At 41.7% G+C, this 72,089-nt stretch overlaps 1 protein-coding gene across 1 annotated transcript; it reads right to left on the minus strand.

Moving 5' to 3' along the window:
- Positions 1 to 3,099: 3,099 nt before the first annotated feature.
- syndig1l (synapse differentiation inducing 1-like) lies at positions 3,100 to 56,531 on the minus strand. Its single transcript, XM_067417473.1, has 4 exons — positions 55,751 to 56,531; positions 47,703 to 48,292; positions 20,600 to 20,737; positions 3,100 to 4,232 (listed from the first exon to the last, which is right to left on the minus strand). The coding sequence occupies exons 2-4, from the start codon at positions 48,177 to 48,179 to the stop codon at positions 4,074 to 4,076; spliced, it is 774 nt and encodes a 257-aa protein (XP_067273574.1). The 5' UTR covers positions 48,180 to 48,292; positions 55,751 to 56,531; the 3' UTR covers positions 3,100 to 4,073.
- Between the last annotated feature and the right edge of the window lie 15,558 nt (positions 56,532 to 72,089).

The raw sequence follows: 72,089 nt of genomic DNA on the forward strand, positions 1-72,089 counted from the left end.
TTGGGTAGGATTAGGGTGGTGGGGTGGGGGGTTCATACGTATAATACGCCATAAAGTGCGTATCATATGCACGCGAAAAACCATGTACCATATGCACGGCAAAACTCATTTTGGCGTATACATTCCACGAGATTGCACACTCGTACTATTTATACACATTTTTGTGACATCGGGCTTGTGCATAATATGCTCTAAGAAAGTTTTGTGTTTGGCCATCCAGACATCATTCTTCCCATACCATTCTGTGCATTCTGCTACAACCTATGTCAAGTATGTGAATGTAGGGTGGTGTGTTTGCATTTTGGTCCCACTTTATATTAAAGAAATATTTCACCCAAAAATGAAAAAAATACTCTATGATATACTCACCCTCCAGCCATATGTGTTAAGTCAAAATTTATTTAAGACAAATAAAATATAATATAAAAAAATGTCCTAGCTAATCCAAACATGGGTTTTTATAAGAAAAATATCCACATTTAACACATAAAGTAAAATATCTAGCTTCTTGCAGACCTCATTCCATATTCAACTTATGAAAAAAGAGCAACTAGTGTGACGATGACATTGTACGTAGTGTAAGCGTTTTGAACTGCGAGAGGAGTTACACTTTCTGGGTGAATACGGAATTTTGTCTGCTGGAAGCTGGATATTTGACTTTATAAAGTTTAAAATAGTTAGTTTTTTTTTTTTTTTTTTTTTTTAAGAAGGCCTTTATTAAAGGCTGCATGAATTGCTTTTATAATGGATGGTTTTTGGACTTTTTTGTGGAATTATGGACTCCCATTCACTGCCATCACAATGATTGGATTAGCCAGGACATGTTTTAATATAACTCAGAATTTTTGGGGGTTGAACTATCCCTTTAAGTGTCTTTAACTACTATGTATTAACATTTAAATGAATCATTTGATACAACGCACTTATTGTGTACATACATGTTTTTTTTTTTTTACATTGTACTTGTCTTTTAAAAATACCTGCATGTAATTACAGAATTTCTGGAATTAGATCTATAATTACACTGTTGACCCATTCCCTTAGACTTGAACCCACCCTTAAACCTAACCATACCACCACACCAGTCCCCAACCTAACTCGTATCATACCTCAATAGCAGATTTATTGGGTTTTGCAATACAATATAAACACATTGTACTTATTTTTTTTATGTAAGCACAGTAGTTAAGGACACCGAATAGTGAGGCCAAGAATTAATTTTTATTATCAGACGCTTAATTTCGGAGCAAAATCTCATTTTGGGTGCCATATACTAAGCATTAAGGGTAATTAGTTCTTACAGCACAGATATGAAGAGTGAATTATATGTAATATTTTCATCCGTAGCCTCATTTTTCATTTTAGCTCATTCTTGTCTAATTAAAGCTTGGTGATTCAGTCTTTCATATTACAGTGCTGGTAATAAGTAAATCTGCTAACCTTGACAAAAGCATCACACCAATAGAAACCTGTCCCCCTTTAAAAAATGTTCCCCAATCTCTTTTATTTGAGATAATGTATTTTCAATTATTTGTATCTGGTAACACTTTTTACACATTCATATAATTCATAAGTATAATAATGACAACAACAATAATGTGTAACTCCAGGCCTCTTCACAACAAAAGTCCAAGTCAAACTTGTTCCTTACTGTAGCTCAGTACTTCCCCTATATGTACTCACACTTTAACATGAAGACATGCTGTAAAGCATAACCTTTACCAGTCTGCTCTTTTCACACTGGACAGTTCTCCACATACCTTTAAGTCCATGTGAATTAGTTTCTCTAGAATTCAAAAAGCATCTGCAGCCTGAACCTTGATGTCAGCTATTATGCTTCAGGGCAGGATGAAAGTCTACCTAAGAAAAAAGTCTAGAAGGTTCTAAATAAGTTTATTAGAATGTGCTTTAAGAATTTTCTCAAGAGCACCTCATTAAAATAACGCTTGATGCTGTCTGTTTGTATATTATCATGTTCACGAGGTTGCCTTGTCTAATGTAGGTTATCTTAACTTGATGAAAGACATTTTGTTTTATGAACAATCTTAAAGGGATAGTTCACCCATAAATGAAAATAAAATCATTTACCCACCCTCAAGTTGTCCCAAACCTTTCTGAATTTCTTTCTTCTGCTGAACACAATTGAAGATATTTTGAAGAATGTTGGTAATAGCGCTGCCCCAAACAAAATATTTTTCTTGTCGACTAGTAGTCTTTCACTTAAGCCATTAGTCAACTAATGCGCATTTATATTAGGGCTGGTCCGAATACCATTTGAGCTTCAAAGCTTCTGTAGTAATCACCACGCAGGTAGGGCGTATATGCTCAGAGAATGGACACTGCACTAGTGATGCAAAACACACGTCACAAGCTCCTATAGTTCACAGTGTGTTTATTTAGATATAGTTTATTTTGATAATATTCAACAAAATTTGATTCGGCTGTACAGTCGCTCTGGAGAAATCAGTACTCACCCTCCTGGTTGAAGGTGCGTACTGTAAACTATGACAGAATTTAAAACATTGGGTGAACTATCTCTTTAACAAAGGAAAATAGCACAAGAAAATGTTATAAGTAGGAGTTTTTTGTCAGTCCTGAAATGCGTAACACCGCAAATGTGAAAACTTGTGTAAAATCAGGCCATTTAATACTATTGAGTATGTCAAATCACCAAGAAGCAATTAAGAGGTTGCGCACAATTGGCTAACATACTTTGAAATGTGGCCAATTTCCTTTTTATCGACTTCCGACAAAGTTCTGTCATAGGAATTTGAAACAAGCTTCAAATCACTACCTAGCCCAATTGACCCATTATTTTCAAGTTTTAAAGTTCTTATGTGGATGACTACACCAGATTCAGGCTCCATTGTTGTTGAAATAGACCAGTCGACCTTTAACTCAACATCCCATGTGTTCATTGTCATGCCCCTGAGCTTACAGACATCCAATACATTATTAATCATTTCAATCTGAGGCCCTTTCACCTGAAAACAAAACCTGCCTTTTTGTTCAAACATCCATCTTAGGATTTGAGAAAAGTATATTGTATTTTTTTTTTTTTTGCCAACTCTGGGAATAAGAGGACACATCGCCATATCATCCATGTGTACAGTTGTTTCATTTATATTCAGTTCAGACATCTGGGAGTAAAAGAGAATCTGTTAAAGTCAAGCAAATCCTTACAGATATAAAATAAACGCTTGTTTTTCCTGTTTTTCATCCATGTTTACTATTGTCTACAGTCGCATAAACCTTGCAGTCTTTGTTGGGTCAAAATGAAGATTCAGATTTTGGACAAAACAAAAGACAAAGAATTTACAACACAAAGCATAGAGCCCTAAAGAAGTGGGAACTACATAGAGGTTGTGTATAAGCTGTGCTGAATTTCACAGATGAATTTCAATTCATAGAGGTGAAATGCTATTTGTTGTAGATCTGTATTGTGATCATAAGCATTTAGGTATGAACTCCACATTTGCTTATAATATACAAAGCTGTGTTATTTTTTTCTAAATGGGGTGGGCATGATTCTTTCCTTTTTAACAGAGCTCACTGCAGTTGGTGTATTGAGCAGTGTTGGTTTAATTGGACCACACGCACATATAGGGTTTACCAGACTAAGTAAGTAATGAGAGAGAGAAACGGAGAGCAGCTTGACTTCACTTTCAGGTTCCGAACGAAGCACAGTTTGAAAGGGAAAAACAAATCCAAGGGCTCTTAGTCCCCTTTGATCGTTACATTTCGGTACGGTTGATCGTCCTTTGGAATAGCTTCCTTTTAGGTTCGGTTAATTGGATTGCTTATTTGTCTGTAATATTCTTCACCTGAGCTGCTCTCAGACTTTAAGTTTTATCCAGTGTGGTATGACACAAGGTGAAGCTTACATTTATATATTATGACTGAGGTGATAACGTCCCCAGTTCTTCTGGTTCATCCTCTTCTGGTTCATCCCTTTCTCTGATTTGGGCGGACAGGCAGTCCACGGGGAGGGATGAGAATGAAACATTTAGAAAAAAGGTGTTCAGAGGTTGCTGTGTAGTATCGTGGAGTTCTGTAGTCCTCTCCTGGTCATGCTAAATGTGGCCTGGTTTGGACAGATACGCGATGAGGGCCACCACCACGCCCACGTAGACCCCCGTCCCAATGGTGATGGAGAGAGCGGCCAAGAACAAGGCTCGTCTAGATGCTATGCTAGCCAATGGGAAGTCTCCCTTAGTCACGGCTTTGCTGGTCTGGAACAAAGAAAGGGAATGGTGAGAAAGAACAAGATCAAAGGATGCACTGACCTGATTTTCATTCAGGGATAAATTGCATTGAACTATATAGTGCTTCCTATAATAGCTAAATGGAATTTAAGATATGTTCTAATGCACATCGGCAAGACATACGCTTAATCACAAAATCTGTTCGACCCACTTTTTTGGCAGTGCCACAAATAAAGGCACCTCTTGAAATGTATACAAATGTCAAGTAACCTTTTGGGTAGAAATGTGGACGGCCACAATTATGATGCGCTGAATGCATCTAGAACAGAAAAATAAATCCTGGACACATTCAGGAGGCAGGATGTCTGCAGGTCCTTAAAAAGAATTCACTTCAATTCACATTTAAAAAAATGAAGGCCATAAAAAAGTCATGTTTATCTGACAGGAAACAAAAGATGCACAAAGACATTTTTGCTTTTGTTTAGTCTTAGAATTTAATCTGTCAGTTGGACTTGTTTTAATGTTTGTCCAGGAAGTCTATAGTCAACATTTAAATGTGTTATTCAGTGTACAGTTTGTGTAAATGCACCACATCTCGCTACATACACTGATTATAGTCTAAATGTATTTTCATAGTGATTTATGCCATGCGGATATGCAAACTATCCCTGAAAATATAATCACCCTTAAAATATCTTTATTGTCTAGCATTTATCACCAGTTATATACAACAACAACAAAAAAATATTTTAGTTTTGTTGCAAAATCAAGTATCAAATTGTTTAAAAACTTTAAGCATGAAATGTGAGCAATCAGTTATATAGTGTTAACTGTAAAATTGTCATTTTTTGCTTTGTCTCTGTTGGTTTTGCCTTGTAAACCTTCCTAAAAAAAACCTTTGAGGTTTCAGTCAAGATCATTGATGCAACAGTCAGAGATACGAGGGAAAGCCAGCAATGCACAGGCGTACTGTTCGTCAGCAACTAAGTTGACAGATCAGAAGAAAATACATTTTGCTCATTTGCTCAGTGGTTGTAATTCTCTCGACAAATATCAACACGGTTGCTTTGTAGCATAAAACACCCTATTACCCCCTGAATGTTTTAATGACTGTCACGCCATGGCATGGTAAAAAAGGAATGAGGACTCAAACGCAGGAAGAAATGGTGGTTTTATTAATAATAAAATATAAACAAAAATAAAAAAAAAGAATCAATAATCAGGTAACAAGATGGGCGGTAGACAATAGACATGAGAGCACATGGCACAAGAAACACATGACAAGCCATGTGCTCACACCACACATGCCAAACACAAGTACATGGCCAGCAAAGACCAATACCAGCCATATGCTCACACAAACACAAGACCAAACCAGGAGTGACAGAGTTCTGTCACAAAATCAAAAATTACCAGAAGTGACAGAACCCTGAAAATGACATGTGACTTGAAATGGCAATGAATGGCCTTATGTAATGTTTCACTTTCCAACCCTATGCAGGAAGTACGCTGTGTTGAGAGCTATTAGACTGAAACAGGGAACATCACACTGCCTTAATTTCTTTAATAGCAAGCCCTATGGAGCCCCATGTGTAATAGTTTAATTAATCCATTTCCTAGTTCAAATGAATAATTAAGTTGTACTATGATGCTCATTTACCAAGAACATGGCTCAAGGGCTGGATGAATTTAATGGGGTGAATTTTTGTAGAACGTCTATATAACTAAACTGACTCTATTATCAACAACATTCTATTTTCCCACAGCATGGTGTCTGCTATGTGTAAGCAAGCAAACATGCTTTGAATCGCCGCCTTTGATGATTGTCATGACCCTTTGGAATCTGTTGTCTATTTTAGTATCCTCATGAGAAAGTGGAAAGAGTTGCCAGTCACACATGGCTGTCACTGTGGGAGGCGTCTTGCTCTCTTTGTCACTGCATCTGACCCTGTTGTCCAGGGAAAACACTATTGATTTTTACTCCTACGCTTTGTGACAGTCAATAATGGGTTGTTTGAACACACCATTGGTGTTGCACCATCTGAGTTGCCATGTTAACATGTTTTTCTGTAAATTTAAAGACATCTACTTATACACAAATTTCCTGTAAGGTTGCAAGATACACTATATTGGCAAAAGTATTGGGACACCCCTCCAAATCTTTGAATTCAAGTGTTCCAATCACTTCCATGGCCACAGGTGTATAAAATCAAGCATCTAGGCATGCAGACCAGTGATGCGTGGGTTGATCCGGTTAGTCAAAGTTATGAGTCATCCAAAAATATTTGGATATTCAGGTCGCGGTCGGTTGGGTCGTTTGAAATAAAGATGACAATTAAACCTTTGCAATTTATATAGTACTAGACACAATTTACTATGAAATACAATGGCGAGAAAGAGAATTCCCTGCTTTCCAGGATCAAGTGCAGCCAGTGAGCGCACATTCAGCTCCGCAGGTTGTGTCATAGAGGCCAGTAGAAACCATCTCAACCCAGGGACGGTTGATTTAATATCATTTCCACACAGTGTGAGGAAAGTTTAAAATAAGTATGCTAATCTTCTGTTTTAGGCCACCAATGGCAATTTATAGCCCTTTTAACCTCTTTCTTGACGTGGGACAAAGTGTCCGATTGGGAATTTTCCAACACGCTGAACTAAGCAATACCATTGTACCATTTTACTAGGCTACTTTTAAACGCATATAGCTCAGTAATGTCAGTTTAATGTATTTTCTGAGAGGGGGGCGGGATTTTTGTTGGGAAAGTTGGGGGAGAGACGGACACTTCGATTAGACTGGATAAACACATGCAGCATCTTAATTGTTAAGAAAATGAAACAAAAAAATGTATGCTACGATCAACTGTTATTGGAATTATACACTTATATTATAAGTGGAAGAAATTGGGAACAACAGCAACTCAGCCACGAAGTTGTAGGCCATATAAAATCACAGAGTGGGGTCAGTGCATGCTACGGTTCACACTATGCAGAGTCAATAGCTACAGACCTCCAAACTTTGTGCAGTCTTCAGATTAGCTCAAGAACAGTGCATAGAGAGCTTCATAGAATGGGTTTCCATGGCTGAGCAGCTGCATACAAGCCTTACATCACAAAGTGCAAGGCAAAGCATTGGATGGAGTGGTGTAACGCACTCCAACACTGGACTCTGGAACAGTGGAAATGTGTTCTCTGGAGGGACAAATCACACTTCTCTGTCTGGCAAGCCAATGGATGAGTCTGGGTTTGGTTGTTGCCAGAAGAACGGTACTTGTCTGACTGCAAGTGTAAAGTTTGATGTGGGGTTGTTTTTCATAGGTTGGGCTTGCCCCTTTAGTTCCAGTGAAAGGAAATCTTTATGCTTCATCATACCAAGACATTTTGGACAATTCCATGCTCACAACTTTGTGGGAACAGTTTGGGGATAGACCCTGACTGCGAACCAGTGCACAAAGCATGGTCCATAAAATGGTCCCAGTCAGATCGCGTCAGTAAGACAATTCATTTGTTTGCTTCATTTTACATTTTACAAGTATAGGCGTTGAGCTTTTTTTAGCTTTTATTATAGTTAACATTGTATCGTTTTGAAGTTTATTGGTTTATTATTATGAACATTCGAGCATAACTGAGACTTGAATGTCTGTAGACGTTTAAGATGCTGTTTTGTTGATTGCAATATTGAGGTGTTCAGTTTTATTTAGACTTCAGAAAAAAAATGTAATTGCTCTTTTTACAAATCAACTGTTTCTTGTTTTTCACTGGCATGTCTCTTAGGTCTTGAGGACTAGTGCATCTTTGAGCCTGCATTTAGTATGGGTAAAATACTTAAGCACTGTTCAAATAAGATACTTGAAGACTCAAGTGATATTGGAATTAGTGACTTGTAACTTGAAATGAAGTCTTTTTTGCTGTAAGATATCTGTTCTTAAGTATGAAAGGTACTCTTCACACTTCTGTAATTAAGTAAAGACATTTAATAGCACTGTGTAATGTAAGCACATCTTAAATGAATATCCATTTTTCATATTGTACATTATAATGATATGATGCTTAAATTTACTTGTAGCATTTTTAATTGTAGCATGTTCGATTATTTTATTTTAATTAACTGATTAGTACATTTATGTTTGTTTCCTCAGTCAAAAAATCACTTGAGAGACATACTGTATGAAGGTAAATATTAGAGATGCAAAAATTGACCAGACTGGGATCAAAATTGGCCAATTTTCTAAATGATCGGTCCGGATCAATGACCGGCCAGTCAGTCTAACATCTCATTGTATTCGTTGATGTTGCTTGTATTGTGCAAAATTTCACTAATTCCTGCAGGTTTCTAGCTCACACCAAAAGTGCAGTGCACTGTCTCAGTGCGTTTTTGTACTGGGCACGTTTGTTGTGGTTTGCGTCAGAGCGATTGTTCCTGCTGGTGCTCGTATCCAAGGTAAATCATCAACACTATAATCCATTACATGTTTTATTGAACTAAAAACACATGCACATGTTTCTCATCTTGCACCTGAGTCCGTGTGGCTTTCACATTCACATTCGAGTGCAAGTTGCGCAACCAAACTCAGATAAACTCCTTCAGGCAGTTGGGATTCGGTAACCCTGGGCTCAGCTTACCCGGGTCCACATAACAGTTTGAACCATGCCCCGTTTCAAACTAAACTGCCAGTGTGAAAACACCCTCACATTTTCATCATGATATACAGTAGGCTTATAAGCAAGTTCTGTTTTTTCTGTCCAGAATAACACGAGTGTAAATGCGGTATACAAAAGTATAATAAAATAAATAAGCTGTGTTGATTTAGACAACATTGTGTTGTTTTAGTCTGTTTTGCTCAGTTTTGCAAACAGAAATATAAAGACAAAGCAGAACTGTTAGTCTCAGATTCTGAGAAACGGCGTTTCATTTCTGAATGCATGTTTTGAACAAATTGGGTGAACCAATGATTCAATGGACCCTAAAGACAGCCATTTAGCCTACATTTACCATTTCCATAAAGAGAACCATTTATTTCATTCCTGAATAAACTAATCTAATGGATGAATGACTCAATTAGACATTTACCTTACACCTGGCAGTTTCTCATTTCATTTCAGATTTCCATATTAATAAAAACAAACATTAAGGGTATTGTTTACCCAAAAATATTTCTTTCTGAAGCTTTTTGTAATGTTTATTAGTTTAAACATGAGCTGGGATAAGGGAGAGGAGTGTATCTGATGAGGGGTGCCAACCAGTAGTGCCTCAGATTTACTGGAGTTCAGCTTGAGGAAGTTACTTTCCATCAGTGCCTTAATCACCTCAAGACATGTGGTGACTCGTGACAGAGCTGTTGAGGGGTTCGGGGCAGTTTTGATATGAAGTCGCGTGTCATCAGCATAACAATGAAAAGATAGTCCATGTCTGCTGACAGGACAGAGGGGAAGCATGTAGAGCAGCGGTTCTCAAAGCTGTCCTGGAGTACCACCAGCCCTGCACAGTTTGTGTCTCCTTCATATATCACACCTGATTCAACTCATTTGTGGAGACTGCAAGACCTGAAATGGGTGTGTCAGATAGAGGGAGACATACAAAATATGCAGGGCTGGTGGTACTCCAGGACAGGTTTGAGAACCACTGCTGTAGAGGAGGAATAAAATTGGGCTGAGAACTGACCCCTGCAGTACACCACATGTAACAGGGAGCAGCCTGGACTCACAATCTCCCAAAATAACACGCTCAGTCCTGTCAGAAAGGTAGGACTGAAACCACTGCAGTGCAGCTTCAGACAGTCCAACTGTAATGTTGAGGCGGTCCAGGAGGATTGTATGGTCCACGGTGTCGAATGCCGCTGATAGGTCGTGGAGAATGATGATCCTGAATCAGCTGTCATAAGAAGGTGATTTGTCACCTTAAGCAGAGCAGATTTGGTGCTGTGGGCCGAGCGAAAGCCTGATTGAAATATCTCAAATAAGTTGTTGTTTTTTAGATGGTTGTGAGGCTGAGAGGCAGCTTACTTCTCTAGAACCTTTGGCAGGAATATGAGGTTGGAGATCGGCATATAATCAGCAAGGACCTCCGGGTCAAGGGTTGGTTTCTTGAGTACAGGAAGAATGACAGCATCTTTAAGGGCAAGAGGGACGTGCCCAGTTTTGAGAGAGAGATTAACAAACTGGGTGATGATTGGGCTGACAATGGGAACAGGTGGACGGCAAAGGTACAAGCTGAACCTAAGAAAAGTGTGGAAGGGATGGCAATCTCCTGGGCGAGTGGTTGGAGGACAGTGGAGACAGGGAGGAACAGCCAGATATAGAAGAGTGAATGTTATTTACTTTAGATCTAAAAAAGTCAATAAAGCTGTTGCACCACTGTGGTTTCAATGGATGAAGATGACTTCGGCTTCAGGAGATTGTTTACTGTGGAAAAAAGCTGCTTAGAGTTTCCAGTATTTTTATTGATGAGGTTGGAATAGAATTGAGAGTGTGCACCCTTCAAGGACTTAAGATAAGCTTTTTGATGGTCACGGAAGGCAAGCTTGTGAACAGTTAGACCAGACTGTTTACAGCGGCACTCCAGGATACGGTCCTCAGTTTTCATTTGCCACAGTTCCTGTGTGAACCAGGGAGCAGAACGTTCAAAGTTGACTACCCGTGTCCTGATAGGAGCATGGAGGTCAAAACCACTGCTCAGAGATGTATTATAGTGATCCACCAGTCCGTCTACTGTTGTAGATACTGGGCAGTTAATGTTTTGTTGAAGGTCTACAGTGATGGAGGTTGGGTCAATTTGTTTCCAGTTCCGGAAAGATATTTGGCGCTTGGGTCTGATAATATGTGGCGAAAATGTAATGGCAATAGAAACGAACTTGTGGTCAGACACACCCAGATCGCTTACCTCCAGGCTGTTTATTGGGGCCGCGTCGGTAATGACTAAATCTAGGCTGTGGCCCTTGATGTGCATGGGAGTCTTCACATGTTGCTGAAGACCAAGCAGATATATATAGTAAAGAAATGAATAATTTGAATAGGTTTATTTAATATCTCTATTTCTATTGCATTTATTTGTGCTATTTGAAATTTGTTTATTCTTACTTTATTAGTCTTTTTACATTTGCATTGCAGAAAAGTAGATTTTCATTTGTTGTATATGCTTTCAATAATAGTTCTTTGAAAGAAAATCGAAATCAGCAAAAAACAGTATCGGCAGGAAATCTGAATCGGTGCACCTCTAGTAAATATTTATTTTATTTCCATGGAATTGTTATATAGGTGCTGTTAAATAAAACATTTGAAATGTGAAAAATGGATTGATTTAAACTATTATTGTAAAGTAGATTGTAAAGATTGCAATGATGGATCCTTTGACTTAAACGTGCAGTATGCAACTTTTGGCCACTAGGGGTCACTCATTCAAAATAATAACAACAGACGTACTTTGATGACGTCGGGAAAGTGCGTAGGCTCATGGGGGTTGTTGTCATTATTGCCACTGTCAACCAGCGAATCTGGCATCTCCAGCAGAAAACATGTTCACTGACAAGGTAATTGTTATATTACATCTCTATTATTGTTAAGTTTAGTTACGGCTTTTCACTTTATATAATGTCAATCTAATGAAATAGCAGCGAGCTACCGTTACTTAACAAACTTATCAGTAACGTTTGCTAATGTGTGAGACAGAATGTTGTGCGGGCGGTCGCTATGTCAACACACCTATAAGTTGGTAGGCTATGTTGACATATTAACCGTGCTTCATAATTTGAGTTACTCAAATTATAGATATGTTGACATGGCATCCGCGATTGTCGAACATTCTGTATATCAACTGTTCAATAAGGAAATAAATTTCAATTTAGTTTATCATTACCAACATAAAACATAGTAAATCAGAGAACCAGGACCAGCAATACGTTGTTCATTGGAACACGCGCTGTGTCGCTCCCCACGTTCATCAATCATTCTAATAAACATTTATTTTGGAACTCAGAGATATATGAATAAGTAGATCATTATTAAATCGATATTATATGTAGCTAGTATTAACATATGATAAAAGTGACGGTCACCTTATATTAATTGACCAAGATAGTGGCATATTACCTTATGAAGCTAACGTTACTTTCTCCAGCTACATATAAAACCAATAATAGCTAGTCCATCTGCGTTTTACACATGACATCATCGTGTCACCAAATATACGGATAGAAATATACTTTTGAATCAGTTTTAAAAAGTCTCAGTTCCCTTTCAGTCGGTCACGTTCGACGTACGTCAGAACTGAACCGACGAATGGGATCTTACTTTAGAGACCAATCCTACTTCGAGCATCTAACAACGAGCCAATGAAATTTGGCATGCGATCACGCATTCCACGCTCCGCCCCGCAGCGCGGGTATAAATAGGAAGTGGAATGGTAGATCAGCGCTTTCTACTTCGGAGCCGAACAGTCTTCATTGCTGTTTCTACGAAGAGCTTTCTGACTACGAGTCGTGAATATCCTGTGAAAGAGTTTGCCAGTGCGGGTGATACGGCGCGTCAGCGAGAGACCGTCCACTTCAGTGATAGAGTGTACAAAGAGCTTTGGTTCGCTGAGCGTTTCCTTACACACACACATTACAGTTGGTTCGCTGGGCGCTCACACATACATATCACTGAGAGCTCACGCAGGCTTGCACTATCGAACTGCGTGGAGCCGCGGTCATCTCCCTGAGTGCTTCAGCACTAAAAGAGCAAAACTTCCATTCACAAAAGAGCAACACGGTTTGACCCTGCGTCTTTTTCAAGATGTCATTCAAGCCGTGTGTTTCTGGGTGCGGTCGATTTCTGTCCCCGCTTGACGGACACGTTCGTTGTCTCTCGTGTCTGGGCGCACAGCACGCTGAGGCTGCGTTCGTGGATGAGACATGTTCCCATTGCGGGAATATGTCCATTGCAGTGTTGCGGTCCCGTCTCCAGTACCTCAGAAGAGGTGGAACACCATCGTCCATCCCCCGATCTAGTGGTCCTCCAGCTGCAAAGCAGAGGGCTACTACTTTGGCTGATGACCTTGGTGGGGACCTGAGGGTGTCGGTCAGGGTAAACCCGACGGGTCTCACGGCTCCTCGGGCCCCTCCCCCCTCCACTGTACCGGTGGAGCTTCCGGAAGGGCGCGCTGACCTCCCACGTGGAGCGCCAGTCGTCTCTTTTGGGGCTCCGGCGGAGGACCAGATGTCGGTTGCTGCATCGGGGGATGAGCTAATGGGTTCCGAGGATGAAGACTCGGCTGCGTTGCCCCCTTCGGGTGTGACAGCGTTGCCCGAGTCTGACCCGGAACTTACGGCTATGCTTGCCCGGGCCGCCGCAAGTGTCGGGCTTGAGTGGAACCCTCCACCACGTCCCGAACCTTCGCGGCTGGATGATTGGTTTCTCGGGACGGGTCGCGCTGGTTCTCAGCGTCCCGCCCCGGTGCCTTTCTTCCCGGAAGTGCATCAGGAGCTCACGAAGTCCTGGGTAGCGCCGTATAGCGTACGCCAGCGATCGACTGACTCCTCCATCCTCACCACTCTCGATGGTGGTGCAGCTAAGGGCTACGAGGGGATCCCTCCAGTCGAGCGGTCGGTTGCGATGCACCTGTGTCCTAAGACCGCTGCGGACTGGAGGCACGCCCCGCGTCTCCCCTCCCGGGCGTGTAAGTTCTCGTCCGGCTTGACGGGCAAGGCTTACGCAGCCTGCGGAGAAGCTGCATCAGCTTTGCATGCCATGGCGCTCCTGCAGGTCCACCAGGCCAAAGCGCTCATGGAACTGCACGAGGGTGGTTCCGACCAGGCAGTTATGCAGGAACTGCGAGCCGCGACGGACCTCGCCCTCCGGGCGACGAAAGTCACGGCCCGCTCCCTGGGTCGGGCGATGTCCACCTTGGTGGTCCAGGAACGCCACCTGTGGCTGAACCTGACAGACATGCGGGATTCGGACAAGGTTCGGTTTCTAAACGCCCCTGTCTGTCAGGCCGGCCTCTTCGGCGACGCCATCGAGGACTTTGCCCAGCAGTTCTCGGTGGCCAAGAAGCAGACGGAGGCCATCAAAAACATCCTGCCCCGGCGGCCCGCTGCTGCCTCCACCCAGCCGCCCGGGGCAGCCCCCCAGTCTGCTCGTCGCCGAGGGCGTCCTCCAGCGTCCGTCTCCGCCCCTGCCAAGCCCAAGCAGCAGCCTCCACCCGCGAAGCAGGGCGCCGGACGCAAGGGGGCCGCCCAACCCGTCCAAGGGCCCGCCAAACCTGCCGGCAAGCGTAAGGGGAAGCGGCCCTGAGACGGGCAGCCCAGGGAGAAGAGGAGCTGCTCTGAGGGAGATGATGTCCGCATCCCTCCCACCCCCCCGGAGGAGGACCGGGGGGGCAACACTGGTCACAACATCTCTGCCGCTGGCTCTCCGGAGTCCAGCGGTACCCACATTTTCACCAAAAGAGCAATTTCCTCTCTCTCTGGGCCCCAAGAGGGTCAGGTTGGCAGTGTGCGACGCCCACGGGCCTTGTCACTCCTTTCCTACCCTCCCGTCGCCAGGGGGCAGCTGTGTGGGCCTCGAGGACGCCCCCGGGCCTTCTCACCCACACACTGCCTCTCTTGTGAGCACTCAGTCAACACTCCGGGCCGCCCACGGGCCTTCCGGGTCGGGGCTGAGTGCTTCACTTCCCTGCCTCCGGGCAGTGGACAGCAGAGTGGGCTCCGAGGACGCCCCCGGGCCTTCTCACCCACTCTCTGTCCAAACCAGGAGTGTTCAGGCAACACTACGGGCCGCCTCCGGGCCTCCCGAGTCGGGCCAGAGTACTCCGCTTCGCTGCCCCACCCCGGGCACGTCTGTGGTGCCGTTGGTCCCGCTTGTACGGTCTCTGGGGGCCTGGCTAGGTCTCCCCAGGCCGTCTCGCTGGCTCATCCGTACCATCAGACTCGGCTACGCGATTCAGTTCGCACGCCGGCCACCCAAGTACAAGGGCATCCTCTTCACCTCCGTGCGAAGCAGCGATGCTCAAGTCTTGCGGTCAGAGATCGAGGTCCTACTGGCGAAGGACGCGATCGAGCCGGTTCCTCCAGCCGATATGAAGACGGGGTTTTACAGCCCCTACTTCATTGTGCCCAAGAAAGGGGGTGGGTTACGGCCAATCCTGGACCTGCGAGTTCTGAATCGGGCCCTGCACAAGCTCCCGTTCAGGATGTTGACGCAGAAACGCATTTTCCAATGCATCCGTCCCCAGGATTGGTTTGCAGCGATCGACCTGAAGGACGCGTACTTCCATGTGTCTATTCTCCCTCGACACAGACCGTTCCTACGCTTTGCGTTCGAGGGGAAAGCATATCAGTACAAGGTCCTGCCCTTCGGGCTGTCCCTGTCGCCCCGCGTCTTTACGACGGTCGCGGAGGCAGCCATTGTTCCACTCAGAGAACGCGGCGTTCGGATTCTCAACTACCTCGACGATTGGCTGATCCTAGCCCAGTCGAAGGACCAGTTGTGCGAACACAGGGACCTGGTGCTCAGTCACCTCAGCCAGTTGGGCCTTCGGGTCAACCGAGAGAAGAGCAAACTCTGTCCCACACAGAGGATCTCTTATCTCGGTATGGAGCTGGACTCGGTCAACCGGACGGCGCGCCTCACCGAGGAGCGAGTCCAGTCGGTGTTGAACTGCTTGAATATGTTCAAGAGCAGGACAGCGGTCCCACTGAAATTCTTTCAGAGGCTCCTGGGGCATATGGCATCTGCAGCCGCGGTCACGCCGCTCGGATTGCTTCATATGAGACCGCTTCAACGCTGGCTCAATGGCCGAGTCCCGAGGTGGGCGTGGCAGAGCGGTCAGTACCGGGTCCCAGTGACTCCTTACTGCCGCCAAACTTTCAGCCCGTGGTCCAGCACTTCGTTTCTCCGGGCCGGGGTGCCCCTAGAACAAGTGTCCAGGCATGCTGTGCTATTCACGGATGCCTCCACCACGGGCTGGGGGGCCACGTACAACGGGCATGCAGTTGCTGGTCTGTGGACGGGGCCGCAATTGCGTTGGCATATCAATTGCCTCGAGTTACTGGCAGTACATCTGGCACTCCGCCGCCTCAAGGGGCCGCTGCGTGGCAAGCATGTACTGGTCCGTACGGACAGCACCACGGCCGTTGCGTACATCAACCGTCAGGGTGGTCTACGCTCCCGTCGTCTGCTCCAACTCGCCCGCCACCTCCTCCTGTGGAGTCAGAAGCAGCTGAGGTCGCTTCGGGCCATTCATGTCCCTGGTGTGCTGAACCAGACAGCCGACGAGCTCTCTCGTCAGCCGACACCTCCGGGAGAGTGGCGACTCCACCCCCAGGCGGTCCAGCTGATATGGGACCAGTTCGGAGCCGCACAGGTCGACCTGTTTGCCTCTCCGGACTCGACCCATTGCCAGTGGTACTATTCCCTGACCGGGGGTACCCTCGGCACAGATGCACTGGCGCACAGCTGGCCCCGGGACCTACGCAAGTATGCGTTCCCCCCAGTGAGCCTTCTTGCACAGACTCTGTGCAAGGTCAGGGAGGACGAGGAGCAGGTCTTGTTAGTTGCGCCGTATTGGCCCAACCGGACCTGGTTCCCAGAACTCACACTCCTCGCGACAGCCCCTCCTTGGCCGATTCCCCTGAGGAAGGACCTTCTTTCTCAGGGACGGGGCACGCTATGGCACCCGCGTCCAGACCTCTGGAATCTTCATGTCTGGTCCCTGGACGGGACGCGGAGGTTCTAGATGGACTACCACAAGCTGTCGTAGATACCATCGCTTCAGCTAGAGCCCCCTCTACGAGGCGCCTCTATGCTCTGAAGTGGAACCTGTTCGTTGAGTGGTGCGCTTCCCGCCGGGAAGACCCCCGAAGGTGTTCGATCAGTGTCGTGCTTTCCTTCCTGCAAGATGGGTTGGAGAGAAGGCTGTCTCCCTCCACCCTCAAGGTATATGCTGCAGCAATAGCAGCGTACCATGATGTAGTAGAAGGTAAGTCCGTGGGGAAGCACGACCTAATCGTCAGGTTCCTCAGAGGTGCGAGGAGACTAAATCCTCCTCGTCCATCCTCGATACCCTCTTGGGACTTAGCTCTAGTGCTCCGAGCACTTCAGAGCCCTCCCTTCGAGCCCTTGGCGTCTTGTGAGTTGAAAATCTTGTCAATGAAGACAGTGCTCCTGACGGCATTGGCCTCGATCAAGAGGGTAGGGGACCTGCATGCACTTTCGGTCAACGAATCGTGCCTAGAGTTCGGGCCAGGTAACTCTCACGTCGTCCTGAGACCCCGGCCCGGATATGTGCCCAAGGTTCCTACCACTCCCTTCCGGGATCAGGTGGTGAACCTGCAAGCGCTGCCTTCGGAGGAGGCAGACCCAGCCCTGGCTTTGCTGTGTCCGGTCCGCGCTCTTCGCGCTTACGTTGACCAGACCCAAAGCCTTCGGACCTCAGAGCAACTCTTCGTCTGTTACGGAGGCCAGCAGAAGGGAAAGGCTGTCTCCAAGCAGAGGTTAGCCCACTGGATAGTGGATGCTATAGTCTTGGCCTACCAGTCCCAAGACGTGCCTTGCCCGTTCGGTGTAAGAGCTCACTCCACTCGGAGTGTTGCTTCTTCCTGGGCGCTGGCTCAAGGCGCCTCGCTGACAGACATATGTAGAGCTGCGGGCTGGGCGACACCTAACACGTTTGCTAGATTCTATAGCTTACGTGTAGAGCCGGTATCTTCCCGCATCCTCGCCCCCAGTGGCCAGGAGCGCTAAGTGCCCGTTCTAAGTGTCGGCTTGCGAAACGCCACTCCCGCCCTCTGGGCCGGATACGTGCGTCTATTGTCTCCAGTTGTGTTCCCCGGGAAACCGGCTAACCCTGTCGAGCTCCTCCGTCACCCCTCCGGTGTCAGACGTTGCGGACCGTCTGACGCCAGGCCTGCACCCGTATGCTTGTGAAACGTGGCTGTAGGCTGGGTTCCATATGTAGCGGTTCCCTCACGGCAACCCCATATGTGTATTCTTCCACGGTATCAGCTACCCTTCGGGCTAGCCCCGTGTCTTTCCCTCGACAGAGCCCGCTCTGTCGTCTCTGGGCGTGTTCTTTCCCCCCTTCAATCAGGCTGGAACCACCCCAGAGACTGCCATATGTTGCACTACCCTGCCAGGTTAGTCCTTATGTGTATTCTGCCACCTCTCCTTCCCTGAAGGACGTGGCCCCGCAGCGTACCCTCTCTCTCAAGTACGAGGTAGGCACGCTTTCCCAGCGTTATCCAATAGTCATTCTGAGTGGGTCTTGCAGAAACAGCAGTGACTGTACTCCCTGCTTGGAGCCCTGACTTCCGTACCATACTAGACGGTGCAGTGCGCTCAAGCAGGACGCTGGAAGGGCCAGCATCCTGGCGTTTTCCATAGGGATCCCATTCGTCGGTTCAGTTCTGACGTACGTCGAACGTGACCGACTGAAAGGGAACGTCTCGGTTACGTATGTAACCCTCGTTCCCTGAAGGAGGGAACGGAGACGTACGTCCCGTCGCCAGATGCTGTGCTTCCGCTGGGAGTCCGGTCACCTTTCGGCTCCTCAGTAGGAAAAGCGCTGATCTACCATTCCACTTCCTATTTATACCCGCGCTGCGGGGCGGAGCGTGGAATGCGTGATCGCATGCCAAATTTCATTGGCTCGTTGTTAGATGCTCGAAGTAGGATTGGTCTCTAAAGTAAGATCCCATTCGTCGGTTCAGTTCTGACGTACGTCTCCGTTCCCTCCTTCAGGGAACGAGGGTTACATACGTAACCGAGACGTTTCAGTCTCCAAAAACACAGAATCCGCCTGTTTGAAAAGCCGATGCAATACAAAATGTATACGTATTCAGCTAAACGCGTCTCAATGTGGTCAAGATCGCTATGCAATATGCAAACATACAGCATGTTATGATTATATGATTATTATGTTAGCTGAATGGTTACTTAAATTACCTGTTTATTAAAACGAAAGCGAGATCAGCATATCTCTCTGCAGTCCGAGCTTGTCACGAAGATTTCGCCATCTTTCAAAGGCTTAAGGTTTACACGTCTCTTGCTTCTTCTACTGTCCCAAAATCTTCTCGGGTCATTTTTTTTCACCCGTACGTTTGCGCTTTGAGCTGGCAAAACGTACAGGCAAAGAGTAGTCACGATCCATTATCATACAGACTTTTTTATATGGGTGTTCCCCTTATACTGTCAGTGTTCCTCTTTGAGTTTGGCGGTTCCGCCGAGTTCCGCAGGAAGCAAGACGCAAACGTGGATTTGACGTGAAAGACGGGCGACATAACGGAAATAAAGACACGGTCCGTGTCTTCGAATTAAAATATTAATTTCTCTGGATTTAGAAGTTAATTGGAACTGTCGGGATAATGTAAACACACAACTTTAAAAAATATATAACATAGATATAGTGATCTTTTCTATTTTTAATGCTGAAACATTACATATTGTGCCTTTAAAGTCACCTCTTTCAGCCATTTTAGTGCGAAAAAAATAAAATCTGTGATTGAATACCGCCAAAAAACTGAAAGATATATTGTAATATTGCCCGGCTCTACACCCAGGGCTTCTTGTCAATATAATAGTAAACACCTACATGTCAAGGGCTTTGTAGAACTAATATTTATATTGGTATTAACATCCTCAAAGTCCTTTACAATTCAAAGTGCTTAATTAATTAATTTAATAAGATGAAGACAAAGTCATTTTCTCAGTCTGTAGGGGTAAGACAGAGGTGGATGCTGAGAGGAAGGAGTCTGAGGCAAATGGTTGGTGACTTCTCATGAACATTCAAGCCTATGCCGCAGGGAAGGTGAGAAAATCCGTTCAGGATGTTCTCCGAGGAATATTCCCAACTAGGAGACAGGGCAAAAACATTCGCATTTTCACCAGATCTCATTTCCATCCTCCTCTTCACTCACACTCACACACACACACACGCACACGCACATGCACACACACAGTGGAGAACCTTCTCTGAACAACACCACCATCATCATAATTACTCTCCTGTGTCTGCCACAGACTAAGATAAGAATAAAAAGGCTCCTTCTGAGGTAGAAAAACAGACTTGTTCTGTGTAGGATGAGAAATTGGAGCTGAAATTTCAGCATGTCACAAGGCCATTGCTAGTCCCACCCAGCTGATCAGTGCATTCTTGTTTACACTATTTGTAATAGAGAAGTGCCTGGTCATTTTTTGCAGTCACGCAAGCGGAGCTGTTTGCCCGTATGATGGGTTTTATAATGAGCTGTGCTGTATTATTAGAGGGAGCTGATATAGATCACAAACAGGAGACTCTCAGGAGACTACAGGGCACAGATGAAAAAGTGTTGAAGAATTCATCTGTTCTTTCTCATGTGTCGTAGCAGATTTTTAGCAGGCTTAATGGTTAGGCTCTGGATTTGATTGGTGGGCTCTGCACTTACCCCCTGAGAAAAGTAGAAAGCAGCAATGCCCAGAGGCCAGAAGCAACAGAGCATGGAGAAGATAGCGAGGCCTAGGTGATCACGAGGAGGGATGACGATAAAGTTGTCCTCACTCTCACTGTCACTGGAGCAATCTGTCTATAGGGAGAGAGAAGATTCATTAAAATCAGGAGATGTGTTTAAAGGCTGGATCAAAGGAAATTAAATTAAATGTACATTTCAGGTATTGCTGAGTAATATTGAGAAATATTTGTATCATTTATATATTTTTTTAATTGCTTAAGCACAATTTTAAAACAAGGGCCCTAGTTTGTCAAAACACTACACACAATTAACACAACCCTACACCAAAGTAGCATAACACTTCAGATCATTTGTAAAATGGAACACTTTTGTTAAATCTACACACAACTTTATAAAATCAATATTTTGTTACCATACGAAACATACACGTTTCATATTACTTCAATCTTTTTAAAGCAGTTACACCCTATAGGGTACCCTACACCCTATATGTAGCACAAATAGAACCTTCTCTTCTATCGGCACTACGTATTTGGAACCCCTAAAAGGTTCTATATAGAAGTATAGTTGAGTATACTCCAAAGAGCCTTTTATGCTAAAAGGGTTCTAGCCTAGAAATCTAGACGCACCCTAGTGGCAGCAAATCTAATCTGCACGTGAGTGTTGTCTAGCAACTCTCAATACCCTTCTGAGCTGTAATCACCGTAAACGCTGTAAACTCTTGCCAGGCCAATCACATCATGTATAGAGTCAGTGGGCAGTAGTGGTGGAAATTTTGATTCTTTAAGAGAGTTGTTCATTTTCAGTTCGTTCACCAAAATGATTTGTTCAGATTTGTTCATTGATTCGTTCAGTAACATTTAAAAATATATATATATATATATATATATATATATATATATATATATATATATATATATATATATATATATATATATATATATATATATATATATATATTACATTACATTACATTAGAGTGTTTTAGGTGTAATGTCTTAAGTCAACTAACGTATTTACTTACAAAAAACAGATTTGGCTGAATTAAAATGTGCATAATCTACTCATTAAATAAAATAAGTCTAAATAAGTGGTTTAGATGACCAAAGCTTGTTTTCTTGCATGATTAACATTTAATTGTTTGGTCAGACATTTAGACATTCATATATCTGGGATTATGGTAAACATGGGGTTATAAAAGTTTTGTCTATAACTGTGCTTTGCATCCGCCTTATGCTGATTGCTGAACGAGACTGACACCCATGCTAAATGACCAAGGTAGTTCAGAACTGGTTCATTTCGTTCACAAACGATAAGTACCAGTTCGTTCACGAACGAGAGCTCTCTCTCTCTCGTTCAGACTCAAAACAGCGATACGGTCAGTGAAGTTCATTCAGTAGCTCAGAATGCTATTAACTGACTTGACACACAAGATCTTTTTAACCATAGGCTACTGTCACATTTTTTATTTGTTTTACATTTTTAGAGAAGTGCATGACATGACTCAAACGTAATGAAGAAAACGGTTCAAAACATAAAATACAAACACACTTTACTTTACTTTGTAGTAATCATTTAACCATCAACCTGCATTATCACACTGTTTTCATTACAGTGGTAAAGTGTACATTTCTTTCTTTGCTGCAAATATGTCAACTACACGAGCCGAGCTGTTCGCTATCAGTATCCTTCAACCACTGGTTCAATTCGTTCACAAACAAGATTTCTCGTTCAGAGTCAGACTCAAAGCCTCTCGGTCAGTAAAGGGCGTATTCGTTCACTGAATTCAACAAATCACATGCTCCGTCACATCTCATACTCGAAAGCTATTGGCTTGAGGTTTTGTCATTATTTGACAGAATGAAACAGACAGTTTTGACAGAGTTGCGCATGCGCTCGCTGCTAATAGCGCCACGCTGCGGTGGAGGGAGGAATTTCAGTGAACGAGAAACATGAGTCAATAGACTACGTGAACGAGAACGATTCGTTCACCTAAAAGCTTCGTTCAAAAATAACGATTCGTTCACGAACGTAACATCTCTAGTGGGCAGGGCCAAAATGAAGATGGCCGAGTTGCGTTTGGGTGCTTCTAGTAAACACAGAAACTGGCGAACAGCGGTCTTTCGAATCAGCTTTGACCGCGACTCTGGAAGACTTGGAGTTAAGCTTTTCTCTGAGAAAAGAACAAAGAACGGCACTGTAGTCATTCTTAAAAAGGGAAGATGTGTTCGGAGTTTTGCTGACCGGACACAGCAAATGGTCTGTTTCACCTTCGTTGCTCTGGTTGGTTGTAGCGCTATTCTATCGCATGCAGAGGGAGTTTGAAAGACAACCGTTTATCCCACCCCTCGGATTAAGCCCTGTTAATGGTGAGTTTCCAGACCAAACATCTTGATGTGAGTCTGGCTTGTCAGGCTAAAGGGGTTCTATAATGACAAGAAAGAACCCTTTTGGCACTTAAAAAGGGTTCTGTATAGAACACTGTAAAAATGAATTTCTCATTTAGTATTTTTGTCTTGTTTCTAGTCTAAATATCTAACAATTCTTACATTAAGAAACAATTACTAGACAAGTCAAAATTATTGTCTAGTTTTGGGAAAAATAACTCAAAATTAAGATGGGGTAAGTAAAATACTGCTGTTTTAAAAATGTTTTGCTTAAAAACGACATGAGAATGTATCTCATCTGCTCTGCATCCATTTGGTCTTCTGCTATGACAATGTTGTATAGTCAGTCAAGGGCCGTGCACAGAGGAGTAGCCCGGTGGCTAGAGCCACTGCCCCTCTACCCTCATTGGCTAAGGTGTCCCTCTTGCCCCCTTCCCTTCCTCAGCCCCAGAAGATTTTCATAAAGATCCAATAATTCCGCTAATCCGTTCACTGGTTGGTGGCGAACAGATTCCAAATTTTGGTTTGGGCCACTACCCCTCAAAATATCTGTGCATGGCCCTGAGTCAGTATAAAAAGGATAGTATGGGGACTGTGTGTTAAGGACCTAAGTTCCTAGCTGCGAACCCATTGATTGCAGCACACACTATTCAAAACAGCTTTGTGGCCAATTATGTTTCTTCCTCTTCCTCTTACTGTAACATTGTCTTCCATTTTTGTTGAAGACAGGTAAACTCACCTGTTGTCTTTTTATAGTGCACACCTGATTGTTGAGTTTACAGTTAAGCACCTACGTGTCTACACACCTGACAGATGTGATTGATCAATTGGTTCATAGATGTGGTATTATGGAAAGCGGTGCCTTGAAATGGCAAATAATTGACATCATGTTAGATTTCTGTGTCTAATGTAGAGAAGTGTGTTTGGTGTTTTGCAAAAAGTGTGAAGCTGAAAGTGTGCTTATAGTTGTGCAGGTCTGGACTGAGGTTTTGCTCCTTGAATGTCAGGTTTCACTAACTGTGTGTTAATTTAAATGCAATCATAAAAAAACTGTAAAATAACTATTTGAATATATTTTAAAATGTAATTTATTCCTGTTATGTCAAATCTGTATTATTCAGTGCTATATGTAATGTGCTCAAGACACATTTCTTATGATCAATGAAAATGTTGTCTATATTAAGCTTAAGATTTTTTTTTTTGTCAGGGTTTCGGCGGGTCATAAAAAAAGTCTTAAAGGACAACTCTGGTGAAAAAATGAAGTAATTAGGTGTAATTAACAGATGGTACCAAGTAGATCGTTCTCTGGGATGCGTTTTCATGTAAATCAAATGGAAAGAGTTTTATCTCTAAAAACAGATTAGCTTATAACTCTAGTATATGGGGCACAGAGTAAGTAAAATTAAATCACCAATTAACACCACTAACAAGGCTCAAAATAGCCTCACACTAACACAGTAGCATAATAAGGGTCCCTACATGCAAACCGAAGCATTGAGAACTTTGTAAGTGTAGATCATTTAAGATCATTTATAAAGACAGTACATTACGTGTATTTTTCACCGGAGTTGTCCTTTAAAAAGTCTTAACTTGACCTTCCACAATTTAAACTTAAGTTGGAGCACAAAGTCAAATTAAATATAATGGCATTAAATTAGGGCCATATGATTCCTCCGATGCAGAAAACATGGACAGATTTGCAAAATCCATTTTTTAAAAAAAAAGTAACTTATTGTATGATGCAGAATGTCATGGAATTTGTAAAATTTTGTGAATAAGGGGTTAGGAAAATTTACCTAAAGTCAAAATTATGTCAGCACACTTAAAAGGACAGTTCACTCAAAAAAATTCTGTCATCATTTATTCACCCTAATCCGTAAGACTTTCGTTCATCCTATTAAGTGATCAAGGCTAAGTATTTGTTTATGTTTGTGACTCTTTGTTCATAGGACTCTATTACCATTCAAACAACTATTGTGAGCTCTTCTATTCTGTCTTTTCTTTTTTCTTTTTTTTAAGCCGAGGGGATGGAGGAGGGGGAGGGGAGAATAATTGTAATGGTAAATGTTAAAACTAAAAAAAAGTTAAAAAAGTAATAAAAAATAAATAAAATAAAAACATTGGGAAATAAAACGCTTGATTTATATTTATTAGTTTTACAATCTCTTTATGAACTTTTTGAAGTCTTAAAGTGGTAGTTGCTTTCACTGTCAATGGAGGGACAGAAATCTTTCTGATTTCATTAAAAATATTTTCATTTGTGTTAAATATTATGTAATGTTAATGTAAATTAAATAGCATGCACTGCAAAAAAAAAAAAAAAAAAAAAAATTTTGGTGACCTATCCCCATATATATTGTAATCATGTAAAATTATTTACTGTCCATTTTGATAACTTTACCGCATCCTTGCTAAATAAAAATAAAAATGTCTGGGAATAAAAATAATTTTCTGTGATAATGAATATTAAGCACACTGTTCATAGGGCTTGTATTGACAACCTTTACTCTATCTGTGCAGCATTTCTACAACAATTTGTGAATTGTGCATTGTTTGTCAGTTCTCTCCTTTGATTCCAGTGATTTGAGTAACTAAAAATAACTCCGCCTGTAGAGTGTGACAAGAGTAAAGTTGTTAGGAAAATATTTCTGTACTGATTCAAGGCAATAAGCTGCAATCATCAGTGGTGAAGGATAGCTCTGTCACCAGGGTTTTATCTGTGAAAATAATAGGCCTACCTCTCTATAAAATAACATGAGATTGGATTTCTCTGCAAGGAGAAGTGAAGTGGCTTGTGCACATGGATATTTTCACGATTTTTTTATCTCTTAGCAAAAACCAAAACACGGTTTTGTTGTTTGGGTGTCAGAAACTGGAAAAAAAAAGGACATTTCCTTGTTGTTAATGCTAAAGAAAGCTGGCAAATTTCAATCCATACAATGAATCCTCACGCCTACACTCTTTCTCATTACTTGTCTCCAAACACCTTGACGTTACATAAGCGGATATAAATATTTCATTGGGCATTTGTTAGCCAGTCTGCTGTGTGCTGTGGGCTAGCAGTGTGGACTAACAATGCAGAAGAACTTACAAATGAACTGCGCCAGTTGATAGCATTATTTGTATGCATAGTTTTTGAACCTGATTCACTTTGCAAGGCTAGTGGCATTATCACAACTGCAAAAAACATTCAAAATCTATCTATCTATCTATCTATCTATCTATCTATCTATCTATCTATCTATCTATCTATCTATCTATCTATCTATCTATCTATCTATCTATCTATCTATCTATCTATCTATCTATCTATCTATCTATCTATCTATCTATCTATCTATCTATCTATCTATCTATCTATCTATCTATCTATCTATTACCAGACAAGGTCAATTTAAGATTAATCATTGGTCTGGGGAGTCTACTCTTTATTTTCTACTGCACAAGAGGCGTGATAAACAAGCATAATTCAAATGACTCTGTACGCAATTGAAAATTCCTTTAGCCAATCAGACCACAAGAGGCTTGACCAATGGGCAAAAAAAACATTGCTTCTCTATCCGTCATCATGTTAAAATAATAGCATGCCAGGTGGATAAGTCAGTCTGTGATTGGTTTCCGCAAAAGTGTAACAGAAGCTAGGGATGCTCATATTGACCATTTAACCGTTAACCAATAGTAAGACTTTTGAACGATTAATACTATCAGTTAAACGGTTTAAAGTTTTTTTTTATTTTATTAATTTTTTTTACGCTTTTGTTTGCCGCATGGTTAAAAGAAACAACCCTATATTTGTTAACTCACAGGGCGCGTTGACACATGCAACTGCACTTGCCAACACAGACATATTTTGCAAAATGAAGCAATGGGAAATAAGCCTATTGTGTGGGACGATTTTGAGAGAAAGGGTGACCAAGTTACTTGCAAAATATGCTATGCCGTATTAAAATACAGCACTAGTACAAGCTCTGGTGGAGGAAAGCAAATGAAAGGCGCTTCCCGAGGCTGGCCGCTCTAGCGAGCTGGCGTTATCTCTGTATTCCCCGAGCATCAGTGCCATCTGCAGCCTGTTTTAATGCTATTTGTAGTGTGGTTTTAGTCACGTTTACTAAAGTAAACATTGTCAGGTATGTTCTTCTCGCTGCTGTTGGATTTTACTCTGAGTCACCCTCTGTAATTTCAAAGAACAGCACAACGGCGAGCGCGACGATTATCACTTCCCCAAACAGACGAGGCATGAGCGCAGTACGGATCTGCGGAACCCGAGGCTCGCGCTGCGGACACAGATGAAAGTAAACAACAAGGCTTTCTACCGCGGGTTTAACTGTCAACAGGCTGTGCTCCAGACTAACCCACATCACTTTGATGTCATGTTACTTTTTAACAATGAAAAACCATTCAAGGTGTGGATTGAGGTAATTTAAAAATAATACAGTTAATGTCTCAAAAACGTAGTTTTAAGACTTTTCAGGCGAGAATGTAGTTGTTTAAAGCTCAAATCTTGGGTTTATTTATAAAGAGAGCGCCTATTTGGCAATTTGAACTGGCATTTTCGGAGTTCCATTCGATCAGCGGGTGCTCAGCGCTCGTCAACCCGCCGAGAGCAGCCTTTTCTCGGCTAGACCTTCTGACTTTTTCCACTGGCTCTGATGTCTCTTTGGTGGTTAAACATAAGATATCAAATTGTTCTGTGTAGATCTAACAAGCGATCTTTGGTCTCATTAATCTATAATTTGTTCCCTGACAGACCGTTTTGGCTGATGGCAAAATGAAGTTTTTATTTTATTTTAGGCTATTTAACTTAACCGTTGTAGATAGCACTAACTTTGTTTGACTGGATTGTTCACTTTATTTATTGTATAGCTTCTTATACCTTTTACTTATAGGTTACTCTTATATCATTGATCACACATAAACTGACATTTAACAAAAAGAGACTGGGATCAGTCTACTTGACTTGTGTCCTGCCGTCCTCGGGAGTTCGCTCTCCAGTCGAACGTGGCAAGTCTGAATTACACGGACGCAAGTCAGAAGTTCGCGTACTTGGTATTGAGAACGTCTCAGTTACGTATGTATACCTCATTCCCTGAAGGAAGGGAACGAAGATGTCACGTCAGTACTGACGAAATGGGGGTTTCGCTTAGAAAGCCAGCTGCCTTCAATCTCAATCAAAACGATCCAATGACATGGAAATGTCATGGGTCTGCGGAATTTGCCTACTGCAACCCGCCCCACTGCGTTGGTATAAACAGCATTGCATAGTAGTCATGCATTTATGTTACCTGCTAATGAGCCGAGGCTGACCAGTGGTACAGAGGATGTGGCATGGGGACGTAACGTCTCTGTTCCCTTCCTTCAGGGAACGAGGGTTACATACGTAACCGAGATGTTCCCTTTCAGTCAGTACACCATGAGTTATGTCAGTACTGACGAAATGGGGGTCCAGTCTAATCACGCCACAGTGGCTGTCTTCCAGCATCCTGGGCTGACCTGAGTGCCCTGTCTCAGCGTTTTAAGATGACGAGGGGCCGGCTCAGCTACCAAGGTACATGTGGAGGCATATCCCACAGGGAGAAATCTCAGTGCCTACCCATAGGGAGGACTTAGGAATACAGGTATGATCCACGTATGGGCTGCATACGGAAGAACCTGTATCCAGGTATCCAGGTATTCTAGGCTACAATAAAACAAAATATGTCAGAAACGAGATGCCTCTTTTTCTTTTCATTAAAAAAAAAAAAAAAAAAAAAAAAAAAAAAAATATATATATATATATATATATATATATATATATATATATATATATATATATATATATATATATATATATATATATATATTAGGCTACAATAAAACAAAATATGTCATAAAACGCTCTGCCTCTTTTCTCCATAAAAAAACACTTAAACATATATAACAAAACGAAACATAAAACACAATACTGCCTCTTTTCTCATGTTTCAGATATCTGATGTTTAACAGATTTGGCTGCTCTCAGCGGGTTAACGAGTGCTGAGCACCCGCTGATCAAGCTCACAAAACACCAGATACAATTGCAAAATATGCCCTCTCTTTATAAATAAACCACATATTTAATAATTAAACATGTACATTCTTGCCTGAAAAAGTCTTAAAACTATTTTTTTTTTTACACATTAACAGTATTTTTAAATTCCGCATGGTTTCTTATCCGGGATGTCTCCTCTCTATGCATCCTCGATAAAAGAGGAGGATCAAGGCCAGGGATTTTAACCATAGCCTGCTAGGCTAGATGTTAACTTTGAAATGGAACGGTACTTGGGCAGCGACTGATGACGTGTCACAAGTCCACGAGAAAAAAGGTATACTCGCCCCAGATGGCCAGAGGGTGGAGCCTGGCGTGCTTGTAACAGTAAAGTCAAGGTACGTTCACACCAAACGCGAACAGAGCGTCTGGGGCGAATGATTTTGACGTTGACGCACGTCTGGAGGTCCTGCGGCGCGATGGACGTGATTCCGCCTCATTCGCGCGTCTAGTTCGCGCGAAAAACACGAATTTGAAGCGAATTGAGCTCTTGTGTGAGTGGTGCTTTTTGTGCATTCACGCGCTTGAAGCGAATTCGCGTCTACGCCCGAGTTGAAAAATCTGAACTTTGGCGACAATTCGTGCCGCGTTAACCAATGAGGAGCCTGCTTGCTGCTGTCACGTGGTAAAGTGATGCGTATATTTTAAAAAATACTGATATTTTGTCACTAAATGTAGTTTTAATGCTTTTCAGTTGATAATGTAGTTGTTTAAAGCTAAACTATGTGGTTTACCTATAAAGACAGTGCCTATTTAAAAAGAACAATCTTGCGTTTTTGGAGTTGTGAGATCCAGGCGATCTCCGAGTGCTCAGTGCTCGATAACCCCAGCGAGAGCAGCCTTTCCTCGGCTAGTCCTTCTGTGGCCTGTTGCACAAAGCTGGTTTCAGTTTTTACCCAGGTAAGTTTGAGATTAGTTTGAGCAAACTCTGTTTTTTCGGGCTCAAGAAGGTGGATGGTTTTTATCAGTGTTCATCACCATGGTAACTGACACTACACAGCTAACCTGCTCTGGAGCAGGTTTTATACTGGGTTAGAGATCAAACCCAAAATGGTGCCAATCAGCTGTAGTAGAGCAAAGTAAAAATGCAATAAAGCCATACATCCTGTATCTCTCGTTCCAAATTAAAGCAGTTTATAATGGAAAAACTTTTGAAATAAAATTGTGCATCTTTTGGTGCTAATTATTTATTATATTTATATTATATGAATTATAATCACTTTTAATTTATAAATATGTTATATATAATATGTTAATATAAATATTATATTAATTGACAAGTAGCCAAATAGTAATATAAATATAATGCATGCATTAATAATTATTTTAAACAACATGTATTAATTTGAGCTTTTTGTGAACCTATAATTATTAGGCATACTTCTTTATTCACATCATGCATTGATATAGTCAGATATTCTTTCATCTGCCTTCTCATCTTTCACTGCAGCAGCAGTGTTTATTCCTGCCTTGTAAACACATTTAATTTCATAATAATTTTCAAAACATTTCTCAATCTTCAGAAGAGAAGTGAATCAAACGGACACTGTGATTGGCTGTTTGCCACAGGTTTCACACTTTCAGGTGCAGGTCCTTGAGAGTTAATTTAACTCTGGATTAAACCTGAGTTGACAGAGAAATTTTATACTGAGCTTTGAGAAACGGTTGAACTTGATCTAAACCAGGTTGGATTTATCTGGATTTGTCAACTCTAAACCTACTCTGAAACTCAGAGTTTGTTCAGCTAGCTTCATGCAACAGGCCTCTGGCGTTTGCCGCTGGCTTGGATGTCTATGTAGAGGTTAAACATGACATATACTTCGTCTTGTGTACATATAATGGGCGATCTTTGGTCCAATTAATCTATTGTTGCCTACCAAATCATTTTGACTGAGGGCAAAGGGAAGTTTCATAACTTTATATTTTATTTAAATATACATGCAGTGAAGGTAATCCAGGTAGTGCGTTGGCTGAACCACATGTGCAGCTGTTTAATATATTTAAACAGCTTAATATATTTCACCTGGAGCGTGTCTATTTTGCTTCAAATGCTCGATTTCTACGCATGTCCAATTAGCTGTGGACGTGCGAATGGATTCAAAATGTTCATGCGTCAAACTAGACGCGGTAGACATGATTTTTGACGCTCAATTCGGATTTGGTGTGAACGCAGCGCCAGGCCTGCTATTTTTATTTGACGGAAAAACTCAAAGCTGCAAAATGATTGTGTATTTTCATTTTGTCATCTCAATTTGGTAATTATGTAGCTTAAGTGAAAATATTTAGTGTAGGCCTATTTATTTTATGCTTTGTATTTAAATGATTGTATTCTGTTTTTCTCTGTTTTTCACCTCTGCAGGTGCGTGAAAATGTGATAATGTGTGAATATAGGTTCTGTTTGTTGAGCTGTTCTGTATGTTCTGCTATTTGCACAATAAAATAAACACGTGAAAAAAGTATTTTCAACGGGTCACAGACACTTGTCAATTGTATTTTTATATAATGCCAATTCAATATTATAATCTTTTCAGTTAACGGTTAATAATCAATTAATGAGCATTGGTTGTCGGTTGGGAAAATTAACCGAAATGAGCATCCCTAACAGAAGCAGCAGAAAATAATGTACAGGGATCCAGATTGAGTTGCAGAGCAAAATCAAATCGCTACTTACATAAGTTACAGATGTAATATAATTGCTAAGAAGCCCATCACCTTTGAGATCTACAAAATGAGCCAAAAGCATGAGAAGGCACGACTCATGCTCGGACAGACTATTACACTGGAAACACACATGTGGTGGTTGCTCCAGTCCATGGAGTGGAATGGCGCAGCAAGCGATGACACCTGAGCCTGTCCAGTTACTGGCCACTTGGAGCGGGGAAACGATTGGACACTAGCTCTACATAGAGACTATAAAATCTTACAAAAGTGTTTGGTGTCGCCTGCAGCTCTGCAGATGTCTGTTATTGAGGCGCCATGAACTAAACCCCATGAAGAAGATACACTCCTGGTGGATTGTGCCTTTACCCCTAGGGGGCATGGCATGTCCTGAACCTTATATGCCAGGACTATCCAGTGAGACAACCTATGCCTGAAGATTACCTTCCCTTTCTGCTGCCCTCCATAACAGACAAAGAGCTGGTCTGAGGTCCTGAAACACTGCATCTTGTCTATGTAAGCACGAAGGACACGTACTGGACAGGGCAGTGCCAAGACTGGGTCTGCCTGCTAAAGGGGCAGCACTTTGAGGTTCACCACCTGGTCCCTGAAGGGAGTGGTGGTAATCTTGGGCACGTATTCAGGCCGGGGTATCAAGATCATGTGAAAGTTAGCTGGCCAAAATTCCAGGTATGCTTTGTCAACCGAAAATCTCTGCAGGTCTCATACCCTCTTGATGGAAGCCAGGGCAATCAAGAGCGAGACTTTCATAGAAAGGTACTTCAACTCGATGGACTGAAAGGGCTCAAAGGGAGCTCTCTTCAGGGCAGATAATACCACTGTGAGGTCCCAAGAGGGCATCTGTAGAGGGCAAGGTGGATTCTGTCTCCTCGCCCCTCTAAGGAACCCATTGACCAAGTTCACCAGGTCATGGTGTGCAGATATTGCGGCCACATAAACCTTCAGGGTGGAGGAAGATAGCCTTCGCTCCAACCCTTCTTAGAGAAAGGAGAGCAGTGAACAATGGGTCTTCTCAGCGAGAGGGATGGACCAGCGAGGGGCTGTCGCAAGGAGTATGAGTTTGGAGAACCAGGTCCAGCCAGACCAATATGGGGCGACTGATCAGGCTCAATGGGGTAAATGCATACTTGCATAGGTCACCAGCTGTGCGCTAGTGCAACCGTGCCAAGGATCCTCTCGGTCAGGGAATAAAATCAGCAACAATGGGAAGAGTCATGGGAGGCAAACAGATCTTCCTGTGCGTCACTGACCTGTTCCCAAATCAATTGAACTGTCTGGGGATGGAGTCTCCAATGAAGGCGATTGGCTTCTAAGCGAAACCCCCATTCCATTAGAAACTTCCGTAACTCGAAGTGTATTGACTGAAAGTGATCAGATTTCAAAGTATGTCTATTTTAACACGAAATGTAAAAAATAAATACATTTTTGTGCTGTTTAATGCGGTTTGTTTGACAGAACACAGTATCACAGCTCAGCTCAAGATAAGTGGTAGCATGCGTTAACAGATCATCGCTTTCATCAGTTACAGCACAACATAAACATTAATGAAGTCTAAAGTATGTTAAAAGATAGAGGACAACACACTAAAATCTTTATCACGTCACATGTAATCGCTCAATCATTGTTTCAACCACGGAAAGACATCAATAAAACTTGTGAACAAGATCATGTAATGTCACATTTACCTACAAACAAAAAAAAACATTCAGTTTCCAGATTCAGAGAACGCTCATTAGTCAGCAAGACAAATTAATTCTAGAGAGAAGCATTTTGATAAATATATGCACCATTGGCTATTCATTATCATTTATAATTTTCTTCATTATTAATGCATGTTTGAATAAATCTGTCAAGTTTTTATGATTGCCACCATTTAAATGTTTATATTTCAAAAAACATATTTAAGTAGAAATATGATTATGTAAATGTGAAGTTAGTAATATAACTTAGTAATATATAAAAATAAACATAAAAATAAACATCCTTGAGTGTAATTCATGTTTGTATTTAAAACAGTCAGTGTTAACCTTCAACATTAGTAATGTACCAAAATAATTTGTCCATGTATGAATCAGGGTAGTTAGTGAATAGTGTTGGCAACTTCCTATAATTTGTCACTAATAAAAAGTATAGCAAAACCGATTTTAATTGGGGGGGGGGGGCACAATCATTTGAATATACTCCAGGGTTTCTACTGATACAAAGCCATATGCTAATCGCTGACGTAACCCTATAAGTCAGATGGATCGGATTACTCAAATTGGTATGTCCTGGCGAATCCAATGGCAATCACATGAATTTTCATACTTAAAAAAAAAAATGTTTTTAGCTTGTATAGCATCTGCAACAAATTCAAACTGACAGCACCTTTGTGTTCCCCCAATATGTTAAAAAAAATATATGTAGAAGCATCCTGCATCAGAAAATATGCAAAAATCTTTCCGTCAATATCCTGCATGAATTGAAATGCCTTATACGTTGAACTATCCAAAAAACGGAATAAAAACAGATAAGCCAAAAACAATCTCATCATCTCCACATTCAGCTGAAAGGCATGAAATTTGTGCATTATGTTATTACTGATCTAAGCTGTATGTGAGTAATCTGCCAGCAGTGTCAAATGGTTAAGCCCTGGAGCCAGAGACCTGCAGCTTGGACCCCGATAAGCCCACCTCCACCCCTGCTTCTACTTCTCAGGTGCCTCTCCTGAAAGAGGGTGGGCGAGGGGCAATGGCAGATGCTGTCACTGCCTGCCAGCTTCTTGACAGGTAATGACAGATTAATGGATGGTTTTATCCTTTCAGGGTGGCAGGAGGCACAGGAAGGAAAGCGTGTAATTTATGTTACCAAAATGCCTCCCCTAGCATGAGCACGATGAGCCCTGTCCTTCTCCCCCTTTCTGTCTTTTCTGTTCTTTTGCGATTCGTTTCTCAGCTAATAGAACTTCATCTCGTTTTCAAGGTGATAGATGTCAACACTTTCAAACTTATTATGTATGTGTCATGTATGAGAGCTCTGGATGAGTGCCCTCCTTTGGTGGAGAGGAAATTGAATCCATATACATTTGTGATTAGCTCCTTAATCAAATTTATCCAAATTCCAGTTACTCTGTCCGACACAATTTCATCTCAATGCAACAGGAGTAAAATAGCTTCATGTCAAACTGAAATTAGCCTCAGATGGCAATGTCCACAGACCCCCCAAAGTTGTTGTTAGCTGAACATCTGATGCAAATTGCTCATAACAGCTGACTGAAGCCCACAATTTTAATCTGATTGGTTGCATTGTTTTTAGAGGTCTGAACCAATTCCAATTCCAGGTCCAAAAATCTCGTTTGAGATTTTCAAACGTTAAAAAATCAATACGACCTCTTGTTGTGTCAATCATGTTTACACACTGCCTCCGAAACTTTTGTCCGTCATTAAAACAATTGTATCTGTTTCAGTTTTCTGCGTTTTTTGCATCCGTAGGAAGCATTTTGAGATGGCGTACAAGCGAATGGCAAAATCCAGATGGGCGTCTGACAAATTGATCCACTTCATCTTGGAGCACAAAGCACTGTATGACAAACAAAATGTCAATATATTTTTGGATCCAGTATCACTAGCAAAGCATCAAACTGAGCCACTGATATCCTGAAGTAAACTTTGAATCACTCGGGATAATCCAGCAGCTCCTTGATATGGAACTCACCTTCCTCTCTAAGCAATCTCTCTTTCATTTTGTGTTTTTAAGTAGAGAGAGGACAACAAAATCCTCCTCACTGCTTGAAGACTTCATTTTAATTGTTTTGTGAACTTTTTCACAATTGATTAATTATATCAGCGTGCAAGGTACACGCCATAAGTGTGTATCATATGCACGTCAAAAAAAAAAAGTGTACCATATGGACGCCAAAACTCATTTTGGCATATACATTCCACGACATTGCACACTCTTACTATTGGTACGCATTATCATGCGATTGTGTTAGCTGATTTGCTGCTCAAGAATCACTTAAGGCGGGCATACATGGTGCGATTTTTGCTGTCGTACGAACTCGCAGATGATTTTTTTTTCTCGGGAGAAATCGCGTGGACATCGTGGATGCTCGTATGGTCGCGGCTCGCACCATGTGAGAGGAAATACGAGACGAGCCGAGCACGTTAAGAGCACCTCCCGACCTTACGATAATTTTTAAACATGTTTAAAAAGTTCGGGGAGTCGGCCCGATTTTTACCAGCATATGGCTGTCCCCTATTGCCAAATCATGCACAAGCACGTCACATACGCTCAATCTATATAACTATTATTAGCTCAGTGGCTGCCACATACTGCGTTCACACACACACACACACACACACACACACACACACACACACACACACACACACACACACACACACACACACACACACACACACACACACACACACACACTTTCTCTCTCTCACGTGCACTCTTCTCTCTCCCTCTGGTTGTTTCGGTTAAAAGGAATGAATTTTCACATCTTTTTTCTTTATTTTTTGTATCTAAAGCTATAGCAGCAACATTGAAAGCTCCGGTGTCTGTGTTACATGAAAACTCGTGTGATCGCGACCGGCTCGCGGTGCAAACAGTCGTGCCGTGTACCAGCTGATTTGATGCGATGATCAAATTAAATGACTCGTAGCGTCTGCAATATCTCACGACCTTCCGAGTGTCCGAATTCGCACAGTGTACGCCCGCCTTTATGATTATCAATGTTTAAAGAATATTTTTATGGAAACTGTGCTACGTTTTTCAGGATTCCTTGATGAGTAGAAAGTTCAAAAGAACTGATTTTTTTATATATATTGCATGTTTTCTATAAATGTAATGCATCCCAGCTCAAAAGTATACACTTTTTTAAGCGTATTTTTATCAAATTCCATTCTTTCAAGTTTGCAATTTAGTTACATATATCTCCACTTTTCTAAACTCTGTAGTTTGTTGCGCTGCCTAATTATTTGTTTCCAAATCTGCTTGGAAATAAGGATGTAGCGGGTTCATATACCAGGTGCATTTGATGCACTGACTGTTGTATTCAGCAGTCATTCTGTCCAAGTGGATAGATCTTGGCCAGAATGAGGTACAAAAAGACCAGGCTTTTTGACGCAATACTAAATTAGTGCAGGCTTGGTTTGTGTCCTTCCACAACTTGTGCAGTTTGATTCCAAATTGCATTTCGACTTGGACAAACATATTCCTTTGCTGCAGCCCTCAGTTTCCCTCCACATCGTTCTGACAGTAGAGAGAGCCGTGCAAATGGAATTTGATGCTAAGGATGGAAAGCGAATGAGGCGATCTAAACAGCAACCAGTCAACTGATGGAACTGGAGGAGGGGGGGTGTCATGGAACAAAAGAGCTGTCAGGTGTAAAGCTCTCCGAGGCAATTATATTCCTACAAAGGGGCAAGTAACTGCATCAGCGATGTCTTTGGGAGGTCATTGTCCCGGCTGGTGTCAATGCGTCGCTGAAAACAGCCACATACATTTTTAATGGGACTGTTCAGAGATTATAAGCACTTGGCTCATGGCAGAGAGTAGTTAAGTTGTGTCCTGCCAGGTGCTGGCAGCATTTCAGGCACGGGTCAAGAGGATATAATTCATCAGGGGGTTTGATTAACGTCTAGCACACGCCAGACAAATAAAAAATACTGACTTACTGAGCTGTTAATATGCCCGGATGATTTATGATCCCCAGGATTGTGCTTGCGTATGGCATGACCTGTGTTCAAGGACCACATAGGGATTCTCAATCACTAAGCAAATAATCTGGGTGACATGTGCATGATCATCCAAACCATATTTTCGAATGCATTACTTTTCTGTTTCAGAATCGATTTTTTTTTAACCTGATATTTGATGGCAAATGCTTGTTGATAGAGACTGAAAGAATATTATGTTAAAAAGTTCAAGGCTGCATTAGTAATTCATGGGTACTTGGGCTCAATTTGATATTGAAGCTTGGAATAATCTCTTGTAATTGATATTTGCAACCTCCTAACACAGATGCATTAGTAAAACATTTTGCGATGTTTACTCTTTCTAACCTATCCATCAGCAGTTATGATAAATTAATTTTCTGTGAAATACACAGCAAGCTCATTTATCTTCAGTCTGTGTAAATAGCCTTTGATCACCTGGGAACTTGGCATACCCTCTCACCCACAATGTAGCAGTAATGAGATTAAGAATGGGTTAGTGTTGACAGAGTTCTGTGGGTCTTAATAATTTAAAGACTAATTAATTGCCTGGTGCCAGAGCTTTTTATTTAGGCTACGGACCAGCATAGAAGAAACACCATTAGCCGTTTAATCTAATGGTTGCATTTGGCTCTGATGCTGTGGAAACAACATGAGGACAACCAGTAAAACCAGATCCTAATGATGATCAGATTTTTTTCCCCCTTCACTTACATGTTGGCAAATCAAAACATGTTGTGTTAGATGCATCCCTTAATAACCCAGCTGTGGTATTACATTTTTGAAGATTTTAGATTATTTGATTGACCATGGACCACAAAACCATAAGGGTAAAAAAATAAATAAACCAAGATGTATACATCTCATGAAAACTGAATAAATAAGCTTTCCATTTATGCATGATAGGATAGGACAATATTTGGCTGATAATCTGGAATCTGAGGGTACAAAAAACTCTAAATACTGAGAAAAATCGGCTTTAAAGTTGTCCAAATTAAATCCATAGCAATGCATAGTGCAACTTCTAATACTTTTTTGATATATTTACGGTACTTAATGTCCAAATGATTTTTGGCATAAAAGAATAATCTATAATTTTGACCCCTACAACATATTGTTGGCTATTGCCACAAATACTCGAGCGACTTATGAATGGTTTTGTTGTCCAGAGTCACATTATATAATCAAATAATTTTATATATATATATATATATATATATATATATATATATATATATATATATATATATATATATATATAGTAACATTAGTAACATTAATCCACTGGACGGCGAGGTTTGGATGAACCCAAGTGCAGTTACTTTATTAATACAAACTTAAATCCAAACATAAACAAAAGACTTGACATAAACTTGACATAAACTTTATTTGAAAGCAAACACACCACCAACAGGTTACACAGACAATTACTGACAAAGACTATGGCAAACATCAGGGCTTAAATACACAAGGGCTAATGACAAGACAAGGGAAACCTGTGAACAATGATTAACCCATAAACCAATGACAACATGACACAGGAACACATGAGGGCATAATCACATGACCAGGGAACACATGAAAAAACCTGACAGTGAACATGAAAACCTAAAAACATGAAACATGAACCTACACCAAAACACTCTATGACAGATCCCCCCCTCTATAGCCGGCCCCTGACGCCCATACATAAACAAAACATCAATGAAAGTCTTGGGGGGGCGGACTTGGGGGAGGGATGGTGGGCCAGGCCCGTGCCAAGGCACCGGACATGGACCCTGGTGTGGCTTAGACCCTGTACTTGGCCGCATTCATCAGTCCCTCAACTGCAACCAGTCGTTCTGTCCCTGCAGCTGAAAAACACCCCCACAGCATGATGCTGCCACCACCATGCTTCACTTTTGGGGCTGTATTGGACAGGTGATATTTTTCTCCACATATACTGCTTAGAATTAAGGCAAAAAAGTTCTATCTTGGTCTCATCAGACCAGAGAATCTTATTTCTCAACATCTTGGAGTCCTTTGGGTGTTTTTTTTTAGCAAACTTCCATGTGTCTTGCACTGAGGAGAGGCTTCCGTCGGGCAACTCTGCCATAAATCCCCGAATGGTGGATGCTGCAGTGATGGTTGACTTTCTACAATTTTTTCCCATCTCCCGACTGCATCTCTGGAGCTCAGCCACAGTGATCTTTGGGTTCTTCTTTACCTTTCTCACCAAGGCTCTTCTCACCCAATAGCTCAGTTTGGCCGGACAGCTAGCTCTAGGAATGGTTCTGGTCTTCCCAAACATCTTCCATTCAAGGATTATGCAGGTCACTGTGCTTTTAGGAACCTTTAGTGCAGCAGATTTTTTTTGTAACCATGGCCCGATATGTCCCTTGCCACAATTCTCTGAGCTCTTCAGGCATTTATTTTTACCTTATGATTCTCATTTGCTCTGGCATGCACTGTGAGCTGTAAGGTCTTATATAGACAGGTGTGTGGCTTTCCTTATCAAATCCAGTCAGTATAATCAAACACAGATGGACTCAAATGAAGGTGTAGAACCATCTCAAAGATGATGGCAATAAATGGACAGCATCTGAGTTAAATATAGCAAAGGTGTCACAGCAAAGGGTCTGAATATTTAGGAACATGTGATATTTCAGTGTTTCTTTTTTAATAAATCTGAAAAATTGTCAACAAATCTTTATTTTTCTGTCAATATGGGGTGCTGTGTGCACATTAATGAGAAAAAAAAATGATCTTAAATGATTGTAGCAAATGACTAACAAAGAATAAAAAAATGTAAAAGGGTCTGAATACTTTCCGTACCCAAATTAGAGGTGGGCCGTTATCTGCATTAACGTGCTGCGTTAACTTGAGACTCTTATTGTGCGATTTAAAAAAATATCGCCATTAAACTATTCTTGAAGTTGGGTTGGGAGCTGGGTCTATACTATGCAAGCTATGATTACTTTCACTTTGCCTACTGTGAAAATATGTGCTAACATGGATGCTGCTAAGAAGCAGCCGGGTTTCCTTCAGGGAAAATTTATTTTTAAGAAGCTTCCCAATGGAAACCTCGACAAGAGTAGAATTCGTTTACTGTAGGAGTTCTTCCACTCTCGAGTTCCGCCTAAACGCACACCTTTTTGTCATTCCGATTGAAAGATTCAGTGGACTATTTACAAGAGACGTCTAAACCGATCTGGGGTTTACGTGTGCTGACCATAGACCGCTGACTTTCAGTCGGAATCATTTCGTGACATGTTGTGACAGTTTGTCTGGCACATCAGAAATATCGACCCTGTCATCTCCATAGATATGTATACTTATCTATGGTCCTCTACAGCAGCTGGAATGAGTTACCGGTCTCCATAGCAACTCTCAATGGCCACCAGGACTTATACAGTTTTAAAAGCTATTTATTTGTTGTAAAGTATAATAATCATCTCAGAAAAATAAATTCTTCTGTCAGGCATTGTCAAGATGAGAGAGTGTAGCCAGGCTATGTCTGTGTCATTATTCCAACATTATCTTCATAACTTCTTACGAAATAAAAAATTAACCCCTTAGAAATATTAACTTTCCAATCTTGTCAACATTATAGCCTAGTGTGAGCGGCGCGACGCGCACTCTTCAGTAGTGGTGAAGGCGCGCGCTATATATCACATCACATCAACGCACAGAAGTAATCGGGTAATTGACAATGGTCAAATTTTTTATTTGAACGGTTCATGAAAAGGTTAATGAAAAGGGAATATCCCACCCCTCTCAAACCGATTACAATTTCATTCGATTTGGGCATTTTTATTCCGATTGAGGTCTTTATATGGAGCATTTTCATTCGGATTGGACTTTTTAACTGATTACAGAGCTCCATGAAAATGCACCTATTAGTTGAGTAGCACACATATTCTGAATGCCTTCGACAGAATTCAGATGAGCTATTTTAGATTTTAAAAATGTATCTATGCTCACCTCATATTTTATATTATATATATAGTTTCTAATATAGTTTCTTTTTTTAACTGATTCCCAGCTAAGTCTCGAAATCACAAAGTTATATTTGCAATTTTGCATTATGTGTTTGATGAATCAATTTAGCAAGGAATTGGATTTTAGTTTGCTCGTGAAGTGTGCTTTTTTGCATGGCATTAAGGAGCTTTATATAAAACGGCGCCTGATGTTTTGACATGGCCCTGAAATTCATCTTGAGACTGGCATCCGGCATGCTGGAAAGAAACTGCAGGTGCATCAAAGCTTCAGCGGAATAAGATTAGGGGTTGAAGATCTTATTCGTCTTTCTTCCTGTCATAAAGGACATATTTGTGATGCCACATTTCAGTTGTGAGAGTTTGTTTGCAAGGGAGAAAAGGAGAAATTAAGACAGTTTGACAGTATACAACTGAACCAGTGCCTTTTTTTTTCTTTTCTTTTTTTGCAGTCAATCATTCAAGCAAAAGTTTTCTATGTCTAGTCAATTAAATTTAAACATCTCCACAACTGACAGGAATGTGTCCCAGTGGCACTTGGTGGTATACAGCTCTCGAAAGAGAAATGTTCTCCTTCTGTGTTCCACAGGAAATTGAATTTGAGAGATACACTATTTATTAGATTTTCTATAAGTTTGATCAAGTGGACACATGCATATTCTCTGAAAACTTTGACCATATATAATGCACTAACAGCTGAAAGACACTTATTAAATTGACAGCATAGTAACACAGATGGTGTGTGATGGCATATGCTATCAAATGGGTGGTGAAGAAAACAAATGACATTATTGACTATAAAGTTCAATGCTACAGATTTCCAATGATCAAGAGCACTCCAGCTGTTAGATCATTAGCAAACCAAGCGGGGCATCTACAACTGATCAGACTGGAAACATGTACATAATTGGAATAAAACAACCCAGTGATGGAAATAATTCCACAGATACACAGAGCTTTTAATGATACAGAACTACAAATAGTTATAAAATAAGGTATTTTCTCACTAGGGATGCACAATATATTGTTATCATATTAGCTATCGGCTGGTATTAGAATTTATTTATTTATTTATTTATTTATTTATTTATTTATTTATTTATTTATTTATTTATTTATTTGTTTGTTTGTTTGTTTGTTTATTTGTTTGTTTGTTTGTTTATTTATTTATTTATTTATTTATTTGTTTGTTTGTTTGTTCGTTTGTTTGTTTGTTTGTTGTTTTTTAAAAGTTAATATTATATGGTTGATATGTTTGACATTTTATTTTTACATTTCTATTTTTAGATTTAGATTGCTGTTATCTAACATTAACGCTCACTTCAAGTTAAAAACACTGTTAAAAGTATTCTTTATCATCTAAAAATAAATATCCATTATTATAATATTATTTATTTATTATCATACTATTAGTTTCATACTGTAAATTTTAATTTTGTAATGCCTACATTTACTTGTTTAATTTTAGTTTTTAATGTAATTTATTAGCTATAATCCATTGAATTTAAATAAATATTGAACAGTATCAGACAAACAGAAGTTTAATATTGGTGTATCTGTAATTCTATTAAAAAGTGAGTGACATTTCTCATCAAGGCCTTCCATTGGTCTCAGCATGTGGCTATGCAATTAAAGCCAATATTAAAACCGATATTAATATTCTGCCCAACGCTGATAAGCTGACAATTATTTTTAGGTCATAGCCATTATTACATACAATATATTGTGCAAAAATATATGAAATGCATGTGTATGGTATCTGACAAAAAATTTGAGATTACATTTAAAATAAAGATTTCTATACCATTTAAATTCAGCTTATCTAAAACCAATATGAGCTAATGAGCATGACAATCTCCATCAACATAATCATTATCATCATCTTTTCATTAAAACAAGCCACATGAGGATTTTAAGTTATTATCCATTGATGAGAATCTCTTAAGATGCACAATTAAGACATTTAGACCCTTCGCCATTCAAGGCGATGCAACAATTTCTTTTTGAATCCTTTCTGGATAATTTATCCTTTGTGCATTCTTTCCAACATACAATTCAATCTGAGGAGAAGGAACTAAATTGGATTTAAAAGTCATTGAATTGAAGTTTAAGGAGATAAAATACTGCTTTCATAACATCCTGTGACTTCCAAACAAAAACGCTAGGACCATTAGTGGCTCTTTTCCACTAGAGGAGATCGGCCAACCAAGATCTGTAGTCAGTCCCCCCCTCAAATGAGAAGCACTGACAGATGTGTGTGTGTGTGTGCACACTCCACGAGTGGGAACAACTGAGGCACAGTTATACACACAAAATGTATTTCACAACACTCAGAATAAAGAACAAGAATGGGAACAACAGAGGTGTCTCTAGAGGCAAACGCCTGGGTTCACTTTATCATTGCCACAGAGGAAGAACAGAGGGATCTTAAAGCTATAGAATACAAATGAGAAACACACGCCTCAATGTCACAGGGATGTTACCAATGCACTGCAGAAATATTTCTCAAAGGATGCTAATGAATATCCTATTATCTGATATAAAGACACCTGATGAATCATTAGCCATTCAGATGAATCATTCTGATTTCACACATGCTCACTGCAATAACTTTTACTTGCCATAACTCAAACTCATATTGTTTATTTACGTTCACATCTGTTCTTTTTTAGGGGAAATCTGTAGCCTATAATTTTGTAGAAAATTTACTAGCATCAGTCAATAAATTTAACTGTGCATGTTTTACTTTAAATTTTACTTAATAAACTTTAAAGGGGTCATGAGCTGCATTGATTCCAGGGGTGCACTTATAATGTAATATATAATATAATATAATTCTTCCGTGATACCCTGAAAATTTTGAATAATCCGATCTAATATGATTTCCGACCTGTAAGGTTGCCAGAATAATAATCTTACATGGTGTGTTAATAGGCCCGAGGAGAACTGGCACCCCGACTGAGTCTGGTTTCTCCCAAGGTTTATTTTTCTCCATCATGCCCCGATGGAGTTTTGGTTCCTTGCCACTGTCGCCTTTGGCTTGGCTTGCTCAGTTGGGGACACTAAAAATATGATTAAAGTTATTCAACTTATTATACAAATAAAATATATGAATTAGGTCTTATTTAATTCTATAAACTATAATACTGATCTGCCAACATTGTCGCTATATGATAAATTAAAATAAGCTGATAACATCACTGTTTTCTCCAGTACGACTGTACAGCCAAATCTAATTTTGTCGCAATATTATCCTGTTTGACACTGTGAAGCTGCTTTGACACAATCGTGATTGTAAAAGCGCTATATAAATAAAGTTGATTGATTGATTGATTGAATGTAAATTTAAAGAGGCATGTCTGCTGTGAAACTTGATATGGCTAATGTCTTTGAATATGAAATAGTATTACATTTGAAACTATCTCAAAAAGTTTTAGCACATTTTTTTTTACTATTACGTCTCTCAAGGTTAACTAATTGTGAAAAGTATTGATTATAACATTATCTTTAGATCTATGGCATTATATTCATGACAAGAACATGCAACTCGATTTCTGCACGCAATGCTTTCATTCATCATAACTAACAGTGCAAACACAATGTAAATAAGATATTTGTTGATTATATTATATTATATTGAGTCCAGAACTCAGATTGACAGCTCCAGCAATTGTAAAAGAAGCTTTCTTTGATCTATATATAATTTAATCACAGTTTAAATAATAGATAATTTTCTTCATACTAAAAGAAACAATGTGAAGTTGACCGTTTAATAACTGGTCTGATTTACTGACACATACACATACACACAGAACATCTGACTAAACACGAATAATTACATATCAGAAATCAATAGTCACAGGTCAGGCATTAGAATTAAAACGGTTACTTGCATGTTGTCACATTACTGTTGAGTCCATATTGTAAAAGTTTGTGAATTTGCAAAACTGCGAATCCACAGTGAAATGTACTGAATAGAAATAAATAATGCTCAACAATTACTAGCATTAAAGGGGTGATGAATTGAGAAATCAACTTTTGATATATATAAAAGGTTGTGGTAATTTAAGATTATCCTGTAAATTTCAGAGCTGAAAACTTCCTTTTTAGTCAAAGAAAAGCTTTTATAGACACCAGGCCCAGAAAAAGATTGTGGGCTTCATTCTTACGTCATCACTCTACGAAACACACCTCTACAGCACGTGTAATTCAGTAACCCTGAATTCTGTAATTCTGTGTAATTCAGCTGATCACTAGCCAGCAGCAATAAACATGTGAAAGAAGATAGCAAGATATTGTGGAAGAACACAGTTGCTGCATAAGCTTCCTTCAGGTCATAATATTAGGAATGTGTGATACTTCATTTATTTTTAATGCAGTTACAGCTCACGTGGGGAAGAACGTTTGTGTTGCTTCATTTTTTTCACTGGATTTGCAGACACAATGTTGTGCCTTCTATATTGGATCTGACAGGAATGGTGCAACAAACTTATGTGAGTAAAACATCTTTTTTATATGTAGGTGTAATAGTACTGCTGGGGCTATGTGGTTTAGATGGGCTACCAAAGCGTACTTCCATCGGCAGAAATTCTTTCTTGATCTGGGCACGCATGTGTGTGTGTGTGTGTGTGTGTGTGTGTGTGTGTGTGTGTGTGTGTGTGTGTGTGTGTGTGTGTGTGTGTGTGTGTGTGTGTGTGTGTGTGTGTGTGTGTGTGTGTGTGTGTGTGTGTGTGTGTGTGTGTGTTGTGTGTTTGCACTTATATCGACCGATCGTGCGGGCCATGTAATACAGAAATAATATTCCAATCACTCCCGGGTGGATGAGAAGTAAATCATTGTGTTTTTTTGATAAAGACGTTTACTGTGGTCGAGAGAAACTTTGCAGCTTCCGCTTTAATAATTTCTCCCTCACGTGAACTGAAAGGGCCAGATTCTCAGAATTTGAGAAGAAGCTCAGAAGCTCATTAAATATGCAGATCTTATCCAATCCTAGCTGTGGGCGTTTACTTCCAAGTCTCCATTGCGGAACACCTATCAAAACCCAGCATTCAGGAGACAGTCTCAAAACCAGTGTAGAAAATAGCCTATTACTTATAAGTTATGAATGTTATGTTTTTTTTTTTTGTAAAAACCACACAAACATCATTAGTTGACTTCAGACAACAATAAAAAATGTAAAAAGCCAGTTCATGACACCTTTAAGATCCTTTGGATAGTAATGTTATTTTTGGTCCAGTGATCCTGTATCACTCTTCTCTCCTCATGATCTCACTAACACGCCAGTGGGCGGGGTCAAAATTGTAATGATTGAGGTGTTGATTTTCTTCTGCTGAGGCAGTCTTTCACCTATCTATCATATGCACATTCCTCAATGAGTCGTTCTCTGGGCTTAGTTACAATAAAAGCTGTTTTTGGACAAGGACGTTTTCAGATCTGGAACTTACAGGATATTCTTATAAAATGATGACATAAATGTCAAGCTCAAGGAATTTATTTATTTATTTATTTTACTCCGTTCATGGCCCCTTTAATAGTTTAATAACATTGGTAAATATAGCCTTTGCCTATATGTGTATTTTTAATTTTATTTTTAATTTAGTCAGTTTGGTTTTGTTCACATTATATGCAGATAAATGTGTCGTTTATGTTTTTAGGAGTGTCAGGAAGACCACAAGTATAGGCCGCAGAGGTCCAGACCCCCACACGCAGAGAATGTCTTTAATATCATCACGCAACCGCAGCGAGTACCGGTGCTGCCCAGCATGGAGCTACATCCATTGAGAGACGCTGTAAGGCCCAGAATCCTGGACATGACCAGAATACATATTGCTCTCACTGAGCTTCAAGGGTGACAGACCCCCATCCAGCACTATTACATCCTATCAGCAGCACTGATCATTGCCCAACCCCTCTCATTAGCCCCTGCCTATCAGCTGAGAAATTGAAGTGGTAGTTGTCACACATGATCCAATAGAGCCAGCAGATGTTGCTAGAGCATAACGTGATGTTTTACAGCAATTTCAGCCTCCAAATAGAAAATTAAACCTTTGAAGGACAGCTTTTTGAAATCTGGAGCCTTTCCAAAAAAGGGTCTTATATTGTAGTGCAGGCTATAGATGGAAACTGGTGTTCCCTGGGAGAATTGTGCTGCGATGTTTTAAGGCTACCTGTCAAGGACCTGATGAATTAATTCATCCGGCAAAACAACATGAGTTCAGCTCAGCTTTTTCAAAGAAACTTTTCAAGTGCTTTTAAGTGCAAACTTACCTCATATTCAACATATTCCTCTTCCTCCACCTCGTAAGACACAGTCTGGATTTTCACCTCGTTTTCGTCCAGCAGTTTAGCCTGCGGGTCCTCTGTACTGGGGGTCTCCACCGCTACGTCCTTGTCTTTCTTCTCTGTGAAGGTGGTCTCACAGCACTCGTTTTTGTAATCCTTGCCCTTGCTGCTCACGTCGTCCTTGTAAAGGATGAAGTTAGGCTTGTAAAAGGCCTCCACTGCCAGGTGAAGTGAGGTGGCGTCCAGTAGCTGGGCTTTAGCCTTGCCATTCCCTCCTGAGACCGCAACGCCTCCTCCGCCGCCACCTCCTCCTCCACCTCCTCCACCAGTTACAAAGTAGTTTATAATGTTCTCCTGATACTGGTTGCTATGGAAGTCGCCACCATAACCGTAGTCGGCCATAACCATATGCTTGCTGTTCTTATCTAGAAGAGGGTTCTGAAGCTCACTTAGGCTTTCCATTGTTGAAAAGCAGAGTGCCTGGTGTTTAAAAGCCGGATGGAGAATGAAGGGACGGAGCGTTGACCTTGGCTGGACTGATGTGACAGGTGCTAATGTGTTCAATAGGCCGTGAGCTGTAGGAGGAGTGAGAGGAGAGAGAAGTGAGGGAGCGCGAGGTAAAGACATGGACTATTGAGCACATGCAGAGGAAAGTTTAATAAGACCGAACTGCCAGGGTGGACAGGTGCTGGGCAATGGGAAGGCATCCATGCAGTTAACACAATGATGTCTGTGGCACCAAGAGTGGCTTAAAGTACAGTTGACCTGTGAAGACTCTTATATGGGACTATGGATTGGAGAGTATTGAAACTAAGTGGTGAGTGACTGTACATAGTCAGTCTGAGAAAGAGCATTTTTCTCTCTGATTTTCTGATGTTTTATACACTTACAAAAAATCATCATGTCCCATTCCTCTCCACTTAGCTGGTAAAATGTGGTTACCAGGCAGATTTCAATTAACTTCGTTCTGCTGCCCCATGACACTCACTGATAACCCTGCCAAATGGGCATGCCTGAGAGTTCATATGCCATGAAGGTAAAGCAGACATCTTTGTTACAAAGGCAATCCCAAACATGCTTAATGACCCATCCTAAATGTCTAACTGGCCATCCAGAATTGAATTGGAGGGGAAATATGTAGTTAGTCTTGGCAGACCTTTGACCAAATGGCATTCTGGTCCACACTCCACACTGTAGTTTTATTTTATTTTCTATTGTCATAATCTTTTATGTCATTCTGTGTCTGAAATTATTTATTTCACATAATCACCTAATAATAGAATAGAAAATAATAATAAAAAAATAGACTGGCATGAAAAAGTAATAATGGGACGTCAGTCTCCACAAATGGTTGTAAAGAAAAACTATAAAAATTTATATAAATTATTTCAGACATATATCAGAAACCTAGCTGTGTCAATCGTAAGGTTGTGTGTGTGTGTGTGTGTGTGTGTGTGTGTGTGTGTGTGTGTGTGTGTGTGTGTGTGTGTGTGTGTGTGTGTGTGTGTGTGTGTGTGTGTGTGTGTGTGTGTGTGTGTGTGTGTGTTGTAACATTGTGTTGCAATGAGCCCTTATTAGAACTACAGTATTCTATACTTTTATGAATTCTTTAGAAATGATTCATTATTATTCTGTTTTTAACTATGCTATATAGCTGTATTCAGCTATGTGTTTGTTTTCAAACTCAAAAATTTGTAAATTTTTAATGATAAAAATGCCATTATTTTATTTTTAAAGGGGGGTGAAACACTCAGTTTCAGTCAATCTCATGTCAATCTTGAGTACCTATAGAGTAGTATTGCATCCTTCATATCTCCGAAAAGTCTTTAGTTTTATCATATTTATAAAAGAAATATAGGCTGTACCGAGTCTTTCCGGAAAAAACAGAGCGCCTGGAGGCGTATCGTGTGGGCGGAGCTAAAGAATGACGAATGTGCACAAAGCGGTGATGTCCTCAAGCGTGGAGAAACCCATCGCTATCTCAGCTAATACAGATAATGATTCACAATCAAATCTGAGGCTGAAATAAATTGAACAGGAGAAACGGCAACATCAGGATGTCCGTCTCTGTGGTATGTACTGTATTTAGGGGCCTTTGTGTGTCTTTACGCGCAGTTTATGAGGACATGATTCGGTTTATGGACTATTGTATGTGACTAGACCTTAGAGGTAGCAAGCAAAACGGTTTTGCACGTCAGAGTCAGACTAGTGTTATACAGAATACCAATGGAGTAACCGTTAGCGCATTTGAATGACGAAGCACGCGATCGTATCGTTTACTGATGTTTACTCATGCGACGGTAGCCAATAGCAGAGACATTTGAAGTTGATTTACTCACCGGCTGCTTCCAAAGCAGGACCGGACCTTTATCGCTGGGACCGCTCTGTCAAAAACACACTTCTTTGGTATGATTTAGTGAAGTCCTGTGACAGCAGTGACCGTGGAAATCCACTTTGCGACGCGACTGAAGCGATGCCTTGAAGCTTCCCGTCATTTCTGCGTTCAAATCGGTTCAAATGCAGCGCTGCCTTCCCGGAATGCTGTACTGAAGCGTTGAAGTCGCTCGACGTCACCCATAGGAATAAAGTGGAGCGCGGCGCGTCATAAGTGTTCACGGACGACTGGATCTGCACCTGAGAGACTGCTTACGGCGTGCATTTCCTCTCTCTCCCTCTAGTTACGCGCGCGCGCACCCTACCGGGAGAAGAGCCCGTACGACCCATACAAGGACCTTCCGATCTATTTAACGTCAAGTAGACCCATACTCGAAAAAAACTCGCCGAAACTTGTGAGAAACCGGAAGGAGTATTTTTGACACAGAAATACTCCATCAAACGTCCAACATTAGTTTTTGAAACTTTGTCTATGTTTAGGATGGGAATCCAAGTCTTTAACAGTGTAAAAAGCTGAGTATGCATGAAACAGCATTTCACCCCCCCCCCCCCCTTTAAAAAGTTAATAATTGTATTTTATTGACAAAATGTTTTAGTTTGTCGTGGATATTTTTTTTTATTATATCAGGTAACATTTTAAGCGGCCATTTGGTCACGTTACAATGTGCCCTCACATGTTACAGCATACCTATGGGGCATGTCACATTTCACTTCCATTCTTTTGGGGTAAATCAAGAAAAAAAACTGTACACTATACTATACACTGTAACTATACACTGTACAGTATTACTGAAACAAAACCACATAATTGTACTAAACATGAGTAGAATTAATATGGGGGAAAAGTAATACTCTAAACCCCAAGTGGATTTACCAAAATGAGAAAGTCAAAAAGTTGTGCCCCGCTCTCCCCTATATATAGCGGGTGAAACATCGGTAACATCACTTTGCCCACTGCAGCACCGCCCTCACCATTGCCTCCACTCCTTTTTTTATAGTATTAAAAGCATTTAGTTCAGTTAGAGAAAAGACACTACAATTAAAATTATGTTATGTGTATGTATAAGGTTTTTTTTTTTTTTTTTTTGGCGTTTGTCATGACATGCAGCATGCAAGCTGTGCTGGTTTCTGGCTTCCGATGACTATTTATGATGAGGCAGTGTTTTCACCATCTGCTGCTGATTACTAAACACATTTGTGCTGAAACAGAATCAATCAATTATTAGTGACAATTATCTTGACAAGTATTGTTCAAGTTTTGATGTCACTAGTATTTAGCATTTTTTAGTTTTTCCTAAAAACTGCTCATTGCATTAACCTGGCATTGTCAACTTAACTTGGAATAATGGTGGAGTGATGAAAATATACTTTTGTGCCCTCACTCCAAGGAGCGGTGTAAAGTCAGATTAGCCCTGGCCAGATCGAAAAACTGTTCCAGTTTGTTGTGCCATGTGCATCAGCCTATCTGTGGGTGGTCTGTAGGTGTGCTGTCTGAGGCTGAGACTAATATGTATCAGTATCTTTAATGTGTGACTGATTTGAAGTTAAATAGTCAGCAGGTTTATGATGCTCTTTAACTGAGCACATCAATTGTACTCAGATCTAAATCCTGTCAGAACTCTCTTTTTATTGGATAAAACGAAATGTGGCCACAGTGGTTGGTGTGCCCTCTCCTACCTTCTCCTCATTAATCTGTGATTAAAATAGCAACACAATCAGATAGAAAGCAGATTATGTCAGAGCTTTTGATTTGATTGTGTCGATGCCTCCGCGGACCGTCAAATGTAGGATCATGCATCAAGAAATGCTGACTTCATGCTTGAAAGATTGTTTGAGCTCCCCAATTCTCAATACGCATTTCAACACAGTCAGCATCTACTGAGCACATTCTCCCAGTGCAATAATATTACACCATCAGAGCTAACTAATGAAAAGAGGCTGTAGTCTCTACAGATCAAATTATGAATTAGGGAATAGATTGATGATTAGTTATTCTAGGAGCCTTCCTAGTTTGAATGTCAATCTCTCTCTTTCTCTCTCGCTGCATTGATTCATGGACAGTTTCGAACTGCATCTTCAACAAAGTGTCTGCCGCAGATCCATTCCTCACATCCATTAGCTTCCTCTCCCATGCTAGTCATCATTTCTCAACCCGCCTATATAAAACAAGGGTCTATTTGTGGTGAAAGAGGCTAGTGGTAGCAAATGAAGTGTGTGCATGGACTCAGCATTAGTGGTTTGTTATGTAAAGCTGGTCCCAAAAATAGCAATTAAGTTGTATAATGTCAAACAGAACAAAACAACAGCTAGGGTCTTTATGTATTTTAAGTATATATGTGTCGATATAATTGAAAAATAAAAATTAAAAATTTCCAATATATTAAATACTCTTTAAATAAAATGTATTTAAAAATCAATTAAATAGTTTGTATCATGTATGGTGACTATGCTTTCTAATTAAATAACATTTTTTTCTTTTTTTCATTAATAATCTGATAGCATTATTTAGTGTGGTTTTTCATAATTAAAATGAGGCCATGTTAAAATTGCATAAACAAATGCCAGCAGGATGTCACAGCAGACCTAATTTCCATTCCTGATACTCCATGTGTATAGTTTGCACCACCCTAGCAAATGAAAACAGAAAAGAAAAAATCCCCCAGGTTCTAACTGCCGTTGGGATCTTGGAAATGAGAAATTTCACATGGCCTTAAAGGGATAGTTCACGCAAAAATGAAAATTACCTCATGATTTACTCACCCTCAAGTCATCCTAGGTGTATGACATTCTTCTTTTAGCAATCAGAGTTATATAAAAAAAAATGTCCAAGCTTTATAATGGGCAGTGAATGGCTGTTTCTGTTTTGAAGCCCAAAAAAGTGCATCCATCTATCATAAAATTCATTAAAATGTAACAAGAGACTGGTGTTGCGACGTAGGACGCTCCGGTAAGAATATGCTAGTTCTTGCGAGCAAGTTTTGCTCTCTCCTTTGCACTTCCACGTTCGTCCCCAGAACATATGCTATACGTCATATCCTGGAATTCCAGCCTCTCATGAATGCACGTTCGACAATTAGCGGAAGTTAGAGATTACAGTTTGTAAAGTTTTTAATATGGATATTTTTATTACACAAATGCATTGTATCGCTTCAGAAGACCTTTATTAACACCATACCACCACCACCACCACCGGAGATATGTGGATTACTTTTCTGATAGATAGATGCACTTTTATGGAAGAGCCAGGACATTTTTTAATATGACTCTGATTGTATTCGTCTGAAAGAAGAATGCCATATACGCCTAGAATGAGGGTGAGTAAATCATGGGCTGATTTTCATTTTTGGGTGAACTATTTCTTTAAAGCCTTTTTTTGTCAAAACAAGACAGGCCTTGTAGCTGCGAGTTCAGAAAATGTGTTTACAGCTAGTCTGAATTGGTGGTAAATGACTCTTTCATTGATAAAATAAGCATTTTGGACTTTTAATCCAACATAAACGTAAAACAACATATATCATCCTCCTTAAAGCAACTGGTTAAGAGTGTCCACTTGTTTTGCAGAGCAAAGATCAAATTTAATAACAGATTCAGTTTTTAATTGTACTGAAGATGACATTTAGCGTTTACATTTTTCTTCACGCAATTTCACATGACAATATTATTGTAGACAATGTCATAGTTATGCCTAGTTTCACTGAAGAGAGCTACAGTCGGCAGCTATAATTTGTCAGAACTGCTCTGTTGAAACAATTGAACAGTAAAATTGCCCATGATTCAATTCATCATTTAGACTGAAGCAATTCAGCTTAGGATAAAAAAGTGTCTACTAAAGCTTTTACACTTGCATTTCTCTTCTATCTTCTTTTAAAGCTTCTTGAATGTTTTGTGTGAAACCTTATCACATGAAGTTGGATAGATTAATATTAAAGCTCAGAAGACATTCAAACTGGAAGCATCTTTTAAAATGGTGATCACGGCAAACACTATTTAGCTATTTGTTATGGATGTGGTGTGTGCATCTATAGAAACACCTATTTAATGTTTAAATATGCTTTGTCAAGGTCAGGTCTAAACAAGAGTCTGAATAGCATCCGTATACATGTAGGCAGAGATAAACAGTATGATTAAAAAAAAATACTTTTTAAGAACAAGCAGAACTGAAAGGACTGTAAATAACCCTATTAGAATCCATTCTGCCCACACAGATTCACATCAGTCAGTCAAAATATGCATCAGACCAACATACAGAAACACAGACCTTTTATCCACCTATAATTGAAAAATGAATAGAAAAACAAGCACTTATTTTTTGTTTAGCCTCTACAGGGTTAAACTTGAGCATAAAAGTTGCTGATGAAGAGGGTCACAACATCGGTTTCCTCAGTAATTAGTATGAATACGCAAATATTGTCTCTTTCATGCGAGACAAATATAACTAATGCATAGGGTGCAGTAACTCAGAACAAATGAACAACCACTTCATAGATTTTTACTTAAATCAATATGTCCATTGTAGCTAAATTATTTTTAAGAGCTTTAAGTGAGTACATGTTCAGTCCTTCAACCAGATGTGAATAACAGATCTTCTCCATCTCAATAGCAGTAAAGCAACCAAAACAGGGAGAGGTGCAACATGCTTTAATTCCTCATTGATTATAGCACCTTCCTCCTTGTGCTAAGGTGCAATCAAATCCCATGCCAGCGTCTTAGTCAATTAAGCCTTATGAGTCTCGGCCCTTCTGAATTCTAATAGGATAGAGGCTGAAAACAATTTAGCAGTGCTAATGTGTTGGGCAAAATGGTTAATGGAAACTTTTGCTACTCATGTATGCACTTTAATCTCCCTGAGCACAATGCTGGTACAAGAGAGGGACAGAAGAAAAAAGTAATGTGGACTTGTAATAAGAAGAAGCTATTTGTACTCTAGTTTTCATTTGATTTGCATATTTATAATTATCTGTTGATGTTGTTTCACTCATAGTCATACAAGCTGGCTCATGACTCATGCACCCTGTCCATGAAGGGTAAATCAGAGGGAATTTACAAATCAACTAACAGAGAATGAGAGCTGAATATATATATATATATATATATATATATATATATATATATATATATATATATATATATATATATATATATATATATATATTCAGCTCTATATATATATAATTTATTACACACGCACACACATGCGTGTGAACTGTAGCCTACTAGACGTTGTAGTGTACTGCACAGAGTAGGCACACAAGTAGCCTAACGTGTCAAACTATTTTGACATTTCACTGAGATATCAATAATTATAGCCTCATTATCGCAACATAAAATATCTGCATGCTTATGAAATTTAAATAACATAACAGTTTTTAATCACGGGGGCGGACAAAAATATAAAATGCAGGCTAGGCTACTTTTGTTTTTAAAGGTATTTAAACTGTAGCTAATACACTCTCGCCAAAGGCTGGCTTATAATTCAGATATTTGCTGGCTACAGTATAACTCATATGAGCAATTAACATAGGTAACCTATTTATAACATATGATTTACATCAGAATATATGTGTTAATTACTCGAGGCAGTTTGAATGTAAGCGCTAGGCTATATTTATCCTCATTTTTCGGAAATGTCCATGTCTTACCTTGCGACTCGGTAATCCAGGTGTCCGGCTCATTCGTTTTGATTCAGTAGCAATTTGGCAGTCGACTGGCTTTCCACAGAAATGTCAAACGGTTTGAATCCGAGTCTCGCATCGAAGCCCGTGAGGCGCCGGTAAACTCGGTGAACAACAATACTGATTTCTAAGGATGAACACGAGCAACGAAACAATGAACCTGCTAAACGTGAGTCATTTCTCGAGCAACAGATATCCAACTTGACTACAGAATATATCTGATTAAAAAAAGAAAAGAAAAGAAAAGCCGGTAAAATTACTGACAGTAGCCTAACACAGTAAAGCTCTAAAACAATCGTACTGTACACCACACCTCATAGCCTACTACGAGTCCGCGCGCATCTTTCAGTTGAATTGTGAGCTGTTCACGACCACCCGAACTTTCTTGTCCGAATCTCCGCGCGAAGCTTTAAAAACACAACATTTGCAACATAATCTTTCTCTGTCCCCTTGGCTTTACCGTATGAATTCATAAAGACACCATGTATTATTGCTGTGTGGAGCTGTAAATTCCCATTCCATAGAAGTCAATGTGTTTCGTTATGACTACGAGAACAAGAATGCTGTCTGTGACAGAGTGAACGGACTTTCAGTTGTGCGCCCCTCTAAACACGACACGAATGTACCATCTTTGAGTGCGTCGAAATGTTTCCGTTGACTCTGCTTTAGCCGAAATAAAAAATATAATACGGCAGGTTTGCGTGGGACGAGGATCTTAGAGCTCTGTATCGATTTCACATAGCGTGAGGGAAGCTCCGCTTGGGATGTGAGGATAAATATTATAGCAAAGTATTTATTTCACTAGGTGAGTGTCCACGTAAAATAAGTGTAGAGGGATACGGAGGGTCATTCTACAAATAAAAGGAGCATCATATGTCCCTTATGAGCTGTGTATCTAAGACTTAAACAATTAGAAGCCTACTTCTCAAGAAGAAAAAAAGTATTATATAGAGATTATATTCATAGATAAACAGGCTTTATGATGACAGTTCTTTCTGGGTGTTATTTTCTAGGTTTGCAACCTTAAATGGTTATACGACTGCATAGCAAATATTAAACTAGGCTATTGGCTAAATGTAAAACTGTAAATTGAATGTAGTCTATATTTAAAACTGACTTTGTTAAAGGCATAGCAACAGTAGCCTACCAAAATATATTCAATATTTTTTAATTTATTTTTTGGTATGAAATGCATTTTATTAACATTTTATTATATGTATTTAGGCTACATTTAATTCAAATTAAATTTGCTTTAAAATTGCCTTTTCAAAACGGATACAGCACTTTTTTTTTTCTTGGAATGACCCAATTGTGTGGATAAGGCTGAAGATAAAGATCAGCACTCTTGTAATCTCACTAAAAAAGATAAATTCAAAAAGATTTTGAAAAGGCATTTTATTCATAGAATTCTAAATAAAGTTTTTTCTGGACTATTTTCAGCTGTCTATATAATGTACATAATGTAATAGAAAATAGGAGGAGGTGGTGTTTCTATAAAAAGTATGAGTCAGATGGGGATACAGCAGGAGGGAGATGCTCCAATGTATCTGAGTGCAGAATTGATGTGCCTCAAAATCCCCTTTCATGTGCTCCGTCGGATCTGTAAAAGGGAGGGCAAAAAAAGAAAAAGAAAAAAAAAGAGGTGACATGGAGATACCAGCTGAACTGCTAGTTGATGTCATAGCTCAGTGAATCATTTCTGGAGAGAACAGGAACATGTGGAAAATAGATCGCAGAGGACTGTAATTAAAAGTGCAAAGGAGGATATGTCTATGTGCGTTATAAAAACCTAATTCAGTGGTAGGAAGCAAGTAAGCCCTGGGAGAAAGCGAGCCATTTAATAGACTGCTGCCTTTTGTGGTGGCATGTGTCCACGCTTTGCTTTTCTCTTCACAAACAGGCTCAGAGCAAACAGCTGCTCTACATGCTCTAAACCGAAATCAATCACAAAGTCTCCCACAGCATATTAGACTTGCACAGAACAAGGCAAAGCCTCATTTCACTTTTCCCTTCTGCGACTGTTTACGTTATCATTTATTTGTGATTTCAGACCTTTTTTTTGTCCATTTTGCTCGGGAAGGGGAAGGCTGTTGTACCTGCGGGCTTAACTTAAGCTTCCGATGAGCATGAGATTCAATTTATTTCAGCTGAAATTACTTCAGTCCTTTTGCCACAGAACATTAGAGCTGCAAATGAATATCCTTGGGGTACACTTCTTCGGGGTCCATCTGGAAACGGCTATCAGACAGAGAGAGAATCTTTGAGAAAAATATACAGCCATGGTCAGTTGTGCCTCGACAAGAAATATGGTGGACACTTCAGAGGAAGACACAAAGATACAGCTCATAGCAACCATTACAGTTGGACAAACTCTTTAAGGGTATTTTCACACATAGACTCTTTTTTTAGTCCTCTTCAGCATTGAAGGGATTTCAGACCTTTTCTTTTTCACACCATAACCTCAAAAGAACTCAGATCCCAGCTTTCTGTGCAAGTTGCATGTCCACATTTCCACCTTCAACAATATCTGTCAAACAAGCGAACATGCTTGCACCCATGCTTTTCTTTAGGGTCATCATAGAAGGTACATGAATCCCTGATATCAGCAGATGCCTTGTCACATGTGCTCATGTACTTCTGTTGTTGTTTATTATTTTGTTTATTTTTTACTTTTACTTGGCTTTGTACCGCTGTTCTTTGATAGCCTCTTTAAGGGTTGGGTTTTTGTTACAATGTTTTCTTTTTCAGCAAAATCATTTTATCACGGTTTAACCAGGACAAGTATCGTGTCTGTGTGTCGCATATCAATGAGATCATACCCTCGGTTTCGTTTTTTTTTTTTAGTTGTGGAAACACCAAAAACGCTTTTATATATTATGTGTTTTATTAGACAGGTGATGAACTGTTGGATACATTCATAGACAGAAAACTAATGTTATACAAGCAATGTTATACAACACACTTAGTCTCAATGTTTAAAGCAGCACTTGGTAACTTTTGCTCTCGGGGTCCCCCTACAGTTAGGAAAAAATAATGTCCTCAACTACTGTCGTAGGCTCTGTCATCTTACAACAGGGGATGCCATCGCGTGTGCATTTGTTAACATGACAACCCTGATAGTCCTGAACTAGTAATGCGCGGGTCGTCTCATAAAAATATATACAGTGGTGCAGGGCGGGCCAAATGACTTCATAAAAGCGGCCCCGCAGGTTGGTGCAGCACTAACAGTTCCCCTGAACACTGCAGGAGTTCACATGCAGGTGTTCTTCTGGCATCGCGTGTGAAATGTCTTCATCCCAGGTACAGTCAGGGGCATATGTTTCAGCATGTCATATGAATATAATTTAATGGGTTTTATTTTTTTTCAAACGCCAAATAATTGCGATGCTCACGTTTAAAAGCCAGCGTTATTATAGTAGTCTATTGGTTACCGTTTTACAGATTGGTTCCCGCAAATGTGTAACAGAAGCAGGATAAATGAATGTACAGGTTTCCAGCCTGAGCTGCATTCTTATCATTCTTACCATACCACCCGTGCATGCCATAACTCTGTCTGAGGCACCCACCGCTAGCCTAGCTTAGCACAAAGACTGGAGGTAAACAGCTCCATCTAGTCTACTGCTCACTAAATGACAAATAACATTTGCCTATTTATATGTTGGGATGTGCATAATAATCAAGGAACTTTGCTGCTGTACCATGGATGAAGCAGGTGAAATGATATTACGGAGCACCTGAAAATGGTCCCCAGCATGCTCTCTTTGAAAGCAGGTTATCACGTTGGTGGAATTTAGCCTATTTTCAGGTTCTGCGTAAAATCATTGCGCTTCTTCACCCATAGTACGGCAGCAACATTCCCTGATTATTACGCAGGAATAGTTCCTTGCCATATCAGTCTAGAAAATGGCAACTTTTCATTTTCTGTGGTCTTGGTTATGGCACGCACGGAGAAAAAATGGTTTGTATAGACTTATCAAACTCTGGGGAATATGGTGAATAAACTAAAGTTACAAAAAATGGCCATGCTCCTTTAAGGCAGCATGTTTATTATTAGCCTGCTGTCACTTTAAGAGCTAATTTACGGATCTAATAGAAAAGTGCATGTCAGAACAGCATGCGAATGAAATGCAGTGTCTTGTGAGTGCAACTCTACCACAGCATTAACGTGAAATCTGCATTATGCAGTGTTTTTTTTTTTTTTTTTTTTTTTTAAAGCAGATCGTGGAGACATTTGAATCACTTTTTAGACACTTTTAGCCTCTTTCCTTTAGTTAAAAAAAAAATAAAAAAAATAAAAACATTGTTGAAGATAGCTGCCGTTAAATGAAATCCTCTTTACAAATATCAAGAAGCGCACAGGTCTCATCCTGAGACTGCACAATCCGCAACCATACATGGTGAAAAGTTTCTGTTATTTTCAGCAGTGACGGAGCATGGCTGCAGCTATGGCAAGCCTCCAGGTACATGTCGATGTGGACCAGCAAATGCAATGCGGACCAGGACCTCATCGCTTTCAGATATAACAAAGAAATCTAACCACACACAGACCCACAAAATGACCCAAAATTCGTTTCTGGGTCCTTTTAGGGGGGTCTGAGTTCACTTGGTTTTTTTCACATATACACAAACTATTGAACTAGGTGTGAAAACACCCCAAGAGTCCTGAACAAGACTGTTGAGATCCACATTGTATAACCTACTGTACTGCCAGGATAATGGTTAGCCTTGGGCTTGGAAGAAATCAAGAGGGAATAGTGGAATGTTAGAAATGCAACAAGTGCAATAATTATAGAAAGCACATGTGAAGGGCAGTGTAGGAAGCTGGCCATACAGTAAATTATGCCTCATTAGCTCAGTACATCCTCTATGGTGTAAAAAAGAAAATAGATAATTTTCATTTGGTTTAAACTAGGAAAACATTCGTGGTAAATCTCCAAGGCATATATTGTTATTGAAAAACTTCTATTAAAAAGTGTATTACTATCTCCATGGAGAGAGATTTACTTTAGCTTTTCTATATGTGTAGAAACTTTTGCAATGTTCCATCATATTCCCCCAAACATTTTTTACTTTATTCCCTAAATGAAACATTTGAAAGATAAACCACAAAGAATTTCATCAAAAGAAACATACCAAGAAACTAGAATTCAACAAATACCTTAGACTTCCATCCTACAATCCCCATTTGAAGCTGGCAAATATGTGCTTTTGCTAAAGGATAAAAAGACCTCAAGGTTTAAGTAAGAGTGGTTTGAAGCTGTCACACCAAAAAGTGTTTTCCTGCATATCTCCAATTCCCAGCTGTTTCTGGTCCACTGGTAGACTTTTGGTGCAGAAAAACCATGCACTTTGCCATTTGATGGATATTAATTGAATTTTAAAGGATAAAATGAAAGTTCTGTCATCATTTACTCATGTTGCTCCAAACCTGTATGCTTTTCATTATTCTATGGAAGATAAAAGAAGATATATTTAGAAGAAAAAAGGAAAGATTTGTGAGGCCAGATGAAGTACAATGAAGTAACAAATGTATTAACAGACCAGCAAGTATTATATTTAGAGGTTCTTTTGCGTAGACCCCATCCATAGCTCTCGTCTCAAGGGTAACAGACTCTGCATTTCCTGCCTAAAGATGAAGGCAGGGGTGCAGCCGACCCCCTGGGAGGTATAGGCGGGGACCATCCTGGTGGTGGTGGGGAGGATGCAGGTAAATGTTGGCGTCAGCATCATAGACTGAAAATATGGATGTTGTGTCCTGGACGTCACACATAGGATACTGAAGAGCAGTTTTGAAGTGTAAAGTAGAGACGCGCTGGCCATTGCCATCACGCCCGGATAACAGAAAATGGGCAAAGAGGCGGACTTGGCTGGAGCTGAGGTAATGCGATGACTAAGAGACAGCAGACAAACGGCTATCCACCTGTCACTCAAGGCCACGCCTTGAATTATGCAGAACTTTGAGGCTTTTTTATAATGTAAACGAATGACTTATATAAAAAATTCACCCCTCTCACATTTGTCATGAAGGGCAAAATTAGCTGTATGGACCAAAATCAGGCTGTAAACTTGTTTTTTTCTTTTTCTTTTTTCTGCTGTAAAGTTAAGCATTTTAACATGGGGCTCAATGAGAATCTGCTCTCTTGCATGACCCTAGTGGCCAGTGGATGAATTGCACTTTAAGTCACTTCCGTATTGGCTTCAACAGAAACTAGGGGAGGTTGCTGCTTGGTCAGCATCTGCGAACTCACCCATGTGTAAGTGACCATCTTTTATACTCTGCGTATTAGGGCATGATTGGTTAGGTCTGAATGTGATAAGTGACATAACATTGATTCTTCCTGGCAGAACTTACGCTATCGCTTTCATTTTTATCACACTGATGTAAGTTCAAATCTCTTTTTTTAAAGAAAAAAAGATTGGTTTTAGTTTGTTATTTGATGCTATAAAAACAGGAGTGTAGTGGGATTACAGCTTATCTGAAGCAACAACTGACTTTTTTCGCGATTTTCAGAAAGAGACTGGAGCTGTCCATAACTATTTATTTCACACCAACATAATGAATTGTTCTGCAGTAAACTGTACTAGCAGATACCGCTGAACTGTGGGCAGGTTTTGATATTGCTGCTCTACTTCCTGCTCTCTACTGCGCAGACTCTTCTCCAAGGGAAGAGAGTGAAGGGGAGTCGTTCATCTTTTTTGCAGTCTGTGGTTTGTACAGTTCCCTTTCAGCCAGTCACGTTCGACGTACGTCAGAACTGAACCGACGAATTGGGATCTGAACTCAGAGACCTATCCACTTCGAGTGTATAAAAACGAGCCAATCGGAGATTGGCATGTGATCCGCACATTCCACACTCCGCCCCGCAGCGCGGGTATAAATAGGAAGTGGAATGGCAGATCAATGCTTTCAACTTCGGAGCCGAACAGTACTATTGCTGTTGCCACAAAGAGTGTCTAAAGATTGAGTCTTTTGTGAGAGGAAGGAACTGCCAGTTCGGGTGTAACGGCGCTTCAGCGAGAGACCGACCTTTGTTGCAAACGTTTGCATTCAAGCACCATTCACAAAAAGAGCTTTTGTTGTTGGTTCGCTGGGCGTTTCCTTTGACCGCTTCCTTCGACCGCTGACCGCGGTCATCTCCCTGAGTGCTTCAGCACAATCTAAAAGAGCAGTTTCCATCCTAAAAGAGCAACACGGTTTGACCCTGCATCTTTTTCAAGATGTCATTCAAACCGTGTGTTTCTGGTGCGGTCGCTTTCTGTCCCCGCTTGACGGTCACGTTCGTTGTCTCACGTGTTTGGGCGTTCAGCACGCTGAGGCTGCGTTCGTTAATGAGTCATGTTCCCACTGTGGGAACATGACCATCACAGTGCTTAGGTCCAGACTCCAATACCTCAAAGCAGGTGGAGCACCCTCGCGCATCCCCCGGTCTAGCGGTCCTTCTGCGCCTAGGCAGAGGGCTGCTACTCTGGCTAATGACTTGGGTGGGGACCTGAGGGGGACGGTCAGGGCTAACTCGACGGGTCAAATGGCTCCTCGGGCCCCTCCCCCTCCGCTGTGCCGGTGGAGTTCCCGGAAGAGCGTGCTGACCTCTCGCGTGGAGTGCCAGCCGTTTCCTTCGGGGCTCCGGCGGAAGACCGGATGTCGGTCCCAGCATCGGGGGACGAGCTAATGGGCTCTGAGGATGAGGATTCGGCTGCACTGCCCCCTTCGGGTGTGACAGCGTTGCCCGAGTCTGATCCAGAGCTTACGGCTATGCTTTCCCGGGCCGCCGCAAGCGTAGGGCTCGAGTGGAACCCTCCACCGTGTCCCGAACCTTCGCGGTTGGATGATTGGTTTCTCGGGACGGCCCGTGCTGGTTCTCAGCGCCCCGCCCCGGTGCCTTTCTTCCCGGAAGTGCATCAGGAGATCTCGAAGTCGTGGGCAGCGCCGTATAGCGCTCGCGTGCGATCGACGGACTCCTCCGTCCTCACTTCCCTTGATGGCGGTGCGGTGAAGGGTTACGTGGGAATCCCTCGAGTCGAGCGGTCGGTTTGCGATGCACCTGTGTCCCAAGACCGCTGCGGACTGGCGTGGTGTCCCGCGCCTCCCCTCCCGGGCGTGTAAGTTCTCGTCCGGGCTAACCGGCAAGGCTTACACAGCCTGTGGAGAAGCCGCATCGGCATTGCATGCCATGGCGCTCCTGCAGGTCTACCAGGCCAAAGCACTCATGGAATTCCACGAGGGACGTTCCGACCAGGGCGTTATGCAGGAACTGCGTGCGGCGACGGACCTCGCTCTCCGAGTGACGAAAGTCACTGCACGCTCCCTGGGTCGGGTGATGGCCATGCTGGTGGTCCAGGAACGCCACCTGTGGCTGAACCTGGCAGATATGCGTGATGCGGACAAGGTGCGATTCCTGAACGCCCCTATCTGTCAGGCCGGCCTCTTTGGCGACACCATCGAGGACTTTGCCCAGCAGTTCTCGGTGGCCCAGAAGCAGACGGAGGCTATCAGAAACATCCTGCCCCGGCGACCCGCTGCTGCCTCCACCCAGTCGCCGGCCGCAGCTCCCCCGCCTGCTCGTCGCCGAGGGTGTCCCCCGGCGTCCGCCTCGGCCCCTGCCAAGCCAAAGCAGCAGCCTCCACCGGCCAAGCAGGGTGCCGGGCGCAAGGGTGGCGCCCAACCTGTCCAGACCGCTAAGCCTGCCGGCAAGCGCAAGGGGAAGCGGCCCTGAGACAGGCAGCCCAGGGAGGACAGGAGCTGCTCTTCGGGAGATGATGTCCGCATCCCTCCCCTACCCCCAGGAGGAGGACCGGGGGGCCCCGACTGGTACATTACATCTGCCGCCAGCTCTCTGGAGCTCGGCGGTACCCACATTTTCACAGAAAGAACAGTTTCCTATCCCCCTGGGCCCCAAGAGCGTCAGGGTGGCAGTTCACGACGCCTCCGGGCTTTGTCTCTCCCTCCCTCCCCTCCCCTCGCCCAGTCTTGGGAGCAGTTGTGCGAACACAGGGACATGGTGCTCAGTCACCTCAGCCTGTTGGGCCTTCGGGTCAACCGAGAGAAGAGCAAGCTCTGTCCTACTCAGAGAATCTCTTACCTCGGTATGGAGCTGGATTCGGTCAACCAGACTGCGCGCCTCACCGAGGAGCGAGTCAGGTCGGGGTTGAACTGCATGAATATGTTCAAAGGCAGAACAGTGGTCCCACTGAAACTTTTTCAGAGGCTCCTGGGGCATATGGCATCTGCAGCTGCGGTCACGCCGCTCGGATTGCTTCATATGAGACAGCTCCAACACTGGCTTCATGGCCGAGTCCCGAGGTGGGCGTGGCGGAGCGGCCAGTACCGGGTCCCAGTGACTCCGTACTGCCGCCAAACTTTCAGTCCTTGGTCAGACACGACGTTTCTCCGGGCCGGGGTGCCCTTAGAACAAGTGTCCAGGCATGCTGTGCTGTTCACGGATGCCTCATCCACGGGCTGGGGGGCCACGTACAACGGGCATGCAGTTGCGGGTCTGTGGACGGAACCACAATTGCATTGGCATATCAATTGCCTCGAGTTGCTAGCAGTACACTTGGCACTACGCCGCCTCAAGGGGCTGCTACGTGGCAAGCATGTACTGGTCCGTACGGACAGCATGGCGGCCGTTGCGTACATCAACCATCAGGTTGGTCTACGCTCCCGTCGCATGTTCCAACTCGCCCGCCACCTGCTCCTGTGGAGTCAGAAGCAGCTGAGGTCGCTTCGGGCCATTCATGTCCCTGGTCCGGTCCGCACTCTTCGCACTTACATTGACCGGACCCAAAGCTTTCGGACCTCAGAGCAACTCTTCGTCTGTTACGGAGGCCAGCAGAAGGGAAAGGCTGTCTCCAAGCAGAGGTTAGCCCACTGGATAGTGGAGGCTATAGTCTTGGCTTACCAGTCCCAAGACGTGCCTTGCCCGTTCGGGTTGTGAGCTCACTCCACTAGGAGTGTAGCATCCTCCTGGGCGCTGGCTCAAGGCGCCTCGCTGACAGACATTTGTAGAGCTGTGGGCTGGGCGACACCTAACACGTTCGCTAGATTTTATAGCCTCCGTGTAGAGCCGGTATCTTCCCGCATCCTCGCCCCTGGTGGCCAGGAGCGCTAAGTGCCCGTTCTAAGTGTCGGCTTGCAACACCACTCCCGTCCTCTGGGCGGATACGTGCGTTTATTGTCTCCAGTTGTGTTCCCCGGGAAACCGGCTAACCCTGTCGAGCTCCTCTGTCACCCCATGCGGTGTCAGACGTTGCGGACCGTCTGACGCTAGGCCTGCACCCGTATGCTTGTGTAACGTGGTTGTAGGCTGGGTTCCATATGTAGTGGTTCCCTCACGGCAACCCCATATGTGTATTCCTCCACGGTACCAGCTACCCTTCGGGCTAGCCCCGTGTCTTTCCCTTGACAGAGCCCGCTCTGTCGTCTCTGGGCGTGTTCTTTCCCCCCTACAATTAGGTTGGAACCACCCCAGAGACTGCCATATGTTGCACTACCCTGCCAGGTTAGTCCTTATGTGTATTCCACCACCACTCCTTCCCTGAAGGACGTGGCCCCGCAGCGTACCTTCTTCCGAGAAGAGCACGCTTCCCAGCGGTCTATGGTCACTCTAAGTGGGTCTTGCAGAAACAGCAGTGACTGACCTCCCTGCTTGGAGCCCTGACTTCCATACCATACTAGACGGTCCAGTGTGCTCAAGCAGGACGCTGGAAGGGCCTGGCGTGTTCCAGAGGGATCCCAATTCGTCGGTTCAGTTCTGACGTACGTCGAACGTGACCGACTGAAAGGGAATGTCTCGGTTACGTATGTAACCCTCGTTCCCTGAAGGAGGGAACGGAGACGTACGTCCCGTCGCCAGGTGCTGTGCTTCAGCTAGGAGCCCAGTCACGTATTCGGCTCCTCAGTTGAAAAAAGCATTGATCTGCCATTCCACTTCCTATTTATACCCACGCTGCGGGGCGGAGCGTGGAATGTGCGGATCACATGCCAATCTCTGATTGGCTCGTTTTTATACACTCGAAGTGGATAGGTCTCTGAGTTCAGATCCCAATTCGTCGGTTCAGTTCTGACGTACGTCTCCGTTCCCTCCTTCAGGGAACGAGGGTTACATACGTAACCGAGATGTTTATTGCAGAACAACTCATTATGTCGGAGTGAAATAAAGTTATGGACAGCTCAAATCTTCCCCCTAAAAATCCTGGAGAAAAAAAACAAAAAAAAAACATTTTGAAACATTTTGGCTTCACTTTTCAGGACTTGTGTGCCACACTTGTTTAGGACCCTATTGACTATCATCGTATCAACAAAACAGCTTAAACATTCTTCAAAATAAAATGTCCATGTATGGAACGACATCAGGGTGAATAAATGCTGACAGACTTTTATTTTGGGGGTGAAATATTATTTTAAGATCAACTAACTGATCCAGTAACAATGCAATCTTTTAACCCCACAGAAATATTCCGATATTTAAAAGAATAGAAAGTATTTTTTACATTTATTTTTATCTGTGATAAATTATTTGTTTCCCTTTTGATAAAAAGCAACATAGTATGCCCTCGCATTGCTGTTTAGATTTTGATCCTGAAACCTATTTGTATGAAAAGACTTGGAGAAAGATTTAATTATTCACTTGTCATTCACATGCACTTGGGAGAATGTGCTATATATACAACATTAGCAGAATAAATGAATTGATTTACAACTTTAATTTTGTGTAAAATGAAGAGACAGTAGCCCTCTCTGAGATCTTGTGTGAAATATGAGAGTTCACATCAGATTACTGAATGTTATCCTCAACTCCTGTTCCTCATTTGCTCCCTAAAATCATCCATATTCATGGCATGGCTAAAAATACATGTAGAGTCTCTTCCACTTACGCTGCCCCCTGCTCCGTGGAGGCTCCTGGCAGAAGAGGTAGTATGAGGTGGAATTTGACACGGGTCACTTTATAGGTGAGCCAACAGTTTCTCAAAAACAACAGGGCTTTCAGGCATAGCAGGATATTTTCTTCAAAACGGATGTGTTGGTGAAGCAGATTAGAAATTGCTCTCTGTGGATGAGGTGATGGACAGAACCGGCTCAAAGGCAAGTTTCTGTTGGATGCATTTGAGTGCCGCCACATGGGAAAGAGAGCCCTGTGCTTCCACTGTTGTTGCTTTAATAAGAGTCCAAGGACCTCAGGTGCACTTAAACACTGGCTTGGAAACTATGATACTGCATTATGTTCAATGAAATAAATACTTGTACATTCTGTTCTTACAATAAAAGTGAAACGTAAAGGCCCAGCTTATTTTGAAGGACAGCTCATGGCGCTGGGATTCATTTTAATCAGCAGTTCCAACTGTTTTCTCTTTTGTGCTGGTTCCATGATGCTCTACCAACTGGCACAGAGTCATTTATACTGGAGGCACTTCATAACACAACAGAATTCTATGTGCATTTCCTTCTAAATTTTCAAATGTGCAAAAATGATTTTTCTCAGCTATTTTTATCTTAAATATTCTGCAGTGTACAGTAGTCGCTAAAAATCACTTTTAGCGACTACTGTCCACTACTGTCAATGTGACTACTGCTTATTGTGTAATTGTGTTTAAAGTCAATTTTTTACTTGTACACAATGAAACAATGCAATGAAAGTCAAAAGTGTATATCTACAGTAGTTGCTAAGATGTCTGGCCTAACTGACATCTTCAACCTTTATTCAAATGTTATCACAAAATGTATAAAGATTTTGTAAGCATATTGCGTAATTGTGCTTGAAGTCATTTTTTTACTTGTAATAACACATTGAAACAATGCAATGAAAGTCAAGATGTGGAGAGATACAAACAAATGATATAACCACATACAAAAGATCAGATGTTTTATTAAGCTATTATTATTTTTTACATTTAGACACATATGTAAAGCAGAAGGCCATAACTGATAAAGATATGGTATGGTAGGTTCATGGTTTTCTTCTTCAAGTCTCTCTTCAAGTCATACATACATAATTGAGACATATAAACTTTTTTCTGTCAGAGAATTAAACGTTTTAAAAGATAATTGTGACTTTTTATCTCACAATTGTGTTTACATCTCGCAAATCTTTTTTTCTCAGAGATATAAACTCACAATTACGAGTTCTAGAGTCAGAATTGTGTGATATAAAGTCAGAATTGCGAGTCACAGAATTATAAAGTCACTTGCCGGAAGTAATGGCGCGATCGCCGCGTTTGTGCATAGTGTTGTATTTGAGGTAAAAAATTATATAAATACTGTTCGGTTTCTCACACAAACCGATCGTCTTAAGACATCGATGTGTCGCCATGAGCCGCTCTTTTTAATATGGATTTGTATGTCGAATTCATGCTAGATCTTTTGCTATAAATTATGGACATGGAACCTGAGGACTAATTCTTATTTTTCTCAGTTGTTTTGCTTTATTTCCTGATTCAATCATAGGCTCGTTCTTACGTACTAGTAGCCTAGAAATCTAGACGCACCCTAGCGGCAGCAAATCTAATCTGCGATTGTCGTTTAGCAACTCTCAATACGATTCTGAGCTGTAAAAGCCAAAATCTGGTCGGTCCAATCACATCGTGTATAGAGTCGGTGGGCGGGGCTTAACATAATGATGACCTAGGTGCGTTTGCGTGCTACTAGTAAATACAGAAGCTGGCGAACGGCAGTCTTTCGAATCAGCTTTGACCGCGACTCTGAAGGACTTGGAGTTAAGCTTTTCTCTGAGAAAAGAACAAAGAATGCCACTGAAGTCATTCTTAAGAAGGGAAGATGTGTTCTGAGTTTTGCCAACTGGATACGGCAGTTGGCTGTAGCACTATCTAATTGCGTGCACGCCGTGCAGAGGGAGTTTGAAAGACAACCGATTATCCCACCCCTCGGATTGAGCCCTATCAATTAAATGGTGAGTTTCCAGACTAAACATCTTGATGTGGGTCTCGCTTGTCAAGCTAACGTACTAGAGCACGTCCGCACATGCTCACTCTTCTAAAAAGGGGATTTAAATCTCTTGACAAATTTAAAAGACATAAAGGATATTTGTATATGTTTGAAATAAAGTAGATTGTACTAAATGTCAGCTTGCTTATTTTGCTCAAGATAAGCATTTATTAAGTCCACATGTCATGCAAACAAGAAACTATGCTTCTAACCACAGGCCGAGAGCTGTCGTTCCAACCACACAAGTTTACGGTGCAGTTTGCGAACATTCGCTGGAACGATGGTGTCGGGAAACACTAAATCATTGAACTATGTAAGTAACGACGGAACTTGCGACCATAGTTGGCTAACAAAGCTTTTGGGAAACGCAACCCTGGTTTGGTTTAGACTCTAAAAAGAAACATATTAAAATAATAAAATAAAAAGTTATGACCCCTAATCTGGGCACATCAAGGCATATTAAATTTCCCAGCGTTTTTGTCATTAGGCATGATGGATATTACCAAGAAAATTGTTGTAATTAATAATAAAATCTTTTTTTTTTTTTTAATCAATTAGCCTGTCAGTGAATTATTAAAGGAAATAGAGAGCTTCTAAAGAAAAGTATAGCTGTAAAGATAATCAGGGAGCAATTACATTTTCCAATTGCAGAAATGACAAATACAAATACAATTGAAGTTAGAATCAAAATAATTTAGACCTAAGCAGACATGGAAGCAATATTTAAAAATAAATAAATAAAAGATAATTATAAGCTGTAGAAAATGGTTGCTTTAATAATTCATAAGCTCAATCTAAAATGAAAGGAACGTCTCGGTTACGTATGTAACCCTCGTTCCCTGAAGGAGGGAACAGAGACGTACGTCAGAACTGAACCGACGAATGGGATCTTACTTTAGAGACCAATCCTACTTCGAGCATCTAACAACGAGCCAATGAAATTTGGCATGCGATCACGCATTCCACGCTCCGCCCCGCAGCGCGGGTATAAATAGGAAGTGGAATGGTAGATCAGCGCTTTTTCTGCTGAGGAGCCGAAAGGTGACCGGACTCCCAGCGGAAGCACAGCATCTGGCGACGGGACGTACGTCTCCGTTCCCTCCTTCAGGGAACGAGGGTTACATACGTAACCGAGACGTTCCCTTTCAGTCGGTCACGTTCGACGTACGTCAGAACTGAACCGACGAATGGGATCCCTATGGAAAACGCCAGGATGCTGGCCCTTCCAGCGTCCTGCTTGAGCGCTCTGTACCGTCTAGTATGGTACGGAAGTCAGGGCTCCAAGCAGGGAGTACAGTCACTGCTGTTTCTGCAAGACCCACTCAGAATGACTATTGGATAACGCTGGGAAAGCGTGCCTACCTCGAGAGAGAGGGTACGCTGCGGGGCCACGTCCTTCAGGGAAGGAGAGGTGGCAGAATACACATAAGGACTAACCTGGCAGGGTAGTGCAACATATGGCAGTCTCTGGGGTGGTTCCAGCCTGACTGAAGGGGGGAAAGAACACGCCCAGAGACGACAGAGCGGGCTCTGTCGAGGGAAAGACACGGGGCTAGCCCGAAGGGTAGCTGATACCGTGGAAGAATACACATATGGGGTTGCCGTGAGGGAACCGCTACATATGGAACCCAGCCTACAGCCACGTTTCACAAGCATACGGGTGCAGGCCTGGCGTCAGACGGTCCGCAACGTCTGACACCGGAGGGGTGACGGAGGAGCTCGACAGGGTTAGCCGGTTTCCCGGGGAACACAACTGGAGACAATAGACGCACGTATCCGGCCCAGGGGGCGGGAGTGGCGTTTTGCAAGCCGACACTTAGAACGGGCACTTAACGCTCCTGGCCACTGGGGGCGAGGATGCGGGAAGATACCGGCTCTACACGTAAGCTATAGAATCTAGCAAACGTGTTAGGTGTCGCCCAGCCCGCAGCTCTACATATGTCTGTCAGCGAGGCGCCTTGAGCCAGCGCCCAGGAAGAAGCAACACTCCGAGTGGAGTGAGCTCTTACACCGAACGGGCAAGGCACGTCTTGGGACTGGTAGGCCAAGACTATAGCATCCACTATCCAGTGGGCTAACCTCTGCTTGGAGACAGCCTTCCCTTCTGCTGGCCTCCGTAACAGACGAAGAGTTGCTCTGAGGTCCGAAGGCTTTGGGTCCGGTCAATGTAAGCGCGAAGAGCGCGGACCGGACACAGCAAAGCCAGGGCTGGGTCTGCCTCCTCCGAAGGCAGCGCTTGCAGGTTCACCACCTGGTCCCGGAGGGGAGTGGTAGGAACCTTGGGCACATATCCGGGCCGGGGTCTCAGGACAACGTGAGAGTTACCTGGCCCGAACTCTAGGCACGATTCGTTGACCGAAAGTGCAT

This window comes from Pseudorasbora parva, chromosome 15 (genome assembly GCF_024679245.1).
Source record: "Pseudorasbora parva isolate DD20220531a chromosome 15, ASM2467924v1, whole genome shotgun sequence".
NCBI lineage: Eukaryota > Metazoa > Chordata > Actinopteri > Cypriniformes > Gobionidae > Pseudorasbora > Pseudorasbora parva.

What these genes read in the sequence shown, in the direction of transcription:
- syndig1l (XM_067417473.1), bottom strand. Translation starts at nt 48,179, where the DNA reads ATGGAAAGCCTAAGTGAGCTTCAGAACCCTCTTCTAGATAAGAACAGC. An exon ending in AGGAATATGTTGAATATGAG is followed by an intron (nt 20,738 to 47,702) that starts GTAAGTTTGCAC and finishes CTCTCCCTATAG; the next exon opens with ACAGATTGCTCCAGTGACAG. An exon ending in CTTTCTACTTTTCTCAGGGG is followed by an intron (nt 4,233 to 20,599) that starts GTAAGTGCAGAG and finishes TCTTTGTTCCAG; the next exon opens with ACCAGCAAAGCCGTGACTAA.